This window comes from Erpetoichthys calabaricus, chromosome 16 (genome assembly GCF_900747795.2).
Source record: "Erpetoichthys calabaricus chromosome 16, fErpCal1.3, whole genome shotgun sequence".
Lineage (NCBI taxonomy): Eukaryota > Metazoa > Chordata > Cladistia > Polypteriformes > Polypteridae > Erpetoichthys > Erpetoichthys calabaricus.
Genome location: NC_041409.2, coordinates 56,327,395 through 56,383,471, shown reverse-complemented (window position 1 = coordinate 56,383,471; position 56,077 = coordinate 56,327,395). Strand labels below are relative to the sequence as shown.

General features: G+C 39.2%; 3 protein-coding genes across 5 annotated transcripts; 2 read left to right on the top strand and 1 right to left on the bottom strand.

Annotated features, from left to right (window-relative positions):
- Positions 1–1,920: 1,920 nt before the first annotated feature.
- On the top strand, positions 1,921–11,131 carry eif2b2 (eukaryotic translation initiation factor 2B, subunit 2 beta). The gene is made up of 8 exons (XM_028822213.2): positions 1,921–2,204; positions 2,770–2,890; positions 4,049–4,200; positions 5,427–5,590; positions 6,130–6,225; positions 7,017–7,154; positions 8,590–8,656; positions 10,926–11,131. Exons 1-8 carry the CDS (start codon positions 1,943–1,945, stop codon positions 11,081–11,083), a joined length of 1,158 nt encoding a protein of 385 aa, XP_028678046.1. The 5' UTR covers positions 1,921–1,942; the 3' UTR covers positions 11,084–11,131.
- On the bottom strand, positions 8,652–32,703 carry mlh3 (mutL homolog 3 (E. coli)). 3 transcript variants are annotated; one of them, XM_028822210.2, is made up of 13 exons: positions 29,118–32,703; positions 21,530–21,628; positions 21,365–21,441; positions 20,128–20,232; positions 19,965–20,037; positions 17,550–17,621; positions 16,840–16,948; positions 15,885–16,044; positions 14,447–14,470; positions 14,200–14,278; positions 12,835–12,986; positions 11,291–11,365; positions 8,652–8,864 (listed from the first exon to the last, which is right to left on the bottom strand). In XM_028822210.2, the coding sequence occupies exons 1-12, from the start codon at positions 32,128–32,130 to the stop codon at positions 11,291–11,293; spliced, it is 4,038 nt and encodes a 1,345-aa protein (XP_028678043.1). In that variant the 5' UTR covers positions 32,131–32,703; the 3' UTR covers positions 8,652–8,864. The 3 variants fall into 3 exon arrangements, 2 of the variants coding, with proteins under 2 accessions (XP_028678043.1, XP_051775843.1); XM_051919883.1 differs by lacking the exon at positions 8,652–8,864 and having other exon boundaries at positions 9,064–11,365; XR_003718688.2 differs by lacking the exons at positions 8,652–8,864; positions 11,291–11,365; positions 12,835–12,986; ... (2 more) ...; positions 15,885–16,044; positions 19,965–20,037.
- A 15,229-nt stretch (positions 32,704–47,932) lies between these two features.
- Positions 47,933–52,644, top strand: LOC114666495 (zinc finger C2HC domain-containing protein 1C-like). Its single transcript, XM_028821391.1, has 2 exons — positions 47,933–49,426; positions 52,399–52,644. Exons 1-2 carry the CDS (start codon positions 47,933–47,935, stop codon positions 52,642–52,644), a joined length of 1,740 nt encoding a protein of 579 aa, XP_028677224.1.
- Positions 52,645–56,077: the final 3,433 nt, after the last annotated feature.

Below are 56,077 nucleotides of genomic sequence, written 5' to 3'. Positions count from 1 at the left end.
GGATCCTGTATACTGAGGGGTGGGCAACATCTGCAGTTTAATAGTTTCATCAGGGCACTATGAGCCCCTTGGCAGTGTGCTGTCTCACGCTGTGATCTTCTAATTGGTCCGAACTCCTGTCTGATATGCTGAATGGACACAACAGTACACTCCCGTTAGCCATGTGAAATAAGGACCCACTTTATGTAAATTATTAGCACACCAAACACTCGATTAATCTGTAAAGTAGGATCTGCTGTATTGAAGCTCCGCAGCAAACCCCTCGGGTTCACTGACCAACACTTTCAGTGCCCCCTGGCACATAAGATACCCTGCTGTGAGTGTCTGTGCCACAGGCCTGCAGCTCCACAAACTTCACATTTGACCAACTGGCTTCACGACGTCCACCTGATCATCAGAGTCCACGTGTGTCCGTCCATCTTATGAGGCTCACTGCTCAGTTCAGCAGATGCCAGGCTCAAGTTGGCTGCTTCTTCTTCTCTGTTGAAAGAAACGCTTAAAAGTGTCCATTGAGATGTGTCAGATCTTTTTGAAAGTCCCCCACACTGCTTGGTCCCAGGTGGCTTTGCTAGTCAGTTTTCCCAGTGAACTTGGCACATTCTGGCATGAGCTGCACTGGAAGAGCTATGATGTTTAGTGGGCATTGGGAAGGGCCTGGCAGTGCCCACTGAAGTAACACTGGGCACCAGGTTTACCAATGAACAAGACCTGTCGTCGTGCTGGGGCAACCCTCACATGCAGTCAAATTGTGCAATTGCAAATATTTAAAACAAAAAATCATATTTTTAAGCACTGAATTAAAAAATGAAAACCATTTTCTCTTTCACGCACCTTTTTTTTTTGCTGTTTTTGTATTATCATTAATTAAACATCAATTATCTTATTTTGATGATGTTTGAAATTAATATTTCCAGTATTAATCCATCAATAAAGCAAAACTGTTCCTTTATTCGATAAGGTCAGAATAGAACTGGACGTGACGGGGGTCCCGAGTCCACGCAGCGGGCAGGTGAAGCCATTAGATGAGGAGGGCACAGCGGGGCCTTTGATTTCGGCAGCTTATATACAGTGTGAGTACAGTATACTGTACATCCATCCATCCCACCGAGCGTGGTGACTGCAGATAAAGTTCTCCTCAAGCCCTTCATTCTCCGCTTCGACAAAGCGCTAACAAAACACGGAGCCCGTCTGATGCGCCTGCGCCTGCGCCTGGACTTGCTGGTTTGTCGGACGCCAAATTCAAAGGTTTGCCAGCCCTGATGTTACTAAACTGATTTCTGATGCAGAATCTGATGGTGCGATGAACGAAAAAGCCTGGAAAGAGAGGCTTAAATGTCACTCAAAGGGGTAACAATCAAGATCCAAATGGCAACGAAATGGAGAAACAACCTGGTGTCTGTGGAGCGGGGCTGCTACGCGAGTGTCGGTCTCTTCGGGTTTGCATTTGGACTTCTCTTCCTGAAAATCTCGCAGCTGTGAGTGAAGGGCAAGGTGAAAGCCATCATCAGAATATGAAGGATGGCGAACTTCATAACTGAAGTCAATGAGTACCTACCGTTGTTTTCTTTACAGAGGTGTTAAACATATTAGACTGGCCAAATATTTTCATGTTCAAGTGATGTAAAGCAAGATTGTATGCAAGATCAAATTGTGCTCTTTGTTAAAATTTCAACTAAATTTGTTTTCAATGTTGTACTTAAAATCTGACGTTAATGGAAATAATCAAGCTATAGTGATTGTGTTTATAAATGAACACAACTTTTCACAATTAAAACACGTTCCGTGAGATTGCCTTATAAATGAGTGCGCACCTTTTCAATCTCAGGCGCTTGTCGCCTGTCGGGCACGCGCACGGCACGACGCGCGCTTTTCAGTTCCCGGTAACAGAATCCAAGCGCTTCAACATCAGCCTGCGACGGAAGCGGAAGTCGCCGAGCAGCCAATGAAAGTGGCTCCATGTCACAGGCGTGTAGCCCCGCTTACCAAGCTGCAGAAGTTTCGTGCCAGTCGAGGTGAGACTGACGACGGCAAAATGCCGGGCGTGGATAAGGAGTCGGAGCTCTCCGAGCGGATCGAAGCCTTCCTCGCAGAACTGAAGCGGGGACGAAGTGCCACGGGTGTGTCTCGGGGTTCTGGTGAAACTGCCCGAGAGACAGCCGCCTTACTCCGAAAAATAACTGCCCAGGCTCGATGGAGTAATGCGGGTAAGGCCAGTAACGGGAGCTTGGTGCTTTGCGGCCTATAGTTGCAGTTAGCTCGTGTGGTGGTGTGTATCAGAGAAGGTTCAGTTAATAAAAATGTAATCCATAAAAATACAGAAGAGAAGGCGATGTCGTGATGCTCTCGCTTCAGGGCCCGTTGACGGCTGTCAGCGACACTACTGTCGTTATGGTTTATTAAATTGATCGGTCGTGAGGAACTCGTGCACAGAACCATTCCAGGCATTCCCGCTGCAGTGGCCGTGCTGCCGGCACACGGCGTGTCCCTCCCCTTAAAACTGGCAGCGCGTACTGTTAAGTCGCTTAGTCGGGAGAGGATTAAGCGGGTCTGAAAATGTTACAGTTCATGATAACATTTTGACAAGGACTTGTGCTCATCCCCGTGTTGTTTGCCTCATTTTTCATACTGGCAGATTTAGTTCTTGCCCAGGATTTGAAAAATAACGGATTACAGCAGCATTGTGTGACGGGGCAGGGCTTTATAGACCCGAGAGCTGCGCGTTTTGAATGATGTGCCGAGTCTAAGCGAGTCTTTGTTGTGATGCCATAGGTGAGCTGATGGAGATCATTCGTAAGGAAGGTCGACGAATGACAGCTGCACAGCCATCAGAAACCACAGTTGGGAATATGGTCCGCAGAGTGCTGAAGATCATTCGAGAGGAGTATGCCAGGTATGCCTTTAACCGTGTGAGGCACGTGGTGCCAACCAGGTATTAGTTAGTGTGTCGGGACACTGGCATCGTCGGACAAGAAAGTAAAATATATAATAAAAAGTGATTCTTCCTTTTTCATGCTCACTTCATCATTAATTATGTTTATAATTCAAGCACTTTATACAGACAGTGGAGATCCACATCATTTACCACCATTGTGTAGCATCCACACCTAGATGATGCAACGGCAGCCATTTGTGTACCAGTGTGCTCATCATACATTAATGTACTAAGGGGTGACAGATACAGTTAACATATTAGAGACGGGAGGGAAATTAGGGGTCTGGGATGGTCAAGACTGTGGTGGGCAGTTAGCCAGGACTTTGGGAAACACCCTACTCTTCTCAAAAGATGCCTGGGGATCTTTTTGACCACTGAGAGTCAGGACATTGGTTTTACATCTCATTTAAAGGGATGCACCAATTTTTACAGCATAATGTCCCTGACACTGCACAGGGGGCACTGAGATCCACACTCGGGCCTCATGATGAGCGTACCCTGGTGACCTCAGTAATACCTTCTCCAACTGTAGCTGCCATAGCCTGCCCTGACAACATTGGGTATAAAAAAGGAGCCGGGCACACCCACGTCAAGGTTAGAATATCATTTACAGTGAAACTGTGTTCAGATGTTTGGTCTACAGTTGGTACAGTGGCATTGGGCGAGTTAGTGGTGCTAAATACTGAGTGGAATGGACAGAAATGATGGAGTGTCCTCCCAGACCCAGTGGCCTGACTTTGACCGCGATGCCTTGTTGTAGTGTGTGTGCAGTTCGCTCATTCTCGCCATGTCTGCATGGGTTTCCTTCATTGCAGCTGTGCTGGTTATGTTGGCGATTGTTGGAGTGTGTGTGTGAATGGAGGCTTTGGGATTGGAGTATTGTCCAGGGTTGGCGTCTTCCTTGGAGCCCCAGCTCCTGAAATGAGCTCTGATGAACTGCAGGATGTGTAGTTTTAAGAATTGCAGTGTGAAGTCTTCAGAGGACAGCGCAGGCACATTGTCAGGACCTCAGCGAGGTTAGAATTTTGTGCCAAATGTAAGCTTGCCAGTTTTGGTGTTTTGACTGTAAATAGTTTGATTCTGGTGCTAAATATTTGTTTCTTTATTTGTCCTTAGATCCCGAGGCAGCAGTGAAGAAGCAGACCAGCAGGAGTCTTTGCACAAATTACTGACGTCTGGAGGTCTAATTGATGACAACTTCAGAGAACACTTCGCTCCTCTCAAATCGAATGTGATTGAGGCCATCAATGAGCTGCTGACAGAACTCGGTAGTCTAACTGATGATGGTTCTTGTAGATATAGCGGCAGACCACTTGGTGGACATTGCCCCCCCATACAGCACTGTACATATAGCGTTGGAGGTGTTACTCTTTGGGGAAAGTAAATCTAAGGGACTGGTAAAGTAACAGTAACACCCATTGGAAGCAGCAACTTCTTAGCTTGTGTCTGCTGGAAATAAATCAAAGTGTAACACAAGAAAGAGTAACTTGTGTAATCGGCCGCCAGAGACCCCCGGGCCCTTGTAAGGTTTGTTATTTTCTAGCTGCTTATTGTTTCAGTCCTGGAATTGGTTTTACTTTATATTCTAGTATTCTATCTATGGCTTGTCACATTTGTACTGCCTAGTTGTCTGTTTCTTACAAATTATTTTAAGGCCACATTGTTGTGACTTTGGTTTTGTTCTTTTGGGACAATTTGCTCGATATTTAAATGGAGTGTAAAGGATATTTTAGTTCACATTTGAGTCTTCAGTAAAATATGTGAAGTTATTGGAAGTTAATGCGCCCCACTACATAGGCCTGTCATGGCACACTTGTTTGTTGTGTGGCAAATCTCGTTGTTTTCAGTAAATTGTAATACTTTCCATTTATTACCAAAAGGTCCAACTTGACCTTCTCCAAACTGATCCCACAGGTTAACAGCATCACATTAGAGCAATGGGGTGTAAAGAAAGGTTGTTAAGGTGATTGGATTATTTTCTGTTTTTTTGTTTTCATCTTTACTATCTAATTTTGCAGTCTTAAACAGGAATTGTTATAACACACTTTAGTCTGCCAGGGTGTGATACGCTGATCAGCGCTTTGGGTTGGTGTTGCTGTTGATTTTCACACAGACTTTAGGTTTCCCAAGGGTTTCAGTGTTTGTGATACTTTGGATCTGATGAAGCAAGATGGGTGCATACCTGGGCAAAATAGATTATTTAATTTACAATATACACCGTCTGCAGTTGTTAGCCTGAGCAAGAAATATTTATGTAAGGCTTTTTATATAATTGTAGTTGGTTACGGCCATCCTATTGTGTGACCCCTTGGCCACTCGGTCCTGGGTAGTAATCCATGCCCAGTACTGTCTGTGTGAAGTTTTCTCCAGGATCTCTGTGAAGTTAATCGACATCTTTAAACTGTGGGCTTTGGGCTCCATGACTCTAAACAGGATTAAGCCATCTAGGATCAGACTTGTGTGTTTTGCTAAATTTATGTTTCTTAAATTTTAGAGGGGACTGCAGATAACATTGCAATGCAAGCACTGGAGCACATTCACTCAAATGAGGTTATCATGACAATTGGGCGTTCCAGGACGGTAGAAGCATTTCTAAATGACGCGGCCCGCAAGAGGAAGTTCCATGTTATAGTCGCTGAGTGCGCCCCGTTCTGCCAGGTAATCACACGGGTTCAGGTCCTTTTTAGTGTAGTTTAGTTTGCTTAGCATGACAGTAAATGATGTCATCCCAAACATTAAAGCAGGGTCTAGGCCTTTATTTCAACTTGGGCTTTTATTAATTTTAAACATGTGGAAATCTTTAAATGAAAAATTAAGCAATTACTTAAAATAGTAGAAATAACTAAACTATTTGAAAGACTGGCTGATAACTTCATGAACTCAGAATTTCTGTAAACATCAAAGATATAGTTGTGACTTGAAAAAATGCTTGAGATATTAATATAAAAGTCTTTTTTAGATTGTGAGCTAAATGTCAATAAATATAACTGGAAATTTTCCCTCAATTTCACAAATGTATTTGACTTCAAGTCCTGTCCTTAAAGATCAGGTGTTATTAAGACTAGCAGTCCCAGAGTGCAGACTGTACACCTAAATGACAACGATTTGTTCGACATGTGCTTCTGCCAAAATGAATTTGTCTGACTTGTAATGTCGAAGTAACACACTTGTTGTTTGTTTTTTCTTTTTCCCACCAGGGTCATGAAATGGCAGTCAGTTTATCCAGATCTGGAATTGAAACTACAGTCATCACAGATGCAGCAATATTTGCAGTAATGTCTCGAGTAAACAAGGTAATAAAATGGCACACCTTTGTGTAGAAACTACATATAAATAATACACACACTTGATATGACGTACAGAAAATCTATAATGCCCAATCAAAGCTTCATTAAGTTCCTTGTACGCTGCTTCTATTATATACATTGCATCGGCCTTACCCAGCTTTACTCTTGCTGTGCTGGCTATTTCAGGATTAACTGTGAGGTATATAATGCTTGTATACGTACGTTCCCTTGTAAAGTATATAATACTGGAAATGAGTCTGTTTAGTATGTTCTTTCCACAATAAATTTGTAAATCTTCATACAGACTGAACTCTGTTGTAAATGAATCCCAGAGGGAGTGGATGTTGCATTTCTTAATCCTATGCTTTCTTCCACTCACTGTACACAGACTTCCCATGACTCCCTACTACTGTATATCAGTGTCTAGTAGCTGAGCCCTCTTTGCTTCACTGCACACAGCTGAGGAGTGCGGGCTCTGCACTGAGTGTTTTCCAATTTAAATTATACTTGTTAAAAATGAAGAGTACCTGAAAAATTATTAAAAGTTATTCCAAGACCCATTTTCAAATATGTCATATGTTTGCACTTTTCAAGTTTGTGTAAAAGATATATACTGTAGTAATGTACAGTTATTTCACTGATACTGTATAAAGAAAAAAACACCAAGTCTTTTATCTAATAATCATTCCGTCAAATACTGAATATGGTAAGTATTCAATAGTTTTTTTTGCAAGTTAATCAGTCAAACTAGTAAAAGAATTTCTTGGCCCACAGTATAAAGTTTTCTCTTTCTCTAGGTAATTATTGGCACTCAGACGGTCCTTGCAAATGGAGGTTTAAGAGCCGTCAATGGGACACACACACTTGCTCTTGCAGCTAAGCATCACTCCACACCACTGATAGTTTGTGCTCCAATGTTCAAACTGTCCCCACAGGTGATTATTACACTACAGTATTATTTCCTTCCCTTGAAATTTTAGATCTTTATCTAAACTGAGTGATATAATGGCACAGTGGTAGCCCTTCCCCTTCCCTGGATACGTTGATGGATGATTATAGACTGACCCTATGTGAGTGTGGGCACAAGTAGGCCCAGTGATGGACTGTTGCCCTGCCTGCAGTATACGCCCATGGCAATGAATTAGACTGAGCAGGTTGGAGAACGTTGTCTTTATATAAATGTAAATTGCTGTCTTTACAGAAATAGTCTTTAGCATTTCTTGCATTACAGTTTTCAAAAACGGTAACCGTACAAAATATAGAATGCTGGATCACAGTTTCTCTTGTCTTGGGTTACAGACAATCTTGTATGTCCCTTCTGGTTTCTTGGTACAAAAGTGTGTTTGAAACACTAACATTCAGAACAATAAAACCTTTTATATTTTATGTAGGGAAACAATTAGAAGTAAAGGAAAATGACACCTTTTATTGGCTAACTAAAAAAATTACAATATGCAGGCTTTCGAGGCAATTCAGGCCCCTTCTTCAGGCAAGATGTCATTTTGCTTGATTGAACATAAACATCCATAACACAGCACAGCATCCTAGGAGGCAGGGAGACAGTATTCTTTCTGATTAACCATACATGTCGTAGATGGTTTCACTTAAACCACAGTTATACTATCTTGATATTAGAGGTATGTCACAAGTATCACAATGATCTGACACTTTATGGTTATCACTTCTGTTTCTAGACAAAAGGTTTTTTTTGTTATTCTTCTTCTTCCCAATGGATCACAGAAAGTACATAGCAGTGCCTTTCAAGTTAGATGCTGCTGAACCACAAAAGTACATAATGTAAGAAGCTGTGTTTGATCAGAAGACTGAACATGAGCAGAAATATGTCTTCATCTTTATTCCTATTTCTAAATGACTGACTAAGTGGGCCTGGGTAGGAGCAGCTCATCTTTTGTATTGAATGTTTTGAAAACTAATATTTAAGAGGTATGGGATTCATTTCCCATACACTTGTGTAGTCTTCATATGATGACCCAAAGCTGTGAATTATGGGTCTTTTTTGACTCCACTCTGAAACTCCCTTCTAGGTGCCCTGGATATCTGATTTTATATTGATTGGGACTACAGGCTAAGATGACATTTAAGGTGCTTTAATTGATTTCAAATACAAAACCAGTTAATATTTGACTTAAAGATGTTATATGGGTTGAATACATTTTTTGAATTTGAAGAAAATGAACACTACAAAATATTTTTATTTCCCACTTGGTGTGCAGTTATGTCAAGTTTAAGTAGGTAAAGCAGCTGCTGATTGGTTGCATTAAAATCTGTAAACATTAAGAAGACCATGACTTGAAACACAACTTAAACAGAATTAACTGAATTTCCTTTTTTTTTCCTCCCCATTTCAAGTTCCCAAATGAGGAAGACACGTTCCACAAATTTGTTTCTCCACAGGAGGTGTTACCATTCACAGAAGGTAAGGACATTTATGATTTTATGTAATGGTGTTCTGCTTCAGACACATGAAAACACTTCAAGAAGCCAATAAGGTGGCTACAAAGTTTATAGTACAATTTCTGTCGAATTCACAGATATCAAACTCAAATCCTGGAGGTTTTCATTCCTGCCACTTTCTGAATTTGCAATTCATTACTGGTTCTCATCTTGCACTTCTTATTGTTTGGCTGTTTAGTTAAGGAGAAATGAAAATTAATGGCTGTAAAACTTAAAATTCAGGTCAGTTAAGACTGAAGCAACCATCTGTTCCATTAGTAGCAGTAACCTGTTACTGGATCTGGCAGAGAGTGTTTGACAAATGCACTGTAGACAGGGCCGCCTCAAAGCCGCAACATTGACAAAAGTACCACCACCGCAAAAACCAAGAATATTGTAGTTGGCATTTATTAAACATTCATTCAGTACAGTCCACGTTAGGTGTTGTTGAGAGACCCCAAGTTAATCTCGCCAGCGTGAATGCTGCTGTAACAGGAAGGACACACTGTCTCTATGTCTGTCTGCTGCTTGCTGAGGTGCTTTCTGTGTGCTGGCTATCGTGTGTCCAGGATTCGGCAGTGCTGGGTTTCTCAATGGCAACATGTCAAGTTTTGTTTTTAATAACTTCTGTAATTAAAGTTGTGTTGGTACCATAAACCAATCAGCGTTTAACTAGGAACCCTTAATCCCACCTGCCACTCCCATACCCAAAGGTGCTGGAAATCTCTGCAAACAAACGACATTCACTTTCACTGTGATTCTCCTAGCAGAGCCCCAGACATACTTCCATACAAGAATTTATAACAAAATAGAAAAAGCAAGGAATTCATCAAAAGTAGAAATAAAATACTGTATAAGTAAAATATTTCATAAACTTGTTATGCATACAAGTGCAAAACTTACTGAATATACAGAACTAAACTTCACTGCTGCCTACAGTTGCCCTCCAGGAACTCAGGGTGACACTCCTGTTTAAAGTGGGTGTTAATTGGGATTGTCAGGTTTTTAGGGTTATTTTCCTTTGTTGATTTATTATTAATTAATGATGGTTACTGCACCATTTGTATTGTCATGTTTACTGATAATTTCTACTCTGGTAAGGGTTGAAAGAAAAAAAGGTCAAGGGCAGCACAAGGAAATGGACGAAGCTTGTGTGCATCTGACTGGCCTTTTGTGTTCTGCATTATTGTTTAATGGTACTGGATATTACTGTATTCATTATCATATGATAGGTACTGTGATGTATGTCAGTATGATATCCACAGCAATTTGTAATTGTGCATAAATTAATGCTCAGTATAAAAAAAAAATTTGGTCAGTTTTTTGGTCACGATGGTACTAAATCAACTTCACCTGTGCTGAGGAGGAGACATACTGATGTGCTGACGTCACCTCTGCTTGCGGGTGAGAAGCAGCTGGCAGTTGCTGAGTTTTTGTGTTGTTTGTGCTGTGAGAGTTAATTTAAAAAATACATTTTGCCATTTTTTAAAGCTTTTTTCCTCCCACACAAAAACGGCGATTCCTTAGATAAAAAAAAAGGGGGGGGGGGTGTAGGATGCAGCTGTCTGCAATGTAATAAAGGGGAAGGCTCAGTGGTGTGTAAGTAGGCGGCCAGCGTTAAGACACCCGGGCACAAAGGGCTGTAGGAGCAGAGATGGCAGTAGGAAGTTAGCTAACAGCAGGTATTCACTAATCTAGGGAGTTTAGGTCAGGCCAAGTTTAGAACTGAATCGACAGGCTAAGTGGCCCTTCCATTCCTATTCCTTTTCTGTAAATCTATTGCCAGGCATAACTAGGAATTAAAACTGATCAACTCAAACATTTAGCCCATTGTCTTTAGTGAAATTGGTTGTAGATAACACTATTGAGGAAATTAGCCTCTGAATTTTATAAGGCATCTCCAATAATAAAAATTAAGCTTTGTTTTTTTTTTTAATACAATCCATTTCTTACTTTTAGGCAGTTACTGTGTTCTAGTTACCAGACATTACTATGTAACAGCTAAGACACTGCACTCTAAAGAGCAAGTATGCTGGTTCAGTTCCTTCCTGCATGGCCCTTAACATGCCTGTGCTCCATCCTTGCAAAAATTCTTAAACAATGATACAATATTCTGATCTTGTGAGCTACCATGAATAAAAGCAACTTATATGATCAGATATTCTGGCAGTCACTTCTGTTGCATGTAATCTAGCTGTGTTTTATAATGAAAATAAAAATGCCCTAATTTGATGTCATTTTTTTATTTTTAGGTGAAATTTTGTCAAAGGTAAACGTGCATAGTCCTGTATTTGATTACGTTCCACCAGAACTCATCACGTTGTTCATCTCCAACATTGGTGGTAATGCACCATCATACATTTACAGGTTGATGAGTGAACTTTACCATCCAGAGGACCATGAACTTTAAAGTTGCCTGTGTAAATTATAAATAAATATTTACATTACTGAAAGACAACGGCTCTTCTGATATTTACTTACATTTTTGTATATGGGGATTTCAGTGAAGTCTTTAAAAATGTAACTTATAATTGCTTCAAAGTGTATAAATTAGTTTAGGTTATAACAATACCTTAAAGTTAAAAAAAAAAGAAAGAAAAAAAAAGTGTGTTCTTACTCAAAATTTTTTTCCATGTAGTAGCCATTCTTCATATTTTTGTCTCAGTTTTAGCAGGTTAGGCATTGGTTGATCCTAATAAAAAAAATATCAATAAGAAATTCTAAAACAAAGTACCAACTACTTAAGTAAAGCCGTAATTACACCTTTACATTTTTGCTACCAAGTGAGGAAAATTCGAAAGGTAAGATGGATCATTTGGAAAATGTTGCCCTGTGCAGAAAAGAATATCCATGATGATCTGTTTTTTTTCACCTTAACTGCTAAGGTCTACAAGTCATTGGTCTACCACCAATAACATGCTGTTAACAACCTTGACAGCTGGTAATACAATTTATAGTATTGCTGCTAAAAAACGTACATTACTGCTCAGCTCACCCTGTTCAAGCATTCAGAACGACTAAATGTATAACCAGCAGTAATTTCCCTATGCTGGGCATTCCCTAAGAGACTGTACAGCTTTTATCAAAAAAAAATATATATGAGAGAGAGAGAACTAAGGTTCAAAAATATAAAGGTGTAGTGGCTAATATCCTTGACTTTAAACCACAATTTCTTTGTCAGGTCCCTCACCTATCTCAATTTGTGACCCTGAGTAAGTCAGTTATTGTGTAAAATAAAACTGTAAGATGCACTGGGTAAAGGTGTCAGCTGAATTTATAACAATAATGATGAGTGGAGTCAAAATGCATGTGAATTGCATATGGGAATGCACAAATTTGCTTATTAGTCCACTGCATAGAAATTTCAAATACACAGCTAATGCTGAATTAAATATTACTGGATATGATCCTTATCACTGACTTGTTTATGTACAAAAGTACTAAAACAAATGTATACACAGCAGGAGTGTGTCTGAATAATATTTGGTGTGCACACAAAAGACATGTTTGGATAAACACATTCTTAAATATAGCATAAAACTACATGGGCAGCACAATGATTGGCACTGCTTCCTCACAGGTCCTGGGTTTGAACACTGCTTATGCAACATTTGCACATTCTCTGCACGAGTTTTCCTGGAGGCATTTTGTTTTTTTAGGCATGTTACATTACCCGGTGACTTTTAAGAGTGTATGTGTGTGTGTGTGTGTGTGTGTGTGTGTGTGTGCACACGCACAAGGGTGTCCTGCACTAAGTCCCATCCTAGGATGTTTTCTGCTTTGTGCCAAGCGTTGTAAGTATTCTGAACTAAACAGCTATTCCCTTTCATCCATCTGAGTTTTCTTATTTTTCAAGCACATGGTTTCAACCCAAGTGGGATTATGCTTGTGAAAGAAACTGTTTCTAACAATTTATATTTACAACACTAAGTCAAAAGATTTGACTTAATTGCACCAAAAACAGTAAAACACAGTTGATATCCTAAATTAGGACTGGAAAACACTGTCCTGAACCATAAATGCAGGTGTTCACTTGGGGGAAAAGTAAATTTAGACCTCTTTAAGGATTACAAATTTGATTATGTTGGATCCCCACTGGTTAATGTGCATACAAAGTATGGTTCATTAATCCATCACAAAAGTTTAGCTACAGTCTCTCACCTGTTCATCAGTCTCCAAGTGGTCAAGGTCTGCCAATGGAATAATGGAAGGTCTTCCATGAGCACACTGGAAGGGCAGCTGGCAGACTGAAAGGGATCTGATTAACTGACAGCACTCCTCTCTGGTCAATATATCATTAAATTTGACAGCACCTAGAAGGGCAATGATGCAAAAAAATGGATTTCATCTTTTGAACAATCATCTAAAAAACAGAATACAGTCATAAACTGACTTACTGCTCCAATTAGGACTGGCTGGTGACACAAGTGTACAGGTCATTGTAATTAAGGCTCTGTAGGCCTGGTATGGGCCAGAAGTGTGCACACTTCAACTGCAGTTATGGAGTAGCACAAAATAAACCGAGTCTCAGTGTGTCTGTGTAAGGAAAAGCAGTGCAGAGCAAATGCATGAGACGTGAATATGTGAAGCAGCTCCGAACAAAACACACCTTATAGGGCCCTCCCAAGACTCAGAAAACAAGACACCCTGTGAAATAACGTGTACAAGATTTTTTACTATTTATGAGGCATTTCTATCTTGTCAAGTGAAGAAAAAAGTAGAAATCATCCACACAGAAGGGATATATATATATATATATATATATATATATATAATATATATATACACACAGGTATATATTTTTTCCCTTTACTAAGTTTGTGGCCATTTGTTTGTTGCAGCATTAGTACTGGAAGGTAGACAACTGAAAATCTGCTACATCTACAGCACACCACCACTTCTCTCACTGCTTCTATGCAACGTGTTATCATTCTATGGCTGGCAGCGCTGCTCCAAGTACATGATAAACAAAAGGCGTATGGCCTTTGCAGCAGCTAGATTTAGCAGTGTTTAGAACATTTGTACCCTAATATTTTCCTATGGCTCTCAGCTGGTCTCAACTCGGTTGGCCATAAATCCTCGCATAACTGTATATACAACCACAATTACATATTAATTCATTAAAGCAATTCCCAAATCAACTTTTATCACAATAAAGAGACTTGTACTGAAGTATGTTTTTCAAGGTTTTTTTTAAATGAGAAGATGGACTATCTGAACTAATTAGGACTACCTGGAAATAAAATAAAATGAATCTTTTTCAGGTAATGAATACCAATTTTGCATTACCAGACATTTTTCTTTATCATGATGATAACAAAGTTTCATCCATTACCCACTATTCAATTGCAGGGTTACAAGAGCCAATGCCTATCCCAGGAACATGGGGCACAATGCATTTACCAATGACAGACAGGGTAGCACTGGCAAAATATTGTTTTAAATATGTCTTCTGTGCACCAATTCTATGTATTTATCTTTTTTCCACATTTCCTAATTTTTGATCAAATAAAATGTGTCTCTTACCATGGCAGGCTTGTGAAGCCAATACTTTTAGGACTGTCAAAGGCAGAGTTCCTCTCAACCGCCCAGTTGAGCGAATTAGCTGCAATTATTAAAGCATCCAATTAAATTTTGATTCCTTCAGCAATCTGCTAATTAAAATTCTAACTTCTTACGTTTTTAAATTAAGGAAAAATGTGTAGCTCTTATAAAATACATTGAAAAATTACTCTGTTATACAAATTATAACCAATGCTTACAAATAACTTACCTCTATCAGCTCTCTGACATATTCCTAAGAAAAAAAACAACAACATTAAAATTCAGGTATCTATATGGTGACTTTTTTTTTCTTTAGTTAAGTAGTAACAGGTTCTGCCAAGTTCTGGTAATTAGCCACAGTAGTTTTGAAAAATCCATCATCCTTAATCATACCTTAATCCAAATTTTCTGTCATGGGAATGCTTGTCCTGGTAATAAAGGGCACAAACTAGAAACCACCATTGAAAAGTTCATCTGCCTGTCGGGGGCCACAAGTTCACACACACAAAGTCAATTAAACAAGCAACATGTGTTTGAGCTGTGGGAGGATAATCATAATCCTAAAAAAATCTAATATGAACACAGAGAAAATGGCAACTCCACTCAGTAACTGAAAGTGGAACTAAAAGCTATGAGAGAGCAGCTATACCCATCATTTATCTGTACAGCTAATTAAATTGTTTCAAACAATCTACAATTATAAACATGAAAAAGGGACTTAAAGAGCATATTAATGCAAACACCAGTATTTAGTATATATAAAGTATAAAACTTTGCCAACATTTACAAGCTTAAAATGATGTATCAAGGTAAACAAATGGAAAAAGAAAAAAGCAATGCTTAAAAAAAATAACAAAACCAAGCTAACATAAATTGCCACTAACATAATAGTTGAGGAATGGCCAGTTGACAACAGGGGAGAAAAAAAAAAACCCCAGTCACCAGCAGCATTGTCCTACACACAGTGAGACTAACCAACACCAAATGGCCACACACACCCCAGTAATCACTGAACCGTTAGGATCTTAAACACCTTTCTCACCACACCCCACCAGACAATATGTAACTTTTATGAAGGCAAACATTGAAACACTGCTAAAAATAAAATGCAAGCATTACATCTTTCACATGTTAAATAAACAATTTAAACTAAAATTAATCACAGGTACGTACAGTATGTCTGCCTTATGCTTACACGTTCTATATGCTTTGATAACAATATGGTACCTCATGCAGTTGGAAAAGGCAAAAGAATGACACAAAAATCCACCACTGACTGAGAAACACATGCACTTGTTGCTGACGAACTGCTCAGAGTGACACTTCCTCACCCAGTGGCTACACTCCCCAAGACAGCATGGCTGAGACGTGTGCTTAGAATGCAGTGGGCCCTACTGCTCAGCCAAACAACCATCTGCAGATCCAGCTGCTTACCAGTGAAGGACATTGTGTAGCTATGCATACATTCAGAACACAAAATTACTGAAATTGTGACAGAGTACGCATTGTATAGTACTATGCCACAGTGTGACGGCTCCTAAATGCTTATAAAAAAGGGAAACTGCTCGATCAAAAGTACTGAGATTCAGTTGAAAAGAAACATTTGTTTACAACACAACTGAAAAGCAGCCAGATACAGGCAGAAGCACAAGCATAGGTGTCCTCACTTCCACTAATGACTTTGTGATGGTCCGTCTTCCTCTACGGAGCTCATTGGCTTCTCTTTCAATGAAGCACACAGGTACTTTTCCTACAAATATTCTTGAGCTTCCAGTCTTAGCAAAGGACACATCCAACCCTATGAGTTTTAGAAAGGAATGGCATGACCTATCCAAAAAAAAAAAAAAAAAAAATTGGCTGTTATGTAGTCTTTAAAACAACAACAACAACCACATTTATTTATATAGCACATTTTCATACAAAAAGTAGCTCAAAGTGCTTTACATAATGAAGAAAAGAAAAATAAAAGACAAAGTAAGAAATTAAAATAAGACAACATTAGTTAACATAGAAAAGGAGTAAGGTCCGACGGCCAGGGTGGACAGAAAAAACAAAAAAAAACTCCAGAAGGCTGGAGTTAAAACATAAACATAATTTTAATTAGATAAGTTTTAAAAATCACAAATGCACAGTAATAATTTTAATGTGTTCACAACTTGAAAATTGATTGTTAGAAAAGCTAGGATTTGTGGCACATTTATTATCAGTGTGTAAAGTCTTTTGTAGTTTAAATACAAACTTCCTGGAAGCATTATCAAATCATTTTATTTACTTAGAATAATTTAATGGGAAACTTACTTTCACTGAGCAGTGATACAAAGTCATGTGTGACATTATCTTTTGTTCTTATAAAACTGAAGGTAACAAAACGTGCCTAAACCACCAAACTTAGAAAATGCTTCATTTATGTCTAAATTTGAAGTAAGCTTTAAAAACCCTAATGAAAAGAGTACCCTAGTAAAATTTAAATCCACATAAATATTTTTGTAAATTGAGAACGATCCACAAATTTTATGAATATGAAGAAAATTGTAATGGACAAGCATATGGATATTTTAATGGAAAGAGAAGATGACAGCCTGGCTACCATGCCAATGAAAAAACCCGCTGCACAGGGCTTACCTCAGAAGTCTGAGATCCTCTTCAAATAAATCAAGTTCTAACGGGGGATACACACTTGACGTGCAAAGTGTTTTTTGTCCTGAGGCATCTGTATGAGCTTCATATGAATCTAAAAGTAACAAGTCAGCTGTTTCAATTCTTACTGAATTTATACTGAATTATATACCGAAATACTTAAAATATATGGCTGATATCTACTGAATTTGACCATATTACTGCCTAGGGAGATAAGTTACATCATCCTAATTAATGTTTACTAACTGAGGAACTGAAATGATTTACTTAGTACTAATATTCCATGAGTTAATCTTTGTGACCCTGGAATCCTGGTGACTTATTTAGGAGGATATCATGACAAACAAACTTTAATTAGCATAATCCATTTGTGGACAAAACAAACTGGTCCTGCTCAATTCAAATATCAATGCCTTTATATGAAAATCTGCAGTACAATTTAGCAGATCCGATCATTTAACTGCCACCTACAAGCCAGTGGCAGCAGCTCTCTTATTCAAGCCAGATGTTTTTATTTGTGGGTGGTTTTTTTATACATGATATTTATATTTATCCTGACCTTTGGTCACTGAGCAATTTACTTCAATTTGCACTATGTGTATATTTGTATGTGATAAAGAAACTTAATTTTTACTTGATTACTGTAGAAGTGCTCCAGAATATACTCTAAATCCACCTAAGGGCGAATACAATACCTGCAATTAGCGTTTCCAGGCGAATCCGCTCATCTGCAGCATGCTGGTCCACTAACACCAACAAGTTTGCCTCTGAAAGAAAAGCCAGCATAGCAGCAATTACAGCCTCTGGATTGTCTCTAAATTTCTACTATTAATGATGTTAGATTTTCACTATATGAATGGTACTTCAGGTTCCAGTTACAGAAGACAAATATTTAGGAGTAGAGATTTAAAGGCAGTTCAAGAACCTAGTCAAGTAATTCACTCCTGAAAGCCTTCTGACTCCCAAACAAATTTTACAATTGCTTGGCACAAACATTTTTCCCTATTTCAGCCTTCTAAGGATACTACTGGTTCAGCTTAATTTTGTTTCCGCCATTTTGCTCAGCTTCCTCTTTCTTTGTTACACAGGTAAATGGAACAACTCACACACACTAGAAGATAGCTGCTACATCCTTGTAATTAAAAGTTAAGGTGGTAGATCCATCACGCAAGAATGCCCCCTAGGTGATTCCCCTTGGCTGCACACCAGGAACAGCACCCACTAGTATGGGACCCAGAGCCAGACTCTCTTTATGCTGTCACATTTGTGTACTATGATGCAGTCAACATTGTATTTTTAAATTTATCGAGTTTTCAGTAGATTTGTATGTTTTAGGCATTCCTGCATAGAATTAGACCAATTTTACATTGTTGTGTGTGTGTCAGGATATAAAGTCTGCAGGCACAATAAATAAACATTCAGTTCAGCTCGGGTTTAGCACAGTTCTTAGCTATGAAAAAGGCCAGAAACCTATTGCTTTGAGCAAAATAGCTGAAGTCCTCTGTTAAACATTTAAAAAGAAAGCTTTCTCGTGTATGGATGTTAATAACACAGAACTTAATAGACATTCATGAGTGCCCCTGTCAACAAAAAACATCACACATTGTATTTTTAGGGTTATTAATTACAGTGAGTGATCATATTATAAAGTACAGTTAGACTACACTAGTCTAATATTTAGCAGCACAGTTTGTTTGAGAATGCCTTTTGTTTTGTTTTGTTTGCAGGCAAATACTTAGTTGTCTATACAGTAGACGAACAGCACACTCTCGTTGATACAGTGTAGATTTTGACATTATTCGATAAGCAAAGGTATTTAAGCCTTCACGCATTTGTTTTGCTTTCTTCTAAAACAACTGAAAAATTGAAATGACTTTTCTCAGAAAATCTCATAATTGATGTGTATTACTTGTGCTTGTGTGAAAACTACATGTGTTATTAATATGGCATTGAATATTTGTGCTTTGTATTATATGGCAGTTCTTGCTTGTTCGTGGGTGGAGGCAGAATATGCATTACTAAAAGAACAGAGATCATTGCTATTCACAATTCACTGAATAACTATTACTTGCTTGATTTTTCATTTTTTAATCTCCAAAACAACACAGATATGTTAATGTAGCCCTGCACTTTATTTTACAAGATGCCTCTGAACAAGTGAACCTAAGAAGTGCCTTTAGGACCTCTAAGCATAGCAAAGTGTACACAGTAATTTCATCACCACTCAACATTAAGGATGCTGTGGCAGCAGTTTCCTACGCTGTACATTCCAAATTACCAGACGTGTTTAATATACGTGGATTTGGATCAAATACATTTTCAATTAATGCTGATCATACCTAATGGCTTCATATATTTACTACAATAATTCACTGTTCAAGTAAGATAAAAAATGAAGTACTGATTGATCAGGTCTACAAAAAATATGATTCAGCTCTTCTATCCAAAATATTATTTATGACTCAACCAAGACGCAATGTGAATTCCTAACGTTAATGACACTAATGGCTGCAAATTGCAGTCACTAGAATATTATAAACGTGTTAATGCATAAGGTATGCAGGCATGTATGTATGCATGTAAGCAGGGTGCCTTTCTGCACTTCATACTCCTGTTCTAAACTTCACCCCTATTGTAATCTTACTTTAAGTGGCAAAATCAAACCGTCTCTCTTTCATAGCCAAACTACAAGGACATTTTATTTTTAAACATTTATTTTCTATATGTACATTTTTATATTTATATTTAGCACTACTGTCTCTTCCAGATTTTGATTCTAAGTGCTTCCACAGAACAGGCTCAAAGACAAAAAAAATGGGAGGTACATGCATATTGCATCATATTTGAAAAAAATGGTGGAGAAAATTATTGCAATAGATACACAGGCAATTTATTTTATCTATAAAATCTCTAAGTTAAAAAGCAAAGCTCATCAGTCAATTTTCATTCAATAGTATCTCACTGCAAACCAGTTAGACTGTGTTTATGAAAAGCTATGAGAAAAAAAGCACCTCATAACTGTAAAGTATAAATAGAAAACCTGTTTTAAAAATGAATGACAGAAAAATGAATGTGACACTGAAAGTTTTATTTTAATTTACTAAGTTTACCTGTGTCTGAATCCAAACCAGTTCTGGTATTGAAAAGGCAGGCGATGAACTTACTATCCACTTGATGTACAACCTAAAAAAAGCAGAACAAGTGTGGCTATGCACTTTGCCACTTTCTCGTTAATAAAAAACAGAATACAAACTGTTTTGTCAGGGCCTTTACCTTCACAGAAGTCATCATTTGCTTGGTAAAACGGTAAGGGAAGAGAAAGTTATGGATCTTAACTGCCAGACCAGATGCCTGTCCACAACTGACATCTACGGCAACCTTGAACAACAAAATCATTTATAAAGTAACACAGATATTTTATGCCTCAAGTACATAATGGACCACATTCTTAATGGTAACATGTCTTATCACTGGACACACACACACCCCGTCACTTTTTTGAATTTCACCACAAAATGCTTGATTGATTAAGCCCTCAGAATTGATTGAATTGACTGAATTGATTTAAAAAGCTTGATTGATTAAGCTAAGGTAGTAGAATTGACAGTATTTGCACTTGCATGTGAAAGGCTCAATGCTGCACTGGTTATTGCTGCTGCCTCACAGATCCAGCATCCTGAGTTCAAATTCCACGCCCAGTTATTGTACACATGGTTTTCATTCATATCCCTATGCCCACCTTTCATTGTGAAAGTGATAGAGTAAATTAAGTAATTTATTTTAAGTGACAACCCAATTATATTTAAATTAAAAAAACTCCAACACTGATCATAGCGCTATATCTATGTAAATATTTTGTTTGAAGATCACAGAGTTATGGATAGCACAGTTACACTTATAGTTCTTGATTCCAGTCCTAGCACAGACACTCTCTATATGTGTTGATTAGGTTACATCAGCTTAGTGTGAGTTATCATGGTTATGTCAGCAGGCCCAGTGATTAACTGGTTGGTTTGTACCTTTCAACTGATGCTACATGGATATATTATAGACTCAAGTGACTCTAGAATGTAATATATATTATCATAAAATGAACAAATTATTCAATGAGTCAGTGCTCATCAATAAAGACAGCTAAGAAATACAACACAATTTGCTAACAGCATAAAATATAAAAGCATCAGAAAACACATTTTTTAAACTGCCAATAATAGCTCAAAAAGTACAATAAAATAGTAGTATTAGCAATAAATGCACAAAAACCGACAATGGCACTGTTTTTTGAAAGAGAAATTTTATGTGGTGTTCATTAAATTATTAAGGAAATAATGTGCACTCAAGAAAATGATCAGCAATTGCATAGGGTATAGAAAGTAAATGTAAAACCTTAAAAGTTATAAATAAAAGCTCAAATAAAATTCAGACAATGCACAACAAGTGATATAAAAGACTGGAGCATTACAATTTCATGAGGTACATTAGAATAAATCTGTATTATTTCAAGTTTTACCTCAGGGTGCCTAGGAAACACAGGATTCTCCCATTCAGACAATAGAGCATGGATAGAATCTGGATGATCTGCCTTAGCTTTATCAGAAAATTACAAGAACAAACCATATTAAGTGTGTACATTACATAAAATTAAAATAAACAGTCATACTGTTTGTTGCCTCACCTCTGCTATCTTCTTCACATATAGCTCTCTCTGGACCTTCTTTGGGAAGAAAAGGAATTATAATATCTGTTTGGAAAGGATAGCACTCATACTGGATGCCTACAGTGAAAACAAAACATGATAAACAAGATGCATGTTACAGAACTGGTGTCTGTTTCTAGACTTAAAATAATAATGCATACTTCTTAGAATCAATACAGCCTTTAAAAAATCCAAAACTGTATTAGTGCCACATGAATTACTGATTATGCAAGATTTTTTCTTTTACACAAATTTTAAATCAGCTTTGTAATAACTGTTTTGTCCACAAATTACTTTGTCATGTTTGTGACATTTACTTTTGTGAAATTTATGTCTGCATCATTTAATGAGGAGAAATTATCTGGTTTCTTACACTTACTAAGAAGTAAAATTAAATGGATAAGTCAAATTAATTAAAATATCAAATGTTAGACTACTGATGGTTTTATTTTCCAAATTTCTCTCTCATTCTTTAATGCTATACATGTATAAACAAATTTATCAATTGAAGATTAGTCCATTATTTCTCCTTTAAATCAGCTTATGTTGTGTCATTGTCAAGGTGCCTCTCATAAGTGGTCCAACTTAATTATTACTAATGCCTGTGTACTAATGCAATATTAGCCACAGAACTGGACTTATCTTAATTGCTGTAGTTACTCATAAGTGGAGATGGTATTCTAGATTCACTTTCATATAACTGAAACATGCGTTTTCACTTTGTTGTCACATTTTAGTTGATACACTAATGAACACTGCATTGCCTTCAGAAAAACCCTGGGAATGACACAAATTTGGCATTTTCCAATTAATTTCCAGAAATAAATTAAGCTACTTTAGCTACCCTGCTAAATATGCACTGGGGCAATTTCGAGCTTAAGTGTTAACATATCACTATAGAGGTCTGCGTCATGCCTCATGTATGTGCTATGCCACACAAAGGTGTGGCCATTATGGAGGTTTTGAAATACTAATTAAATAAATTTAATTTTGCAGGGAACATATGGAGTAGCTCATGTCATCACCCTTTTACACTACCCACTTGGTTTGGAACTTTCCTTGATTTTTACTTATTACGACTCTAGCTGGTATTGCTTGTATGGAGTTTCCTCTACAAACTTTGGTTTTCTCTCACATTGCAACAACACACAGGTTAGATTATCTGATGACACTAAATTAGCCTCCTATGACAGAGTAAATGTTGATGTGGCATCCCAAATCCATGCCCATAAATGATAAAGCAGTTAGAAAATGGATGCATTGTTGGGTGGACAACTTAAGCCATGTCCATTACAATCAGACTATGAAAACAAAGCCGGTGTGTGTTTATTAAGGATATAAATGGTCCTGTATTAAAAATGACAAGATTTGGTTTTCAAAAAGATACAATAACATAGCACATCTATAATAAGATTCAGGAGACACAACATGGTGCTCCAAACAGATGCAACTCCTCAAAATGGCTTTCTCCATGTTCCATGACAATTTAAAGTCCTATATATTTCACTAAAACTCTAGTCTATGCTGTGTGTAACATATATAGTTGAAAGCCTGAATACTCAGCTATTCAGACAAATGAGAACCCACTGCCAATTGGACATTCATTTAGCACTCTGGAACTGATTACCCACCTGCATTTTCCTATAATACACATTGCTAAACTCCCATTAGTCAGATCTACTTGACTGTTGCTTTCAAATAAAACATTCAGATCAAAAGCAAGTGAACATCTCACAAAATTATCTCTCTATTATTAAAAAAAAAATCCTGGGAGAGAAAGACTAGGAAGACGAGCATGGAAGACACTTAAAAGACTCGTGAGACGAAAGAGATTGACCCAGGACCATCTCGCGGGGACGTAGAACATGAGATTCTTGCAAGTCACACCCTACTTACAACCAATATCAAATAAGACCACGGGCAGCAAAACACTCAGTCGTGTCAAGGCGTTGAGCACACACAGATCCAGGGCTCACAGCGCATATAAAGCGTATAAGGACAATACGTTATAGATAAAACATCGACAACTAAGCAAAGAAGAAAGAGCAGTGCGGAGAAAAGAAACTCAAAAGCGTTGGGAGAGAAAAAAATGCAAAAAAGATAAAGAATAATCTAGGTGCAAATTCAGAAAATAAGGAAAGTAATAATCAGCCCGGAACAAGTGGAACTGAAAAAAAGCATGTCAAATCAGGCTCAGAATTAAAAGACAAAGAGTAAAAGACAAAGTAGAACTTCATAAAGACGTTCAAAAACGTTGGCGCTATACACATGCAGAGCAGGTTAGAGATTATGAAAGCAGTGGAATTCAAAAGGCTCAGAAAAAACGATGGCACTATACACATGCAGAGAAAGGTAAAGATTATGAAGCAGTAAAATTCGAAAGTATTGTAACGTTCCTTCCAGGTTGAAGCCTTTTTTTTTTGGAGTGACTGTTAGGTTCGATTGAGGGAGGGCGGAATATAGCACGGAAGACTGACAGCGGGGTATTGTGGAAGAAAATTTTGAATAGAGACACCCCCCATTGGAATGCCCTGATTTAGGCAATAAAACACAGGCAGGAGAAAGCGTCAATCGTTATTCTTTATCTAAATCTCCGAAGAGGCAAAAAGCATCATATCAGTGTTTTTGCAAAGAAAAAAGTGTCCTCTGTGCTATATTTATACAATCCATTGATTAGGTCACTACAAGGGGGCTCCGCCCCCTGCTCGCTTCGCTTGCCTACCCCCGGCGTTTTGAACCTGTGCCCGCTGGGCAGCCACGTGTGAGGATGACGCACGTTTAATATGGAGCGTTCGCCCGTGTCACTCTGGGGCCCCCCACTGTTAAAATGGATCTCCGTCCATACTATTATGCGGTACATTGTGGAGTACGGGTCCGCCTGCGCTGTGTGGTGTGGACGTTTAACTGTCGGTGTGCATGTGTTTTGTGCCTAGGTTTTCATCATCTGTAACTCGCTCTCCATGTGTTTGTCCCCGTTCTTTAATCCCTTTATAAAGTTTTACTTCATTTCCAGCAGCTCCGTGTATGACTATATGTGAATGTGTGCTTTTCTACTTTTATTTTTCTATTTTTATTTATTGATCACTTTCCAGACAGAAGAGCAGTTTCAGCGACAGACTGCTGTCACTGTCCTGCTCCACAGACAGATTGAGGAGATCGTTCCTCTCCCAAACTATGTGACTCTTCAATTCCATGGTGGGGGGTAAACGTTAACATTTAATATGATTATACAAAGTTATTGTCTGTTTTTCACCTGCATTATTATCTTTCTTTAATTTAATATTATTTATTGTATCAGTATGCTGCTGCTGGAGAATGTGAATTTTCCATTGGGATTAATAAAGTATCTATCTATCTATCTATGTATCTACTCTGTGTTTTATTTCTGACCTCGCTTTATCCTGCTTGCGGCATGTCAGACGGTTCGCAGTCTTTCTCGTTTTACTCTGGGCAGGGTGGCTTTGTTCTGTAACCTGCTCTTTATGTGTTTGTCCCTCCTCTTTAACCTCTTTATGACGTTTTACTTTGTTTCCTAGTCTGACGGTTCGTAGTCTCTCCCGTTTTGCTCTGGTGCGGGGGTGGGGTGGGGGCTTTGTGTGGTGTATGTGTGCTTTTCTACTTTTATTTTTCTATTTTTATTTATTGATCACTTTCCAGACAGAAGAGCAGCTTCAGCGATAGACTGCTGTTACTGTCCTGCTCCACAGACAGATTGAGGAGATCGTTCCTCCCCCAAACTATGCGACTCTTCAATTCCACGCGGGGGGTAAACGTTAACATTTAACATTATTATACAAAGTTATTGTCTGTTTTTCACCTGCATTATTATCTTTCTTTAATTTAATATTATTTATTGTATCAGTATGCTGCTGCTGGAGAATGTGAATTTCCCACTGGGATTAATAAAGTATCTATCTATCTATCTATCTATCTACTCTGTGTTTTATTTCTGACCCCGCTTTATCCTGCTTGCGGCATGTCAGACGGTTCATAGTCTTTCTCGTTTTACTCTGGGCAGGGTGGCTTTGTTCTGTAACCTGCTCTATATGTGTTTGTCCCTGTTCTTTAACCTCTTTATGATGTTTTACTTTGCCTCCTACTGTGACGGTTCGTAGTCTCTCCCGCTTTGCTCTGGTGCGGGGGGGGGAGGGACTTTGTGTGGTGTATGTGTATGTGTGCTTTTTTACTTTAATTTTTCTATTATTATTTATTGATCACTTTTCAGACAGAAGAGCAGCTTCAGCGATAGAGTGCTGTCACTGTCCTGCTCCACAGACAGATTGAGGAGATCGTTCCTCCCCCAAACTATGCGACTCTTCAATTCCACGCGGGGGTGTAAACGTTAACATTTAACATTATTATACAAAGTTACTGTCTGTTTTTCACCTGCATTATTATCTTTCTTTAATTTAATATTATTTATTGTATCAGTATGCTGGTGCTGGAGAATGTGAATTTCCTCCTGACCTCGCTTTATCCTGCTTGCGGCATGTCAGACGGTTCGTAGTCTTTCTCGTTTTACTCTGGGCAGGGGGGCTAGGGGCACGTTGCCTCATTTTTTATTTCTGTTAGTGGAGGTGGGCTTTGTGTGTCGTGGTCTGAATTCTCATTTTTGTGTACGTCCCGTTTCGTGTGCTATGTCCATAGTCTGTCCCGTTTCGTGTGCAATGGGCTTTGTGTGGCGCTCGCGTCTGACTCCTTTTTTTTTGTGTGCTAGGGGTGCGTTGCCTCGTTTTTTATTTGTGTTAGTGGAGGGGGGCATTGTGTGTCGTGGGTCTGAATCCTCTTTTTTGTGTGCGTCCCGTTTCGTGTACTATGGGGTTCGTGTGGCGCTGTGTTGTCGCTTGCGTCTGACTCCTTTGTTTTTGGTGCGCTAGGGGCGCGTTGCCTCATTTCTTATTTCTGTTAGTGGAGGGGGGCTTTGTGTGTCATGGGTCTGAAGCCTCTTTTTTGTGTGTGTCCCGTTTCGTGTACTATGGGCTTCGTGTGGCGCCGTGTGCCATGGGTTTGTGTGGCGCCTGCGTCTGACTCCTTTTTTTTGTGTGCTATGGGCACGGCGCCTCATTTCTTATTTTCTGTTGCTTGGAGGGGGGCTTTGTGTGGCGCCTGCGCACTACGTCTTTTGCGTCCACGGCCCATGTTCCTATGTCCCTGCGTCCATATCCGGTTTACCATTCTCGTTTAGTAATATGGATATGGATTCTTTAAAAGGAATTCATTACAAATTCAGAACATGATTGGTTACACCTAGTTGCTAAAAGGACATGGCAGATGTTAATACCTTAGATGACCACAACTTGATTGATAGTCCTGTTTGTTTAGGATGCACGTGACTTTTTGAATGTATATTTTTCGTTTTCATTTTAGGAGATGTGTGAATTTCACAAAGAAGAGAAAAGAACAATGGCCTATATATATATATATATATATATATATATATATATACATATATATATATTATGATCCAGCTAGGTACAGAAACAGGATACCGTATTATAGAAGAAAGGTTATGCCAGAAATATTACATTTTTCTGTTAAGGGGTCAAATAAAATAACAAGAAATACATTTATCATAGTGAATAATAACAGTATCAGCTTTTAAGCATAAGCTCAGAAGGATACGAAACTCAGACACATGCCAGGTGTACACTGGACCAGGGTTCAAATTCAACTCTTACAGTATTGATTGATGCGGTAAGGGGGGGTTGGGGGGGGTCCCAGGACGGGAAGAGGGGGTTGGAGAGGTTGCTAGAAGGTTGTGTTTGGGGCTACGAAGTCGGCGTTCTTTTTCTTGATTGTTCAAGTAAGACTTTACTACGTCTGTCTGTTTCGTTTTTTTTGTTTTTTTTTACTTCTCTTTTCGAGCCGGACGGGGAGGTCGCTACAGTATCAAAAAAAGATAGTAAAGATCGCATTAGCACAAACAAAAGGAAATTATTACTCGAAAAAAGGGAAAGTAATCATCACAGACCAGGTGTAATTGAAAAAATAGCAGGACAAAGCGAGGTCAGAAATAGAAGACAAAGAGTAGAAAACAAAGTAAAACGTCATAAAGAGATTAAAAAACATGGGGGCCAAACACATGCAGAGTAGGTTATAGATAATGAAAACAGTGGAATTCAAAAGACTCAAAGAGCAAGATACACAATATGAAAGCAGAAAAAAATGAGTGTCAAAACAAAGAAAGTAAACATAGCATTAGCGCAAACAAAGAGAAATTATTACTCGGAGAAATAACGAAAAGGTGAATAGAGATCGAATATATGGACATAGGTGATATGTCTGAAGTATGTAAATATTGTAAGGCTTTGAAGTTTAAGTCAGAGAATTTCAAAAACAGGGTTTACCTCACATGCATTTATTGGTTACTTTACAAAAAAAATTATTAACTGCTCAAGATGTAGATCGTTTTGTCTGTGCTGATATTCCAAACAGAGAAACCTATCCTGAATTATGGTACAAAGTCATTAAACACATATCTCACGGACATCATTTAAAAGATTCAGCATGTTGGGACTCTAAAGATTCCAAATGTTGCTTTTAAAGAAGTTCTGAAATAAAACTGAAACTAATGAAATAGCAAAAATTCAAAGAAAAAAAAAATCTTAAGTGTATGTGGAAAACCAAACACGGGGGTTGGCGAGCGAAGCCCCCTAGTGTGTGTGTGTGTATATATATATATATATATATATATATATATATATTATATATATATATATTTATATTTAAATATGAGACATAATTCCTATCTACACTGTAGAACATTCTTAAAATAGCTTTGGCATATTCACAGTTGCAAGTTTGGACTTTGGGGTTAGTTCTGCGACAGGTTGTTCCAGAAGCATGTAAATAAAGTAATGAATCCCTGGATAAGCCTATTCACATGGGGTCAAATAAGAATCTCAAATAACCTAAAACATGTTTACAATGTAAAAGAAAAACCAGAGTATTCAGAGAAAAACCCTCATGCAGTGTGGCACTGCATGGGATTAAAGGGAGCAGCACTTTAACTAGGCCCAAGGAAAGGGAGAAGGTAAGATTCCCCAGGCTTGTAATTAAAATATTGTTCTTTATTTTGTCATTAATAAACTCCACAGTGGACCTTCCCTGCTTCGACTTGTGATAAACCCCACAGGGGCAACACCACTACCTGTGCTCTTCACCTGCCAAAAATCTTTTCCTCAAGCTTGTCGCTGGCTCGTGATGCTTCTAATTGTATCAAAATCGTAAGTTATCATTCAAACTACTCAACCTTCAACAAAACCTCTTTATCTAGCACAGGGTAATGGAGGCCATGCCTGTCCTAGCAGAACAGGGGACATTAAAACACTAGACAGGGTACCATTCCATCACAAAGCAGACTTACTCACACTACGCCATTTTAGGTTCACCGATTAATGTAACAAACAAATTTTGGGTTGTGGAAGGAAACCAAAACTACTTTGTGAAAACCTATGCACACGTAGACACAAAAATAGAGCTTCACACAGAGAAGAATCAAAAATAGGATTAAGCTACTACCCATTCCCAACAACTGCTTATTTCAAATAAAGAAATTTGCAAATACCTTTGTTGGACACAACATACACTTTGGTGGTTGTCAGGTCCTTTGAACATTCAAATTTAGCCTCTTCTATTGGTGCCTCATACTTGCTCAGCCCAGTGACCATGTTGATGTAAACCATCCTACCCAGCGATGTGTCCAAGTGCTCAATCCAGTCTGAGTTGGTTGTGCTTGATGTTGCCATTACTTCTGATTCACCTATCAAGGTATCCTTCAAATCATTACCAGATTCCTCCTTTTTATTCATACAAAACAAAACTCCCCTGATGTTCTCACAATTGTGGCTCTGTGTAGAGCCCTCTGTATCACTGGGAACAGAAATGTTTTTGCCATTATTCTCAGAGAAAAAACAGTCTTCTAAAACCGATAGTGGAGCATTCTGACAACCTTCATTAGCTGCAGCTTCTGGGATGTTTTGATTGGACCTTTGAGTAACATCCATTTGAGAATCAACTACTGAAGTAAACATTTTATCTGTCAAGCTGTTTGATGCAAGGGCTACTACAATGTCCTTGTTTTGTTGAGAAACAAAATGCTCTTGAGGAATGCTGCCAGTGGGGACATTATCAAGCCTCAAAGGCTGGTGTTTCTCAATTTCTGTCGCATCTGCTTTATTACTTCTTTTTAGTCTTGAGAGCTTTGCAGCTAGAGATCCTGTGCATCCTAACATGTCTATTTGAGTGTCTAGTACAGGCAACACAGCACAAGTAACAGAACCTATTTTCTCATGCTGATTCAAGCCTGTGAGGCAGCTAGTTACACCAGTTGCATCTGCTAATTTGCTGGCTCTCTTCCTATGAGGTGCATCACTGTTATTACCTTGATGATGAATCTGAAGTCCAGGTACAGGCATTTTTCCATAAAACATTTTAAATCTATCTAAAGAACCAGTTGTCACTGGCAAAGACAGCTTTGGGGGTCTTGTAATGTTACAACATTCTGATGCATCACTGGCTCCTCTAAGACATTTCATATTCGTATTAGCCTCTGCAGACAAATTTGCCAACGTTTTTTTTAACTCTGGATGGCTTACTTGACTGGCAGTTTTATTAATTATATCATCATTCTGACTGCAGTACTTTTGCCATTCAGAAAGGCTACTGTCCTTCAGTGGCTGCTTGGAACATGTTGAGCCACTCTTAGAAGGCAGCCTTTGCTCTTTCACACTGGTCTGTTTTGCTCTAAATATGTCCCAGGCAGGTGTTGGTCCCAGGCGATGATGCTTTTCCTGAGTGTCACAGACTATGCTGTCACTGCCTTCTGACATTTGACAATTTAGAATGTCTGTTGAACAAAGTCTAATGGTACTCTTTGCTTTGCTCGAGAGACAAGGATTGCTTGCCTCACACCAGACAATTTCACTCTCTATAGGTTGTTCAACGTCACAACAGAAATATTCTTTGGAAACGTCTGTATTTGCATCATCAGATTCGTTTACTTTTTTCTCACATAAGCCACTATTTTCAGCTACCCTTTTTTTAACGCTTTCGACAGTATCTAGTTGTTGTATTGTGTTAATCACTGGAATATTATTGCACATATTTGATTCATCATTCACATTTTCCAAAAGCCCCAAGTTGACACTTCCTTCTGAGACTTCTGCTGCTATATATGGTACAATCTGATTTTTGGTTGACTTTGTTTCTGAACTTTGTGTCTTTGACATGGTGTTGTCCTTGTCCATGTCCAATGTCAGGGCAGGACTGCACTCTGATTTTTTTCTAACAGGCACAGACATGCAACCATCTTGTGGACTCTCTGGTTTCAATGTTAACTGTGATGTTACATCAGTGGACTTTGGCAGAGGCCGTCTTACAGCTTTAGAGTCCAAGGATTTAATTTCATAACTTTTGCCTATTTCTGAAATTGCATTTCCTTTATCTGCCAGGTAAGCATGAAATGATGAACCAATGACATTACGTTTCTCATTGAACTCTGTAAGATCTGTGCTTGACAGTTCTGTTATTAGATTCTCCCTTGTTAAGAACCTTTTGACACCTTCCTCCAGGCATGCCATCACAGAATCCCAATCTCTAAACTCTATTAAAGTTTTTGCAGGCTCAAGGCATATATCATACTCCATACAGTGGCATTTAATGTTAATAATATAAACCCCAAACAGATCTGTACTGGCCTTGGATTTAGCACTTGCACCTTGTTTAGGGCTACCCTTTTGTCGGCATATTACACTCATTTTCTTTAATAAAAAATTGATTAGTTTATGAAGTTTTGTTTTTAAAACAAGTCTTCCATTTACAAACATAAACTGGATGCTGCTGTTGTAGTGCCCCTCTCGACCTATATGGCCAGTGACTTCGAACTGTTTAAAAACATGGTCCACCTCACCTAACTTCTGAGCCTTTGCCAAGCCATATATCTGTGTAAATCTGTGGTAAGTATCTCCTGACTTTGACAGCTGGACAACTGTAGCACCAGTGTCATTGTTCTTCAAAGAAAATGATACCAAAGGATGCATGAGCGAGATGGCCTCCATTTTCTGCCTCATCCGCTCACACTCTAAAACGGGATCTGTGTTTTTCCTTCGTACTGGCAGGTTGTAAAACAAATTCATTACTGTCACAGTAGTGCCAGAGCTTGGTCTGGTGTTCGGTGCTTCATAGACATCCAACGGCTTCCCATCCTTAAAAACTCTGACAAAAGTGCACGGAGATCTGCTGACCCTTGATGAAATTTCCACCACATTGGCAACACTTGTAATGCTAGCAATGGCTTCTCCCCGGAAACCATAACACTTCAGATTTTCAAGGTCTCTTAAGTTATTGCACTTACTTGTAAAGTACCTCTTGCCCACATTCTCCAGATCGCTTCTCTCCATTCCCTGGCCATTATCCACTACTTGAATTTTCCCTGCCTCAATATCCACCCTGACAGCCACGCAGGACGCTCCAGCATCGATGCTGTTCAGTAAGAGTTCCTCCAAGCACTGGGCCATTGAGCAGGTGGCAAGTCCTGAGCGCAGCAGCGCTTGAACATCTGCGGGCAGACACTTGATCATTGAGGCGCTGGGCACCGGAATCGAGCTTCTGCACGTTAACGCTAATTCTGCAAGCGATGCCTGCTGACATTGTTGATGTAAATACTAATTTAATAAGGCACACTTGATAAACCTACGGTGCAAACACCGCAAATGGAAATGCTGCCAGGTACAACATCAGCGAGAAGCTGTCTTATCAACCAGCGCCTCGAATTCTGCTTCTCTTCTCGGAGTTCTTGCTGTGTTCAATGTATGAATTCCAGACTGGAATAGCAGCAAGTATCAGAAATTTGTAATTAAAAAAAGAAGTGTGAAGAACAACAAAATCCGCAAAGGTGAGCTCTGTGGTGTTTTTTGAGAAGTAACCCGGCTAACGAGCAATCTCAAGTGAAGTCGTTTATACGGGGGTCTGTTTTCCTCCTTCAACGGCGATTTTTACATGTGTCTAAAATTTGTTTTACAAGATTTATACTTGAGTTGAAAAAGTCCCCAAATACATAAATAAATAAATAAAATGTTACTTGTTTGTCAACACGCGCCTGTTTAACCGTCTTTTAACCAGGACGAGTGTATCAGCAGTGGGCGGGATCGACGACCTGCAGGAAGCATTTCCCTTGGCGCGTGCCGCCTAGCTTTTCAAAATAAAAGCTTCGCTATCAAAATAAAAGCCCACACGCACTTTGGCGTTTACTCTTTTTCTTGAGGCTGCTTCCATCTGGGGCTGTTTCTCTGTATTGCTTGGACACGTTTCTCAAACCATTTTCTAAAAACCTCAAAGGCAATCCCAAAACAGCTCGCTTATCTATACAAACTGCAAACCTCCTTACCAAAAGCTTGAATTAAATCCAAAATACAGACACTTTCTCATGTGAATCAAACTGTGCACTCAAATGACAAAGACAAGCAAGCAAAAACACCCACACAAAGAATATACACTGTATCAAGTACACTGGGAGAGGCTCTCGCTACCCTGCGATCCTATCCAGAATGGGGTTAAGAAGGTCGATGGAAGGATGGACGAACGCCAGCAGGATCAATCCAGGACACAGCTTCAAAAGCAGCTACCGCAATGAACCAGGATCATATGCCTTTTTATTCATACTGGAGCAGTGACTTGAGAAAGGAGAAGTACTGGAGAAGTGGACAGTTGCAAATGTGACAACAGTCTTCAAGAAGGAAGACAAAATGGATCCTGCTCCTTACAGACCAATACGTCATCTGTACCACTAGAATTATGGCCAGTCAATAAGAAATACATCCATCCATCCATTTTCCAACCCGCTGAATCCGAACACAGGGTCACGGGGGTCTGCTGGAGCCAATCCCTGCCAACACAGGGCACCAATCCTGGGCAGGGTGTCAATCCACCGCAGGACACACACCAAGCCCAATTTAGAATCACCAATCCACCTAACCTGTATGTCTTTGGACTGTGGGAGAAAACCAGAGTGCCCGGAAGAAACCCACGCAGACACGGGGAGAACATGCGAACCCGGGTCTCCTAACTGCGAGGCAGCAGCGCTACCACTGAGCCACCATGCCACCAAGAAATACATTAGAAAAGTAAATACTCGATAACAGCCAGCATAGGTTTATGAGCGGAAGGTCTTGTCAAACCAGTGTTTTAGAATTTTTTTAAACATACAACTGGAATAGTTGACAAAAATAATGCATGAACATGACCATATCACCTCAATCCTGAAAACCCTTCACTGGCTCCCTGTCCCACTCAGAATAATACTTAGATTTATTACAAATTATCATAGTATTAATTAATGATAATGATAGATAGATCTATGTAAATGTGGTATATATTGTTGATTAATCTGTGGAAAGCACCTTGATTTGCATGAAAATGTATGATAAGGTGCTACTGTATATAAAAAAAGTTATTATTATTTTGTAAGAGTGCAAAACTGCATTCAATTGAGGACCCCACTACAGGTGATGGCTGCACACATTGCCTCCATGCTAGCCAGGGATTTCTGCATTGACATGTTGTCCAATAATGTTACGCTCCATTCTCCTTTCAGTATGGTTGAATGTGACCAATAAAGATGCGGTCAAGTCGGGTTTCTCTGGCATCAAGCTCAAAATGTCTCTAATAAGAAAAGAAACAGATCCACTGCATTAATGTCTTCATACTGTAAAGTACTGCAATGTGCAAATGCCTTACATACAATCAATCACTACAGTCAAGGACAGTGGTGTCGGGGGTGGGGTTGGGTTAGGGGGGCTTCAGAGGCTGAAGTCCCAAATTTATTGCGCCTAGCCCCTAATCCAGCGTTTCTCAACCTTTAAGTATTTGTGACCCGAGTTTTCATAACAGTTTAAATCGCGCCCCCCTAACGTTTTTTTGAAAGGAGCCCACTAATACCAATTTATTCTTTTTTAATTAATGATACTGTATATCCATCCATCCATCCATTTTCCAACCCGCTGAATCCGAATACAGGGTCACGGGGGTCTGCTGGAGCCAATCCCAGCCAACACAGAGCACAAGGCAGGAACCAATCCTGGGCAGGGTGCCAACCCACCGCAGTAATGATATACAGTGCATCCGGAAAGTATTCACAGCGCATCACTTTTTCCACATTTTCTTATGTTACAGCCTTATTCCAAAATGGATTAAATTCATTTTTTTCCTCAGAATTCTACACACAACACCCCATAATGACGTGAAAAAAGTTTACCTGAGATTTTTGCAAATTTATTAAAAATAAAAAAATTGAGAAAGCACATGTACATAAGTATTCACAGCCTTTGCCATGAAGCTCAAAATTGAGCTCAGGTGCATCCTGTTTCCTCTGATCATCCTTGTGATGTTTCTGCAGCTTAATTGAAGTCCACCTGTGGTAAATTCAGTTGACTGGACATGATTTGGAAAGGCACACACCTGTCTATATAAGGTCCCACAGTTGACAGTTCATGTCAGAGCACAAACCAAGAATGAAGTCAAAGGAATTGTCTGTAGACCTCTGAGGCAGGATTGTCTCGAGGCACAAATCTGGGGAAGGTTACAGAAAAATTTCTGCTGCTTTGAAGGTCCCAATGAGCACAGTGGCCTCCATCATCCGTAAGTGGAAGAAGTTCGAAACCACCAGGACTCTTCCTAGAGCTGGCCAGCCATCTAAACTGAGTGATTGGAGGAGAAGGGCCTTAGTCAGGGAGGTGACCAAGAACCCGATGGTCACTCTGTCAGAGCTCCAGAGGTCCTCTGTGGAGAGAGGAGAACCTTCCAGAAGGACAACCATCTCCACAGCAATCCACCAATCGGGCCTGTATGGTAGAGTGGCCAGAAGGAAGCCACTCCTTAGTAAAAGGCACATGGCAGCCCGCCTGGAGTTTGCCAAAAGGCACCTGAAGGACTCTCAGACCATGAGAAAGAAAATTCTTTGGTCTGATGAGACAAAGATTGAACTCTTTGGCATGAATGCCAGGTGTCATGTTTGGAGGAAACCTGGCACCATCCCTACAGTGAAGCATGGTGGTGGCAGCATCATGCTGTGGGGATGTTTTTCAGCGGCAGGAACTGGGAGACTAGTCAGGATAAAGGGAAAGATGACTGCAGCAATGTACAGAGACATCCTGGATGAAAACCTGCTCCAGAGCGCTCTTGACCTCAAACTGGGGAGATGGTTCATCTTTCAGCAGGACAACAACCCTAAGCACACAGCCAAGATATCAAAGGAGTGGCTTCAGGACAACTTTATGAATGTCCTTGAGTGGCCCAGCCAGAGCCCAGACTTGAATCCGATTGAACATCTCTGGAGAGATCTTAAAATGGCTGTGCACCGACACTTCCCATCCAACCAGATGGAGCTTGAGAGGTGCTGTAAAGAGGAATGGGCGAAACTGGCCAAGGATAGGTGTGCCAAGCTTGTGGCATCATATTCAAAAAGACTTGAGGCTGTAATTGCTGCCAAAGGTGCATCGGCAAAGTATTGAGCAAAGGCTGTGAATACTTACGTACATGGGATTTCTCAGTTTTTTTATTTTTAATAAATTTGCAAAAACCTCAAGTAAACTTTTTTCACGTTGTCATTATGGGGTGTTGTGTGTAGAATTCTGAGAAAAAAAATGAATTTAATCCATTTTGGAATAAGGCTGTAACATAACAAAATGTGGAAAAAGTGATGCGCTGTGAATACTTTCCGGATGCACTGTATCATAGATGCATATTTTATTATACCTACTTAACTTTTATCGACATTTATCTAACTCTATATTTATTTTTCTAGTATCAGAATGTAGTTTAAGTTAATTTGTTTTGATCTCAATAGATGTATTTTTTATATTTTCGATTCTTGTTTTCTTTTTTGCACATCTTCACGCCCCCCTAGGGGGGCCCGCCGCACAGTTTGAGAACCACTGACCTAATCTTTATGTCTGTTTTGTTATGTTAACATTGTGGATTATTGAATTTCTTTATGTCTACACATCCTTTTTATAAGCACATCGTGTTATGTGGGTGGTCCACCAAAAGGCAGGCCAACTGCCCATTACCGTCAAGGGACTGCCTTCCCCTCTGTCAAGACTGAGGAACACCCACAGTCATAGGCAGTTCATTGAGAAGGGGCTATGTGGGTAGTGAGCTTCTCCTGTGTTTTTTGCCATTGTGATCAATTCTGATTTTTTGGCTTTTTGTGACATTTTGCTCTGTGTTTTAACTTCACCTCTGGGATTTCATATTGGGGCTGCGATGGATGTTTGGATTGCCTATGTTCAAATCATTGCCTTCTGTGATTGTTGTGCTTGTTAAACAGACCCTTTTCTGAATAATAAATAGTTTTATTTAAAAGATGTTTTGGGTGCCTGTTTTCTTTCTAGCCGAGGTCTGACTCTTTTCCTCCTACCCAGCTGGCATTTTGGAGTATTTTTGGGAATTTAATTCTTGAGAACTCTTTAGTTTATAACAGGTATGGTTCAGAAGACATTTATACATTCGGTAACAAGTGTCCTCAACATAGTCTATTCCAGACATTTAGAGCAAAATGACCCTGAGCAGGATAAAAGGGCATATTACAGCAGAACAGAGCAAATCTAGAATCTTATAGTAATAAATTGGACCTGATTTGATAAAAGCGTTCTTATCACTACCACTCATATTCCTAAATAATATAAGGATAGGCCAACATAATTCCCCAAAGCGCCCAGCTGTATGTTCCCCTTTCCATATAATCAACTTTAAACAGTCAAATGTATATATACAGTATATGTAAAAAAAAACAGTTACAAGGCAATTTTAGCAAAGCCAGAGGAAAAAATACAGTATATATGTTTAAAAAAGGAAAGACACAAAGATGAAAACAGCAATGACCTTTCTCCTCCGCAACAAACAATAACCCTATAGGTGTGAATAAAACTACATACAGTGAAATATACACCCCAGCCCCACCTGAAGTTCACACAATAGTCCAGAGTTTGAGCTCTCTTATTATTCCAGGTGGATGAACTGTAGAAGACAGCTACTGAAAGAATCTGAATTTTTAATGTAGCATGTTTCCACAGTCAGTGCTGTGCCATAGTAAAAAAAGAACTTCAATGGGCTCATCCAGGACCGCTAGATGTAACTAAAAACAATGCAGGGTTCACAGGATTACCGTCCCTGGAAACAAGTGTCGGTTTTCACTTATCTAGACAGGTCTTCATAGCTGTAGTTCCTTTAACATGGCCAGTGCAGATGCCAATCCATTTATCTGGCTTGTCAGTCTTTATCCTCCGAGTGCTGTCCTCCCTTCTCCTTTCAGAAAATGGTGTGATTTATGCAAATTACCTCAGAAACTGGACATCCAGCCTTCAGGGGTGCCAATGTCAATCACCTGTCTATTCCATAAAAAGCTCGTATGGGCTATCTTCTTTGCCTGCACAAGCAGACTGGACAGACAAGCGGCAAATACATAATGTGGTGCTACTACACTGTTATAAGACCAGAACCACCAAATCTGCACGTCAGTCATTTTCTCGATGAGCCATTTGGTGCAGTATAAAACAATGCCCACCATTGTAGCTATTCATCATAGCTATTTACATTTTTTCATCCTTAAAGAAGAAATAATCAAAATGAAACATAACCATTCAGGCCATATATGCTTCAAGTGTGTCCAGATTGCCATGCTGGAAGGGTTATGTCTTGTAGCATACTTGGAAAAACCCTTGGAAGAGCTTGTAATTGTTGCCAGAAAAACAGAAGCCAATTTTTCCTTGGCTCCCCATGATGCTTTGAGAAGCCAGCGTGACATTGGAGAACTGTAGCGGCCAATATAGAACTGGGATGTCACTACACAGTCCGCACTTCCTGCCAGATTTGCATTGCACATCACAGAACTTTCATGCATGCATACTGTAAGCATACTCCACCTCATACTTTAAGGTACTGCCCGATCTAATTCATGCATACGTGAAAAAATTACGGCGTATTGGCACTCCAGCCTGATTTACTCATCACATCCATTAAAAAAACTCTCAGTATTTTCACTTGAGGGACACATTACTTGACCTTAATGGGAATATTATGAAAACACTTTCTTGTTCTGCATAGATTCAGTTTATGTTGTGTCTTTCCTCTGTTAGTGTTAGTTAGTTTTAGTGATAGGGATTCAAAAGATGAGAGGTAAAAGATAAGATTAGATTTTAATTTTAGTGGTGGTTAGTAGTTAGCACTGCCGCCTCACAGCTCAGGTCATATCTTTGGCCACACAAATCATTCCAGCATAGTTGGCAGGGATACTTCAGTCGTCAGGAATACTTAAATGATCATTACACTATTATAATCCATTCAAAACTAGTTTAGTTTCTCCATCCAAATTGACTTGAGTGCATTTCACAGAGTATAACCTTTCCACCTTTTCGCCAAACCTGAGTTGAATCGAACGCAGTGGAGTTTGCTCATCACTAGTCCTGATTAAAGGGCTGGAGGCCAAGTACTGGAAATACTGCAGAAAAGGACAAACCACTGCTTTGTGCCAAATATAAATTACGAGATACAGTATGTCTACTCTGCAGCTCATTCTAGTGTGCCTGATTTAACAATACAGTGGCGACATAATGGCATACAATCATAAAGCAATTCTCTCAACATTCTGACCCAAGCTTTCACCAGCAGACTGTGGTCAGTTCCAGTGAGATGTGCAGTGCTACCCACATGATGCATCTCCAACTAAAATTGGGTATAGTTGTGAGGAGTAGTTAACCATTGCACACTATGGACAATAAAGCTGGAAGTAATTGGTGGAAGCAAAAGCAGACCTTTTAGTTCTTGGACTGGCTTCTGGATTGTACCACCCTAAAGGATGAAATGAACCTAATATTTCAGGGTGGAATAGATAAAGCACATATGTATATCAAATAATATTAAATGAAACATTCTTCTATTTTAAACAAGGGTATTTTAATGAACATTTTCCTACTTCTTTTGTGTAATAATAAAGCAGAACGCCCCCACACCCCATACACACTGGTGCAGCCTCAAGAATCAATAAAACTCCTAGGTGGCCTGAGGCTCCTCCCAGTCCAGATGTAGTAGGGTGAGTGAGTTATGATAATGGCCGTTCAGTGAGTGTTAAACAAGTGCCAACATTCATTAGTTTTCTCCACCCATTTGCCCCCAGGTAGACCCTGAGGCAGTTGGAGTCTGTTGCATAGGTCCTAAGAATTGACTGCTTTGCTTTAAACTGTGTAGCTTTCATTACTTGTATGCAAGTAAGTAAGGATTTTTTAATATAATATTAGTTCTTGCTAACACCAAAAGTCATAGATTGCAGCATTTTTGTAAATAAAAGCAGTACAGTATATTGAGTATTTTTAATTCCTAGATTATTTTGGGCTCAAAAAGTGATGATCTGCATGGCTGAAGTGACTTTTCCATGTAAGTCATTTTTATTTTCAGCTCCCTTTCCTTTTACTGTTTTAAATGTAAATGTGTGTTTGTATTTTTGTACAGTAAATATTACTTTATGTGTTAACCATTGGGGTGGCAAGGTGGCACTCTAGTTACCTGTTCTACCTCATGAATGCAGTGTCCCGATTTGAAATTCTACACCTAATTGATTAGGAGCTTGCAACTTTTCCTTGTGTCAGTGTGGGTTTTTCTCGAGGGATTCCTGTTTTCCTCCTCATTTTAGGAAAAATGGCAGCTCTAAATAAAGACTGTGAGAGTATGGATTACTGTGCATTCATGTGCGAGTCAGTCATGAAATGCACTGGTGTCCTAGTGAGGCCGGCATTAGCTTCCATCCATTTATCTAATTCAGTATTAAATGATCAAGAACAGGCCATTCTACAGAACCAAATGTCTGAGGAGCATTCACTTTGATGGTGTTGGCTTAGTTTCCTTTTTCTTTGATTTCACATGACACAGAGAGTGCTGGGAGTCTGGAGAAATCTTCCTGAGCATGTTTTGGAACCTGATAAGGTACTGTCAGTTGAAAAATGACTGAATGAAATTTCAGAATAATTTATCAGTTAGTTAAGTGAATGAAAAAGATAGACTGAAAATACTGAGTTGTTTGTAAAGATGTTGTAACCCCCCCCCCCCCCCCCCCCACCCCACTTCCACAGAACCCCAGAATGATATAGTCTTGCTTGATTCTGCTGTCGCTGGAGCCCATATTCATGTTATTCTGCCTGTAGCCTGCAGGAGAGTATTTGGAGATTTGCTGTCTTTGTTTTTTAATTCAGGTTTTGCATCTACTATGGTTTCCAGATCCTAAGAGGGCTTTTCAAAGATTTTATATTAGAAAATCCAAGAAGAAAGAGTAGAAAAGAGACACAAAATATGACAATAAATGTAGAGAAGAAATCCAAAGTTGTGCTTTCTCTACCATTGTCATTGTCCCTCCAAAATCAGAAATACTTCGGATTCTTAATGATTGGTAGGAGCTGAAAGGAGCTTGAGAACAAAGGTAGACAGAAGTCTGTTTTTGAATGCTGTTCTTTTTGTTGATATACTAGAAAGAAAGGGATCAAATGAACAGATTTTAATGTTTTTAGATCTTATCCCATAGATAGATCTTTGACTTCATCCATTCACACTCACTCCATTTCAGTCCGGTTCTTGTTAAGTGACACGTAATTGAAGGGGAATCCACCCTTGGCAGGACCCCATTTGATCCTGGTACAAACCACTCACATTCTCAAACTCACTATAATGATTAAAATACCTAAAACAGCTCATTTTTGGAAGGAAACTTGAGTCCCTTGAAGAAACACAGTAAGCAAATGGGAAGAATGTGCAAATTCTGCCCCAAAGGAAAGAAATGGAACCAATGCTTCAACTGCAGTAAGGCACAACGATAGCCACTGTGTGACAGTGCCACCTCATCTTCAGCTGAAAAATGAATGAAATCACTTAGTCAGACATATTTAAATTCAGCTTAAGCTTCAAATTGACTTTAAAATCTCCCTAAAAGGAGTTACTCCATGTGTCTGCCTCAGTGAAGTGGTTTCATTAATATGACAAATGCCTTCTATGTACACAAAGTAAGCGCTAGAAATACACACCTTTGTTATTCTGCAGACAATATTCTCTTTAGGGGACTATTGATCCTTTATAATCTAGTCAGTCTGCAGTGAGGCATCTGGTTTACTCCTGGTATGGCCTGTCACAGCCTAAAGGAGGGCCACATGGAACATCCCAAGGATACATTCAGTTGAAGGTCATAGTATAGTTGCAGCAAATAATGATCCAAGAGGTGGAGAAATTGTTACACGTCTGGAAGTATGTGCATCAAATTGGGGGGAGATTATTTTGGGGGGCATGCTAAGTAATATTTATTCACTTCAATTGTTTTACAGATAAGGACAAAACTAACAATCAACAAATCCTACAATTAGACACATCTAACTTTACATGACAAAGAACATGTAAGAGATTTTGCTTTATAATAATTTACTCAATAACAAAAAAAGCCAACGTACAGAAAGTCATATGTGAAAACGTAAGTACACCGTAGTACATTAAACAAATTAGACCCAGGTGCTGCTAATCACTTGATTATCTGATGATTATAAAATGCTGTCACCTCTGAATAAAAGAAGAACCCTCTGTGGTCCAGCCTGAACTCTTAAAGTTTGTGTTAGCAACGTGCCAATGACAAAACACAACATGAAGTCCATCACTCTACATTGAGGAAGATTATTTAGAAAGGGAGAACATTCTAGGCAATTGGCAATATTTCATGTAAGTATATAATACTCCAGGGAAAGAACTATAAATGCACAAGTTTATCATCTGGAGATCTATAGAACATTAGAAGAATTTGGATGAGAACAGGCCATTCAGCACAACAAACTTTGCCAATCCTAAAAATAACATCAAGTTGAGCTTTGAAGGCCCATAAAATTCAACTGTCCATCACATCACTTGGTAATTTATCCCATGTGTCAATGGTTTTATGTGTAAAGAAAAACTTCCTAATGTTTGTGTGAAATTTATCCTTAACAAGTTTCCATTTTTGTGTTTCCATGATCATACTGAAGTCATTTTAACACTAGAATTACCAAAGCCTACTCGTAAACCCATCCCACCTTAAATCCCTTGGCACCTCTCTGTCAGCGTCTTTTGTCTTGTAAATGTGCTAATCAAGACAAGCAGCAGGCAGTCTGCTATTCCATCTCCCCACCCCCGCAGAACGAGCACAAAGTTCTCCCAGTTCCAGCCTTTATTATCTGGGAGTCAGGTACCTAGAGTTGTATAGGGGAAATAATAGATTGTTATTTGGAACACATGCATTTCATGTGTGCTCTGTTTCTACAATAATCTGTGTGAGCACATCATTAAAACAGAAATGTTTTTCATATTTTAGTAATAAATGACAAAATCTAGACATAAACTATATACTGTGTGAAGCCTGAAGTCCAAAAATCAAATTAATACTTTCACAAAAGGTACAAGAATAATACAACAGCTTCTATGGCGTAGCGGTAAGAACTGCTGACTTGTAATCAAAAGTCCATTTTGAGTACAGAGCTGCTGTTATTGTGAATATTATACAACTAGCAAAATACCCACGCTTCGCAGCGGAGAAGTAGTGTGTTAAAGAGGTTATGAAAAAGTAAAGGAAACATTTTAAAAATAACGTAACATGATTGTCAATGTAATTGTGTTGTCATTGTTATGAGTGTTGCTGTCATATATATATACATATACACATATACACACACATATACACACATATACAGATATATTATATATACATATACACATATATTTTTTATATATATATTAGTTTTATATATATATATATATATATATATATATATATATATACACATACATACATACATACATACATATACACACATAGATGCACTTACAATAACATAGAAATCAATATAAACAACATTAACATCATTATCATATGAGAATATGAAGTAATATATAAGAAGCACATTTCATATAAATATAAATTATTAAACAGTAAAATCTTCTTCTATAATTTGCTACCGTGGCTTTTCATTGGTCTGTCCAGGATTTGAAATCACCTGTAGCTTGCAAACCGTTTCACCTATTGACTTGAAATGTGGTACACATATAATACGTCACGTCTGCTATCCGCTTTATGGGTGATGATTGTATTACTCTTTTTATGTTTATTTTATTTTAGAATCAACTCCTATCTGCGCACACCAGGGCGGCCGTGGGCAGATGCGTATGGTGTATTCACTCCATATTATCGTGCATTGCGCTGTCAGTGGTATTTTGATAAAAGAATTTGAACAATATATAAGAAGCGTATAAATTATTAAACAGTAAAACATTAACATTTAAGAAGTAAAGTTACATTGAGTACTACTGCAGTGCCTTCGGGTATACCTCATTTTTTGTTTGCCCATTACATGCTTAAATGTATACATTTTTTGGTGTACCTACCCGAGAACACGCGACATATAACCGACCGTGGGAGAAGCATGGATTTTAAACACGCGTTGAGTTCATCTGCTGGTCTCCCTCGTGGAATAACTGGTAATGTTTGACTAAAATCTACAGCGAGTAAAACGACATTACCTCCTATTTTTTTTTTACGATCTCTGAGATCTTGCTTTTTTTGGTTCAAGGCTTCATAAGCTCTTTTATGTTCCATGGTGTACTTAATAAGTACTAATTATCCCAAACCATCATCTTTGAATGTTGCAAGACTTTCGCCTTGTATGTAGATCGGGGTAATTACATTCATTGCATTCCTAGTCTGAATCACAATCTGATTGTATGGGTGGTTACCTGGCACTGTAGGGTTGCCACCCGTCCTTTAAAATACGGAATCGTGCCGCGTTTGAGAATGAAATTGCGCGTCCCGTTTTGAATCAATACTGGACGGGATTTATCCCGTATTTTTTTTATCATTTTTTTTTTAAAGCAGCGTGTCATGCAAATCATCCCACACGCATTTTATGAAGATGCCTCCTTTCCTACTTTTGATTGGGTAATACTTGATGTCATCGTTAGTTTGATTGGTCTTTTTAACTGTCCAGTGAGGAGGGCGTGTCTTTTAAGTATAGTCTGCAAAGTGTTGGCACTGAGATGTGGCGTCAGCGCCATAGTTGAAGCCCCTAACATTGCGGTCAGCAAGTCGGCTAACATCCGCCATGTGCCGTCTTTCAGTTGCAAGAAGCAGATCATAGAATGGTTGAAACTGTTGCCCCTAACGTTGCGCCACGGCGTGTGGTTCGTTTATACCTCGTGTCTTCTCATTAAACGTTTATCTCGCGAATATGTTATTGCAATCCGCAGCGGGAGAGTTTCTATAAACTTAATTTAAACTTACGTTTTACACCGTGCTTTGTTTCCCTTATGAACATGCTTGTATGCTTAACTCGCTCCGTTCTCAATTGTTTAATTAATTTTTTGCTCTTCGCTGTTTGCGGCTGTTCCTCCATTTCCCCCCACTTCGTTCTTTTATCTCGCGAATATGTTATTGCAATCCTTAACGGGAGCGTTTCAATAAACTGATTGAAAATAGTTTTGCATTTACCTTTTTAGTAAAAGGCGAGCTTTTAAGCCTGAGAAATCACCCCGTAAATGCACACGTTTAATTGGACATGTGTTAATATGTATGCTTACACAGTATTAAAAGACAGTCAAAAATTAACGTCATTTACCTTCGTTCCCGCGTGTGACTCGTGCTGTAAATGTCTTCCTTGTTTTTAGTTCACGTGATTACGTAGGAGGCGTGATGACGCGATACGTGACTCCGCCTCCTCCATTACAGTGTATGGACAAAAAATATGTTCCAGTTATGACCATTACGCTTTGAATTTCGAAATGAAACCTGCCTAACTTTTGTAAGTAAGCTGTAAGGAATGAGCCTGCCAAATTTCAGCCTTCCACCTACACGGGAAGTTGGAGAATTAGTGAACATACTACCACCAACACCCCCCTTACACTCCAAGGATCTGACGCTGTTACTTTTTATCTGAAACTGGGAATAACTGGAGATATGAGTGGTGTTTTGAGACAATGGAACTGGAAATTCTCTGATCTGGATGGATAAAAGCTGACACACAAACACTGCTGAATCTGTCTTATTTGTATCTCATTGTCACTTAATTTTTTTAAATTCAGTTTTATTGAGTGTTCCTGCTCACACTGAATTAGTATGCGCCTTATGGTCCATGATGTCAAAGCCGCACTGACAAAAAACAGAGACATAAGGTTATCTGATATTTAGAATAACTAATTTTATGACCTGTATAGTACATTTCGGAAAACACTGTGGCACGGATGCAACATTATTCATATTCATTCGCATACCTTTTTGCAGTTCAGTAATCAGTGACCACGTGGTTTGTTTGTTTTTTTCCGATCTTGCCCAGTCTCCACATTTTGGTGTATGATGGTGTTTCTTTTGTATTCCAGGACACGCAAAGGAAAGAACAGTACAGAGAGGTCAGTTCCGCACTATATGTAATCATCAGATTCAAATGTTAACAGTTCCCACACATCCAAGGACCGTCCTTCCTATATTTGTGACATGTGTACCTGTTGCAATCCACACACTTCTCTCTATGTTGTGGTTCCTATTACATTATCCTCACAGGTGGCGCAGTGGTAGTGCTGCTGCTTTGCAGTAAGGAGACTGTGGAAGATTGTGGGTTCCCTTCCCAGTTCCTCCCTGTGTGGATGTCGCTTTGAGTACTGAGAAAAGTGCTATATAAATGTAATTTATTATTATTATTATTGAAGGGGCGCTTGACACTGACTGACTGAGTTTGCTTTCCTAGGGGAGGCGGCTGTCTTGGAACAGAAGCTTGTCGATGTTACATCCTCCTTTACTTTTTCCATTGCCTTTTCTTGTAAGAAGCAATGATGAAGTTCCTCTGCAATTTACGAGTTTTTTTGTAGGCTTTGGTAATTCTAGTGTTAAAGTAATAATCTTGATCCACTGTACTAATTCCTTTCATAATTTTAAGCACTTCAATTGTAACACCTCTTATTCTCCTTTGCTTATACATAAAAAGTTGAACTCCTTAAATCTTCGCTTTCCGCATATACTCTTTTCTGGACTTTTTCTAGAGCTGCTATGTCTTTTTTGCACAAAGTACTCCGGCTGCAGCCTCACTAGTGCATTATAAATCTTGAGTATAACCTCCCTGGATTTATCAGGGCCCTATATAATCTGACATTTTGTTAGTCTTATTGATGGCTTCTGAACACAGTGACAGTGACGAGTTCAATATGACTTCTAGGTCCTTCTCATAACCATTACATTGTGTATTCAAATCTAACATTTCTATTTCCCACATGTAATAACTTAAATTTACATACATTAAATTTAATCTGCCACAAAACACTCAAGTCCCTCTTTAATGATTTAACACATTCTAGATCATCTAACAGTCCATCTAGCTTGCTATCAACTGCAAACTTAACCAGCTTGTTGTTTATATTCCTATCTAGGTCATTTATATATATTAAAAATAGAAGCAGCCCAAGCACTGACCAGTGTGGGACATCACTCTTAACATTTTAATATATATACTTCTGTCACCCTGGTAAATGTAACAGTTTATGACTGTACCATCAGAGAAAAGCTAAGAAATTCTGACTTTCACAGAAGATTAATGAGAAGAAAGACCCTTCCCTTTAAAAGGAACTTGGCAACAGAGTTTTAGGTTCTCATTTTGCATCTTAATGAACCACTAGACTTTTGGCACAATGTCCTCCCAACAGATGAGGAGAAAGTGGAGATATTTGATCTTTATGCATATCACCATGTTTATCACCACAATAATCTCATTCCAAGTATAAAACACAAAATCCAGAGAGATTACCCTTCAAACCCTGGATGTTTCATAACTATTGTTTCCATCGAAAACTCTTAATTGACTCCACAGTATTCTAAGGGAAACAGTGAAACTCAGTGAAATTGGATCATGCACCCGGACAATAATGCTAAGCAGAAAAGCAAATCTACAAGTGAAAAAAGAAAGGATTGGACTGACCAAAGTTCAGGCCTCAACCCATTATGATGCTATGGCAATATGCATAAGTGAATGTCTTCAAACATCTGTGATGTAATTAGGAGTGGGACGAAATTCTTCTAAAGCAAGGTAAAATGCATGTGGCTTGTGCATGTTGGCTCTTTTTGTTTGCTGGAAAGAACACTAAAGTAAAATCTGTTTGGTGGTGGTATCACCAGAGGTTATGTATATGTAAAGGTGGAGAGGATTAGATGATTGTTGGTTAGACTTTAATAAGATGATTGTGCATTTTGTGAATTCTGCAAACTCTTCTGTACGACTCTTGACATGTAAGTATTTTGGTCTTTTATCAATATGCTTGTGTTTTTAAATCCATAAGATCTCTTCAAAAAAGTGTATCTGAATGGCTCACCTGAGGACGACGTCATATCCTTATGCTGGCTCCCGGCCTCCATATCATAAAAACATACAGCCTTCTCAGTTCCTGTCTATGGGCCAAAATGGTTGGCAAATATCAAAACCCCAGTACGTGCATTACCAGGAGAGTCCACTTCAAGAAAAGGAAAGAAAAATGCTCGCTCTTTATGACCGACAGCAACAGGCAGCACTGTCCAGAGTAAGAAACACCTTCGGTCACCAGAATCTTTCACCAGATTACAAAATGGTGAACAACCAACAAACAGGTGTGCTGCACAGGGGCTACAGCTCTGCTGGGTCTCAGTTTAGGTATAATCACGCTGAGCATATAAAGTATTCACCAACACCTATTTCAACTTCCAAGAAGACAGCTGGAGTGGATCGAGCCTATCCGTTAAAGCCTGTTTACTACAAAAAAGCTGCCTGCCTAAACCACACGTTTAATCAAAAAGGAGGAAAATTTGGGGAGGCCGCCAGGAAATCCTCATTTATGCCATCTGCATCTGCAGAGTCCTCTGAAAGTTCCAATATGAGTGCTGCAAGGAGCCATTTGGCAGTTTGCAATCAAGATGATCAGAGTCCTGCTGCTTCTCAATATGGTGCTTACCGAGGTGGGCCTACTAAGTCAGAGATGGTAAGGGAACAGCAAAGGTATGCAGAAGAAATGGAGCAAGTCCTAGAAGAGAAGATTCAAAGGGATAAAGCCCTCCTCTATGAAAAGCTGTGGAGGTCACAAAACAATGTCAGAAGGAATCAGAGAGAAGAACAAGAAAGGAAAGAAATAAAAGAAAGGACTCAACGGAAACGATGCCAAGCACGATACTTTGATGATAGCCTGCTGGAAGAGTCAAAACCGGAGTGGAGATATGAATATCAGGGGTCGTTCAAGAGCCATGGAGGAGGAGGAGGAGGAGTAGGAGATCAGTATAGACAAGGAAGTAACATTCGAAAAATCCATGAGCAGCACTGGAGGGAAACAAACCCTGAATATGTTTCTTCAGAAGTGGACTACAATAAATATTTAACCACATATAACGAAATTGCAGAAAAAATGCAAAACGCATCCTGTGGCAAAAAGTCAAATGAATTGAACAAGCCTCTTCTTAATTATAGCCCTTATGTTATTCACCAAAAGCAAGACTCACAAGCAGCAGACTTGGCCATGACTGAGAATGCAAGGTACGTTAAGGGTGACCAGGCATACGACTATGAATCCAAGAGCAGCTATGTAGAGTATGAAAAGGCAGCAGATGCGGCAAAGGAGATGGAAGGGGAATTAGTGTCTGGAGATCGTCAGCGGGTGGCATGTCCCTACTGCAACCGGAAGTTTGATGCTCATCGAGTGGAGAAGCACGAAAATGTTTGTGTGAAGTTGTTTAACACCAAAAGGAAATTGTTTGATTCTTTTAAGTACAGAATTCAAGGGACAGATATTGAAAAATTCAACAAACAACAGAAGACATTTCCTACAGTACCACAGGTATCATTACTAAAACACTTTATTTAGTGATCAGTTCATAATTTTCTGTTAAACATTTCTTATGAAGGTGTTGATGGGTCTTTGCTGTTCTAGGTGTGCTCAGCCAGGTCAGTGTATCCCTTAGAGAGTTCACGTGGGTTTTCTTCATACTTTCCCATTTTCAGACCCACTTCCAAAAAAACATTCTGTGTCAGTCAAAAGACAACTTAAACTGGAGAGGTATATGTGAGTGTAGATGAATGTGATGATCTGCTATTTAATGTCTGCCTTACTCCCAAAAACCCAGAAAAAGACATTTACTGTATACGATGGTGGCAATACCACTTGTAAGTTCATACATTTAGTTTTTTATATAGTAGTTATTAAGTTTTAAAAAACAATTGGCTGTCACTCGAAAAACAAACTAAAGCTGTATGTATATTGGCTTTGCCCAAAACCTGAAATAGTCTAACATACGTTTACTGCAAAAAAAAAAAAGTGTGTAGAATAAGGTGCAGAGTGCATGTTAAATCAAAGTGACTGGTAATACATGAACAGCTGGTACACACCAGCACTGTTCAGTAGACAGCCTTTAGATAGACAGAACTTTATTTGTCCCCAGGGAAAATTTGGTTTTTTACAGAAGCGCTTTAAATAAATAACTACTTACCAACTAGTAAATAAGTTCAGAAACAGAGAGAAAAACAGTGAGAAATGCGGAGATTTACCAGCGATATTTGCAAAAATTATTACCAACAAACCTTATTTGCCTACAAACTGGAAAATGTTAATATCATAAAGGATTATTAATAATAATGATTGATTACATTTATATATTGCTCTTCTCACTACTCAAAGCACGTAGACAGAGGGGAACACCTTTTCAGCCGCCACCAATGAGTAGCACTCACCTGGATGATGCGGCAGCTGCCATTATTACACCAGTACACTCGTCACACATTAGCTATTAGGTAGTGAAGGGGGTGAGAGAGATAGCCGTAATATGCTAGATAGTATTAGAAAAGGTGTCAAGAACGTCCGAATTTATTCTAACGGTTAACTTAAATACACAACAATGAGTCATAATGTACAAAAAAAGCTGAAAGTGAGCACAGGATACATTACAGTAGTGATCCTCAAGTTTTGGCCTGGGGGACTGTGATTTATTTTACTTTAATTGATCTTAATGTTTAATAAACTGGATGTTTTCTTTCAAAAACACTTTAGTGCAAGATTTGCATTTGTAAGTAACTTAGATGTATATTGTAATAACTTTAAATATCCAATTCTCTTTTTTCCTATTAATTTACCCTTTTCTATGGAGTTTTATAACCTGACTGTATTTTAATAATGATAATTATTGTTAAGTGGGAAAATGGCTGAAAAGGTTCTCCCCGTGTCTGTGTGGGTTTCCTCCGGGTGCTCCGGATTCCTCCCACACTCCAAAGACATGCAGGTTAGGTGCATTGGTGATTCTAAATTGTCCCTAGTGTGTGTGTGTGTGTGTGTACCCTGCGGTGGGCTTTGTTCCTGCTTTGCGCCCTGTGCTGACTGGGATTGGCTCCAGCGGACCCCCATGACCCTGTGTAGGATATAGCGGGTTGGTAAATAAATGACTGACTGACGACTGAAAAGCTTTAGCTACTTCACCAACAGAACGATTAAATCTTAAAAAAAAAAAAGAAAACACACACAACAACAACACAAAATTATATGTAAGGTCCTTGAAATTTTAAGCAGGGGGTCAGTTTTTTCACCATGTTTAGTTTAAGGATAAAAACTATTTTTGAGGCTGGAGCTCAGGGTTTTTATGGCCCTGTAGCATCTCCCAGAAAGGAACAAGGCATAAAGCTGGTGGCAAGGGCCAGTGGTGGCTTTGTGAAGGCATTGTAATCTAAAAATGTCTTCTAGTGAGGACAAATTGTGTTCAGTTATTTTTTGTGCAGCTCACATACCACCCACTGATACAGTATGTCAGAGTGCATCCTATGGAACAGCCATAAAAGGAATTTTTAAGTGTTGTTAGCAAGTAGAGTTGGTACTGTACCTTTTTGACCAAAGCAGTAGTGTTTAACAACCATGTAAGTTCCTCCATTTGTAACAAAAAAAGACAATATTGTTAGCTTTTTAAAATTTTCAGAAGGCCATGCTTAAGGACTTGCTGAACAAATGGCCAAAACTAATCCAAAATGCCAATACCCACCCACACCACACAGTAATGATTTTCCAAGCAAAACATCCATCCATCCATTATCCAACCCGCTATTTCCTAACTACAGGGTCACGGGGGTCTGCTGGAGCCAATCCCAGCCAACACAGGGCGCAAGGCAGGAAACAAACCCCGGGCAGGGCACACACCCACACACCAAGCACACACTAGGTACAATTTAGAATCGCCAATCCACCTAACCTGCATGTCTTTGGACTGTGGGAGGAAACCGGAGCACCCGGAGGAAACCCACGCAGACACGGGGAGAACATGCAAACTCCACACAGGGAGGACCCGGGAAGTGAACCCATGTCTCCTAACTGTGAGGCAGCAGCGCTTCACACTGCGCCACCCAAGCAAAAAATTGACTGTGGAATTGTTCACTAACAAGTAAATGTTGCATCTAGTAGTATTCAACACTTAAAAACTTACTGAAGATTTTTTAAATTAGAATATACAAGATGTGCTAAATTTCGCACAACTGATTGTGATCGTGAGAAATCAGTCCATGTTTTTTCTCCATTTATCCATCTTCTTACCTACTTAATTAGAGTGGAACATTACATGTTGTGTACAATTGACCAAATAATGCCTACTTTTTGGTGTCTGGATTTTGGTATATTCAGAAGTCTAGTTTTATTTCAAATGCCACATACTTTGATCATAAATAACATTTCTTTAAGGTTTCACAGAGGATAAAGCACAGGCTACTGTGGAGATGTGTGGCTTTTGCACTGTTTCTGTCACTATTTTTTTTCTAAATTGAATCTTTATTTTTTTTTAGCCGGAAAAGCACTGGAGGCAGAAGCATGAAAACTTGGTGAATACTCTTCGGGAATCTCGAAAAACACAGAAGCTTCTCCTGAAAGATGGAAAATCTTCTAAAGCACCTCAGGTCCCATCTAAAGATAACCCAGAGAGTAGCCGGAAATATTCATCTTTTGCAGCGGAACGGCACATTCCAAAAAGTGAGAGTGTCAAAAGTCGTCCTCCTCCCCCTCCAAAGAAGAAAAACATAAAAAGGAATTAAACGCAACTTATTATTGCCAGTGGCATGAAGTGTTGAGTTGCGACATCAACAAATCTAGAATCCACAGTCTGTCCTTTCAAACCCAGAAAACAAAGGGAAATATTAAGGACAATATTAAACATCGGCCAATCTGAAGGGGTACATCAAATGAGACGCAAGATTTAGTGCTGGGGGAGAAATTTAGAGCAGCTGGCATGCTCAAAAATGGACAATTCTGCAGTTATCTGCCCTGTAAGAAAAGAATGATACTGACATTTTGTAGATATACTTGGTTTTTTTTCTTTCATTCAGTAAAAGAAATTTAATATAATATTGTGAATTTTTTATCCTTATTCCATGCATGGGAACCGGGGCATTTTTAGCAGTCTGTTTCATTTCCAGGCCTTTAATGACCTCTTAGGCACAGCCATCAGCAGTGTGTGTCTGTCTGCGGAGAGAGTGTCGACATTGTCGAGAGGTTTACTTACCTTGGCAGTGACATTCATGTCTCTGGTGAATCTTCCTATGAAGTCAGTAGACGGATTGGGAGAGCATTGGGGGTCGTGAGGTTGGTGTGTGGCGCTCCCGATATCTATGCAAAAGGACGAAGGTCCAAGTCTTTAGAGTCCTGGTGCTTCCTGTCTTGCTATATGGTTGTGAGACATGGATGCTATCCAGTGACCTGAGACGAAGACTGGACTCCTTTGGTACTGTGTCTCTCCGGAAAATCCTTGAGTACTGTTGGTTTGACTTTGTGTCGAATGAGCGGTTGCTCATGGAGTCCCGAGGCACATTACCTGCATTGTAAGGGAGTGTCAGTTACGGCACTACGGCCATGTGGTGTGATTCCCTGAGGGTGATCCAGCTCGCAGTGCTCAGCAACTTTTTTATATTGGAAATGACAGGATATGTATGCTTGTACAGTGGAACCTTGGTTCACGAACGTCTCGGTACACATACAAATCGGTTTACGACCAAAAAGTTCGCCAAACTTTTGCATCTGTTCACGACCATACACTCGGTATACAAACAAGCCAGTTTCCCTTTCGGTTTGTACGTGTTCAGTCTCTCCCTGTGCATTTCCTGTGCAGCGAGCGAGCAAGAGAGAGAGAGCGAGAGAGAGACACACACAGGCGCGCGAGAAAGACACACTCACACAAGAGAGAGAGAGCTGGACGCATAAGGTAGGAAGGCAGTTAAAGAATGCACTGGGCTTGATTTTGTTTTCATTTCTGTTTACAGTGATCGGTTCATAGCTTGCATTTTTGCAATGTTACTTTTCTTGGTGGTTTATTAAATTACGGATTTTTCAAATGTTCATTTTTTTCTCCTGTGCTTAAAACTCATTAAAAAAAGTGTTTTTAGCCAGCGAACTATTGCAGTGTTAGTTTTCTCTGTTGTTCAATGTTTTTACATTTAGTTTACTATTACGCTGTGCATTCTATGGTATAATCTATAATAATAAAAGGCAAAGCCCTCACTGACTGACTGACTGACTCACTCACTCACTGACTGACTGACTGACTCATCACTAATTCTCCAACTTCCCGTGTAGGTGGAAGGCTGAAAATTGGCAGGCTCATTCCTTACAGCTTACTTACAAAAGTTAGGCAGGTTTCATTTCAAAATTATACGCGTAATGGTCATAACTGGAACCTCTTTTTTGTCCATATACTGTAATGGAAGGCAGCAAGATGGCCGTAGGAGACTGAGTTGCGTGTCGCGTCATCACGCCTCCCACGTAATCACGTGAACTGACTGTGAACTCAGTACGTAGAAAAGAAGGAGGAGCCCCAAAGAGCGCTGAAGAAAACACTCATTACACAATTGACAAGGCAGCGAAACAATAAGAAGCGAGTGAGTGACGCATACAAGCATCTTCATAAGACACGAGGTATAAAAAAGCACGGTGTAAACCGTAAGTCTAAATTTACTTTATAGAAACGCTCCCGCTGCCGTTTGCAATACCATATTCGCGAGATACAAGTTTAATGAGAAGACACGAAGTATAAAAAAGCACGGTATAAACCTAACCTTAAATTAACTTTATAGAAACGCTCCCGCTGCCGTTTGCAATGCCATATTCGCGAGATACAAGTTTAATGAGAAGACACGAGGTATAAACGAGAGTTTGCATCACTTTGTAACAGAGTTCAAATTGCTGTAGCGAGAAACTTTTAACTGCCGGGTCTTAGCTAACATTAAATAAACCCGTGGACATCGCAACATCACACAAGAGAGCGGCTCACGTGAAGTGACTGAACGCAGCAGGAGTGATCACTTCCATGAATCAAACCTGTTCAAAAAACACATTACACAATTGATAAAGTAGGAAAAGAATATGAAACAAAGCAAGGTATAAACCGTAACTTCAAATTAAGTTTATAGAAACGCTGCCGTTTGCAATACCATATTCGCCCCTGCAAAGCGCGGTGATTTTGCTATATATATTAAACTATTTCAACCATTGTATGATCTGCTTCTCGCAACTGAAAGAGGGCACCGTGGCAGAAGTTAGCCGACTTGCTCACCAACCACAAGCGTTACCTGGTAGGTAACCACCCATACAATCAGATTGTGAATCAGACTACGAATGCCTGCAATGTAATTACCCCGATCTACATGCTGTCAAATGAACGAACCACACGCCGTAGCACAACGTTAGGGGCTTCGCCTCTACGTCCGAGGATCGATTCCAGTAAGGGAGTGCAGTGACTGTGTACTCCTAATGAGCCCACAATTACGGCGAAACACGTGTCGCATACTATGCATCTTCAAAGCACGGTGTAAACAGTAAGTTTAAATTGAGTTTATAGAAACGCTCCCGCTGCCGTTTGCAATACCATATTAGATGACTTTGTAACAGAGTTAAAATTGCTGGAGTGATAAATTTTTAACTGCCGGGTCATGTCGCGTGTTCTTGGGTAGGTACACCAAAAAATGTATACATTTATGCATGTAATGGGCAAACAAAAAATGTACTATACCCGAAAGCACTACAGTAGTACTCAATGTATCTTTACTTCTTAAATGTTAATGTTTTACTGTTTAATAATTTATACGCTTCTTATATGTTATTCAGATTCTTTTATCAAAATACCAGTAACAGCGCACTGCACGATAACGTGGAGTGAATATACTTGACATGACCATTCATAGTATTTATCCTCTTTCTCTGTACGTTTACCATTCGTTTGCTCAGAGGTTGATGACCTTGCTGCTTAATGAGCAGCTCTTCACCCTAGCGTCCCGCTGCTTCTCTTCTTTCGTCGGCATCTTTTCCCGTTAAAACTGATTTTTTTTAAAACTTAGTATGTTTTCTTTAATTTTTCAGTTAAGCTGGCACTTAAGTCTTCAATCTGCCTCAAGAATGATTAGCGGAGGTGGTAGACAATGAAAACGTCAGCCGTACGCATCCGCCACACACGCACTGGTGCGCGCAGCTGTGAGTTGA

Coding starts and splice junctions, on each gene's coding strand:
- eif2b2 (XM_028822213.2), top strand. CDS start 1,943: ATGAAAGTGGCTCCATGTCACAGGCGTGTAGCCCCGCTTACCAAGCTG. Junction 2,891..4,048: donor ATTCGAGAGGAGTATGCCAG/GTATGCCTTTAA, acceptor ATTTGTCCTTAG/ATCCCGAGGCAGCAGTGAAG. Junction 7,155..8,589: donor TGTTCAAACTGTCCCCACAG/GTGATTATTACA, acceptor CCCCATTTCAAG/TTCCCAAATGAGGAAGACAC.
- mlh3 (XM_028822210.2), bottom strand. CDS start 32,130: ATGATCAAGTGTCTGCCCGCAGATGTTCAAGCGCTGCTGCGCTCAGGA. Junction 16,949..17,549: donor CCTGGAAACGCTAATTGCAG/GTATTGTATTCG, acceptor TGTTACTTTTAG/ATTCATATGAAGCTCATACA. Junction 16,045..16,839: donor GAGGATCTCAGACTTCTGAG/GTAAGCCCTGTG, acceptor TTTTTTGGATAG/GTCATGCCATTCCTTTCTAA.
- LOC114666495 (XM_028821391.1), top strand. CDS start 47,933: ATGGCTCACCTGAGGACGACGTCATATCCTTATGCTGGCTCCCGGCCT. Junction 49,427..52,398: donor CATTTCCTACAGTACCACAG/GTATCATTACTA, acceptor ATTTTTTTTTAG/CCGGAAAAGCACTGGAGGCA.